The sequence below is a fragment of the Carcharhinus amblyrhynchos genome, chromosome 5 (assembly GCF_965287045.1).
Source record: "Carcharhinus amblyrhynchos chromosome 5, sCarAmb.v2.hapA, whole genome shotgun sequence".
Classification (NCBI taxonomy): domain Eukaryota; kingdom Metazoa; phylum Chordata; class Chondrichthyes; order Carcharhiniformes; family Carcharhinidae; genus Carcharhinus; species Carcharhinus amblyrhynchos.
Window position 1 is genome coordinate 30,393,900 of NC_137328.1, and position 72,089 is coordinate 30,465,988.

At 41.6% G+C, this 72,089-nt stretch overlaps 1 protein-coding gene across 1 annotated transcript; it reads right to left on the bottom strand.

Annotated features, from left to right (window-relative positions):
* Nucleotides 1-9,895: 9,895 nt before the first annotated feature.
* Nucleotides 9,896-59,783, bottom strand: LOC145343369 (low-density lipoprotein receptor-related protein 1B-like). Its single transcript, XM_080189585.1, has 19 exons — nucleotides 59,754-59,783; nucleotides 57,077-57,196; nucleotides 31,886-32,056; nucleotides 28,504-28,764; nucleotides 27,827-27,953; nucleotides 27,554-27,732; nucleotides 26,718-26,904; nucleotides 22,760-22,975; nucleotides 21,183-21,366; nucleotides 18,792-18,993; nucleotides 18,559-18,720; nucleotides 17,718-17,918; nucleotides 16,318-16,855; nucleotides 15,958-16,083; nucleotides 15,780-15,884; nucleotides 14,525-14,758; nucleotides 12,818-13,322; nucleotides 10,486-10,576; nucleotides 9,896-9,916 (listed from the first exon to the last, which is right to left on the bottom strand). Exons 1-19 carry the CDS (start codon nucleotides 59,781-59,783, stop codon nucleotides 9,896-9,898), a joined length of 3,660 nt encoding a protein of 1,219 aa, XP_080045711.1.
* Nucleotides 59,784-72,089: the final 12,306 nt, after the last annotated feature.

Genomic DNA, 72,089 nt, shown 5'->3' on the forward strand with positions numbered 1-72,089 from the left:
GTGCAAGTTCTAAAATAGGGCAAGGTGAATTTTGATGGAATTAGACAGAAGCTTGCAAGGACTGATTGGAGTAGTTTGTTTGAGGGCACAGGGACCTCTGGTATTGGGAGGTCTTTAAAAGTGAAACAGCTAGAGTATATAGGGACTGTATGTTCCTATTAAGGTGAAGGGTAAGGCTGGCAGGAGTTGGGAATCCTGGATGACAAAACATACTGAGGTTTTGGCTAGGAAAAAGAAGGCATGGCTCAGGTACAAGCAGCTGGAACTAAGGAATTCCCTGGAGATATACAGGGGATACAGGACTATACTCAAGAAGGAAATTAGGAGGGCAAAAATGGAGCGTGAGGTAGTTTTGGCTGAGAGGATTAAGGTGAATCCAAAGTTTTTTTTTTAAGTATATTAAAGGAAAAAAAGAACTAGAGAGAGAATAGGACCCCTCAAGGACCAAAGTGGACATTTGTGGAATTGCAGGAGATGTGCAAGGTTCTTAATGAATATTTCTCCTCTGTGTTTGCCATGGAGACTTGGGAACCTGGGAAAGCTAGTGGCATATACTGGGGACAGTTTGCATTACAGTAGAGGGGGTGATAGATGTATTCAAATGTATGAAGGTGGATAAATCTCCTGGCCCTGACCAGGTATATCCAAGAACACCGTGTGTGGCTAGAGAAGAAATTGCTAGAGCAATGGCTGAAATATTTGCATCATTGTTAGTCAGGGTGAAGTACCAGAAGACTGGAGCATAACAAATGTTGCACCCTTATTTAAGGAGGGCCGCAACGAAAAACCTGGAAATTATGAACCACTAAGCCTAACATCTGTGATGATAAGTTATTAGAGAGGATTCTGAGGGATAAGATATACAGACATTTGGAAAGACAGGTTTTGATTAGGAATAGTCAGCATGGCTTTGTGCATGGGATATCATGCCTTACAAATTTATTAGAGTTCTTTGATGAAATGACTAGGAAGATTAAATGAGGGTAGGGTGGTAGACATATCTATATGGACTTCAATAAGGCCTTTGATAACGTTCCACATGGTAGGCTGCTCTGGAAGTTTAGATCACAGAATCGAGAGAGAACTGGCAAATTGGATGTACAATTGGTTTGATAGTAGGAAGCACAGGGTAACGGTGGAAGGATGCTTGTTGGACTGGAGGCCTGTGACTAGTGGTGTGTCTCAGGGGTCAGTACTGGGCCCATTGCTGTTGGTTATCTATATGAATAATTTGGATGAGAATGTACAAGGTATGATCAGTAAGTTTGCAGATGACATTAAAATTCTATGTAGGCAGTGAGAAAGGTTATCAAAAATTGCAGCAGAATCTTGATCAGCTAGGGAAGTGGACCAAGGAATGGCAAATGGAGTTCAATACAGATAAGCGTGAGGTGTCACATTTTGGAAAGTCAAATCAAGGTAGGATTTTCATGGTGAATAGCAGGATCTTGAGGAATATTGTGATATGGAGGGACTTTTGGAGTTCAGGTGCATGGTTCTCTAAAGGTGAAGTCACAGTAGATAGGACAGTGAAGGCGACTTTTGGCATGCTGGCCTTTGTCAGTCAGGGCATTCAGTATAGAAATGGGGAAGTTATGTTACAGTTCTACAGGATGTTGGTGGGCCTGCAGCTAGAGTATTGTGTTCAGTTTTTAGGAAAGGTGTTATTGAACTGGAGAGAGCGCAGAAGAGATTTACAAGGATGTTGCCAGGACACAAGGGACAGGGTTTTAGGGAGAGCTTAGACAGACAAGGACTTTTCTCTTTGGACTGTTGAAGACTGAGGGATGATAAGAACATGAGGCATGGGTAGGGTGAACAGTCTTTTTCCCAGACTTGCAGAAATTGAGAACTAGAGGGTATAGGTTTAAGTTAATTAATGGGAACCCAAAGAGCTGCTTTTTTTAAATGCAGAGGGTGGTACATATGTGGAATGAGCTGCCAGAGGAAATGGTTGAGGTAGGAGCATTGATAACATTTCAAAAGCATTTGGACAGATACATGAATAGGAAAGGTTAGAGGGATATGGACCAAATGCGATTAGTTTAGATGGGCATTTTGGTTGGCATGGACCAGTTTGGACTGAAGCACCTGTCTGTGCTGTAGATTCTATGATCTGTACTTGTACCGGTTTTCTCTGCTGGGATTGAAGGTTATGGAATTGGATTACACTCCCATCAATCGCAGGGTCACTGTTGAGAACACAGATTGGCCCACTAATGTATTTCTTTTACCCAGTATCTTTACAAAATAGCTGGCAGGTTTCAGCCAATATGTTCACTATGTCCTCAACTGTGGTTGAAAACAGAGGCTCCAAGTGAATTAAAGTCACTTAGTAACTTAAATTCTGAAGTGTGAAGGCAAGTAGACAATTTACTTTTAACTGCTCTATAGAACAGACTGCAAATAGAGATGGTATCATCAAAGTGAAAGGGGGAAATTGGGTAAATTTGAGGGAATCGAGAGATATTTAGAATGGCAATGCCTTTCAATGCTGTTGAGAGAGTGTGATGGGTTCATTTTTTTTAATGTTGTACATTTTTCTGCATTTCTATCGTATATTTCATGGAAGAGTGACATTGATGAATAATGATGAGTTCTACCGCACCCTTGCCAGCACCAGGAAGTAGCTAAGTATACAGACAGAATTGGATGTGTACGATAACAATTCCACAGTTGCAACGTATGTTAACCAATGCTATAATGAAATGATATAATCTATTGTTGCAGCTTGTATTTGTATAATTGTCTTAAATAAATTCTATTATTTGTTTTAGAATGACTGATATTTAAACCAAATGACATACAATGGATGTAGAGAAAAGGGATGATAAAAAGATAATGTTGACCCTGTAACACCCCATGCCATTTGAACCATATACAACTTTCGGTTCAAGGGCAATACTGTCTGCTCCTGAAAATGCCTTTTTGAGAAGAGTGGTAAGGAAAGAAGCCCCTCATTGTAAAATTGGAGTTTGATATTCAGCTAAGAAAACCAAAGGCAGTGCACCATCTGATTCAAGTGGAGTATTTAGAGAAACAGATGCCAAATTAATACTGCAATAAAGGTAGAGCGGGATAGAATGGCTTCCTAATTTTGCCAAATTTGAGTTGGAAACAGTAATAGCCAATTTATTCCCAGCTTGACTTCAAATAGAATAAGAACGGAATAACAGACAAAATGGTTACTGTTGCTTACATAAGAAAGCTGAGCAAATGGGTGAGGTTAACAATATAACAACTTCAGCATGGTGGAAAACTAGAATATATGTTTGGGGAAGATAACTTTTCCTTTTTCTGGAATTACTTGTAAAAGTGTACAATTAGGTACAGTACAAAGTTATTAGGTGAATTTTGGTGAGCGCTAGACAACTGTTCGAGCAGCTGTAGAATAACTAAGTTTTTTAAAATCCATGCCTCATACCCAATATCATTTTAAGCAAAGCAATACTTGGACAGTAGGAGGCTCAGATATGTAGCAAAGCAAATAATGGAGGCATTTTGGCTAAAATAAAAATCAATACTCTATTGACCTGACACTACCTGACCACCCTACTAATCACTTGACTACCCTCACACTCACCCACATCCACCCACCCTCCTGCTTGACCTGACAAGCACCCTGCCTGACTACTCATCTCCACCCTACCCATCTACCAACATACCCGGCTGTCACTGCAGTCACCACCTCATACTCACCACCTCATCCACCTGCCACTTCACTCAACTGTCACTGTACCCACTGGAGAGGCAATAGCCTAGTGGTATTGTTGCTAAACTATTAATCCAGAAACTCAACTAATGTTCTGGGGACCCGGCTTCAAATCCTGCCATGGCAGATGGTGGAATTTGAATTCACTAAAAACAATCTGGAATTAAGAATCTACTGATGAGCATGAAGCCATTGTCAATTGTTGTTAAACCAGGTGGGTTTTTCCAGTGTCCTTTAGGGAAAAAAAATGTCTTGACCTGGTCTGGCCTACATGTGACTCCAGAGACATAGCAATGTGATTGACTCAACTGTCCTCCAAGAGCAACTAGCGATGGGCAATAAATGCTGGCCAGCTAGCAACACCCATATCCTATGAATGAATAAAAGAAACCAGCCATGGCAACCTTCATCTGTCAACATACTCATCAACTGCCCTACCCACATATCTCACCCACCTACCCTCCCCTTTCACCCATTCACAACTGACCTCCCACCCTACTCGTCTGCCACCTCACCATCACCCCCCATTCCCACCTATGCTATGGCCAAACCCATGTACTCATTCATCTACTCAATTTACTCACAGCCTTTAACCATACCACGTGGCAGCTAGGGCCATAAACCAAGGGAGTGTCTTGTCTTCCTCCCAGTGCTATGGTGCTGTGATGGAGCTCCGAGAGATGCTACGTTCTGCATTTCTTGAGAAGCTGGGCCTAAAAAGCCTGGCAGCAAGTGTGAAACAGTGTCTAGGGGTGAAAAAAGTTTGAGCAGAGATCCAACGATAATTGTGGCTTTGCAGAAATTCAAGCCAATGTGGAAGTGGCACAAGAAACCAAAGTGCCCAAACCTCCAGCTGGCCTATAAGTGCAGCATGAATCTTCACTTTACCATGCCCCTTCACTTTACAATTAACTGTCACTTTTGATGTTGGTAAAAGTGACAAACTGGCAAGACTGGCTTATGTCTTGTACTGAACACAATCATTCGTGTTTTGTGACCTCATGGAGCAGACCTTTAAGCCTAAACTAGTTTTATTCAGCTGCTCTGCATTTTCCAGCAGCCAGCATGTGGATGTTTTATTCCTGTTGTGGCATCAGTTTTAAAATGACAGAACAAACTAGAAAGACTAGGTTATGTCTTCTAAAATTCTGCATTGTGGAGATAAATAGCAAAACGTTCAAAACCTACATCAAAAGAACAAGGACAAGGACAAATAAATCTCTAGCAGGAGATGGATGAAACTTTTAATGAACATTTCTCCTCTGTTTAAGGAGAAAATACAGTAAAAAGTCTGACAACACCAGGTTTTAGTCCAACCTATTTATTTGATAATATACTATCAAATAAATAGGTTGGACTAAAACCTGGTGTTGTCAGACTTTTTACTGTGTTTACGCCAGTCCAACGCTGGCATACCCACATCATAAGGAGAAAATCACAGGTGCTAAAGAAATAAGGAAAAGTGATGTCGTCTTGGGCCACATGCATATTACTTGGAGGTATTTGCAGTCTTAAAGCACATTAAAATGGATAAATCTTCTGGGTCTGATCAAGTGCATCCTTGGATCTTGTGGGAGACCAGGGAAAAAAAAATTGCAGAGGCCCTTATAGGAATATTTGCTTCATCTCTTTCTGCTGGCGAAGTTCTAGAAGACTCGGGGTGGCTAATATTGTTCTGTTGTTTGAGGATAGCAAAGATAAGCCAGGAAATTACGGGCTGGTGAGCTTGACATCATAGAAACCCTATAAGTACAGGAGGCAGCCATTTGGCCTAATGAGTCTGCACAGACAACAATCCTCATAACCCCACACATTTACCTCAAAGCTGCACATCCCAGGACACTAGGGAGTAATTTAGCACAGCCAATCAACCTAATCTGCACATCTTTGTATTGTAGAGGAAAGCAGAGAGACTTTAGCAAGGCCTTTGACAAGGTGTTGCACAGCAGGCTGGCCTGGAAGGTTACATTCCATGGGATGCAGGGAAAGCTAGGTAATTGGATTCAAAATTGGCTCAATGACAGGAAGTAGAGGGTGATAGAATAAAGTACAGCTCAGGAGCAGGCCCTTTGGCCCTCCAAGCCTGTACTGATCATAGATCAGTTCAGCACAAGCTCTTCAGCCCTTGCTGTTGTGCTGAGCTATGTCTGAACCCAAGATCAAGCTATCCCACTCCCCATCATTGTGGTTTGCTCCATGTGCTTATCCAGTAACCACTTGACTTCACCATCATAGCAGGCAGTGCATTCCACACCCCAACCACTGAGTAAAGAATCTACCTCAGACATCCCCCTATATCTCCCACCATGAATGTTAGTTATGCCCCCTAGTAACAGCTACCTCAACCTGAGAAAATAATCTCTACATGTCCATTCTATATCCCCTTCATCATCTTATAATCTTCTATTTAAGTCACCTCTTATCCTCCTCTGCTCTAAAAGAGAAAGCCTCAGCTCCCTCAATCGTCCCTCATAAGACCTACCCTTCAAACCAGGCAGTATCCTGGTAAATCTCCTCTGCACTCTCCAATGCTTCCACATCTTTCTTATAGTGAGGTGATCAGAACCAGAGAACCATAGAAAATTACAGCTCAGAAACAGGCCTTTTGACCCTTCTGTAATGAACTTTCTGCCTAGTCCCACTGATCTGCACTTGGACCATATCCCTCCACACCCCTCATCCACAAATATTGCAAATATCTGCAGACAATATTCCAAATATGGTCTCACCGAGGTGTGGTAGAGTTGCAGCATAACTCCACGACTCAAACCCCTCGTTAATACATACCAACACTCCTTGGCTCTATCTACTCGAGTAGCAACCTTGAGACCTGTGGATATGAACCCCAAAGATTTCTCTGCTCCTCCACATTCCTGAGAACCCTGCCATTACAGGGTCAAATTTGTCCTACCAAACTGAAATCACCTCACACTTATCAGGGTTAAACTCCATCTGCCACTTTTCTGCCCAGAACTGCATCTTATCAATGTCTCTTTGCAGTCTACAAGAGCCCTCCACCTCATCCACTACTCCAATCTTGGTGTCATCAGCAAATTTACTAACCCACCCTTCAGCCCCCTCTAAGTCATTGATAAAAATCACAAATAGCAGAGGACCCAGCATTGACCCCTGTGGTTCACTGCTGGTAACTAGCCTTCAGTCTGAAAATTCTCCCTCCACCACCCTCTGGTCTATAACAGCCAGTTACTTAACCAGCCAAATTTCCTTCTATCCCACACCTTACTTTCTTCTTCAGCTTACCATGGGAACCTTATCAAGCACCTTACTAAATCCATGTATACATCAACTGCTCTACCTTCATCTACACACTTCCTCAAAAGAATTCAATCAAATTTGAGGCAGAATTTACTCCTCACAAAACTGTGCTGTCTGTCCCGGGTTAACTGCATTTTTCCAAATAGTCATAAATGCTATCTCTCAGGACCCTTTCCATTAACTTACTGACCAAAGACTAACTGGTCTATAATTACCAGGGTCATTCCTATTTCCTTTCTTGGAGAGGAACATTTGCCACTCTAGTCCTCTGGCATAATCCCTGTGATGTGGAGATGCCAGTGTTGGACTGGGGCAAACAGTAAAAAGTCTCAACATCAGGTTAAAAGTCCAACAAGTTTAATTGATAATAAAAACTCACTAGCTTTTGGGGTTTGCCCCTTTGTCAGGTGAGGGGAGAATTCTGGTCACAGAGCATAAAGGCACACAGTTTACAGAATACTGGAGACAATACACATCTCTTTAACCTATGCTTATGCCATCTCCACTCATTTCTGTAAAGGTGCAGACATAACTAGAATGCAAGTCTTTGCAGCTAATCAATTCTTAAACTGTGTGTGCCTTTATATGCTCTATTTGTGAGCAGAACTCTCCACTCACCTGATGAAGGGGCCAACCCCAAAAGCAAGTGAGTTTACTATCAAATAAACTTGAACTTTAACCTGGTGTTGAGACTTTTTACTGTGACAATCCCCATGGACAGTGAGAACCCAAAGATCAAAGCTAAAGGGTCTGCAATCTCATCCCTGTCTCAAAAGTATCCTAGGATGTATTCCATTTGGCCCAGGGGATTTACTGACCCTCAGGTTTTTCCAAAATTGCTAATACATCTTCCTTCAGAACACTTACCTTCTCTGTCCTATCAGCCTGTATCCACACATCCTCAAAAACATGGCCTCTCTCCTTAGTGAGCACTGAGGTATTCATTCAATACCTCACCTTTCTCTGACTCCATGCACAAATTCCACTATCATTGACTGGCCCTAACCCCACCCTGGTCATTCTTTTATTTCAAGAGTAAAAAGCCTTGGGGTTTTCCTTTATCTGACCTGCCAAGGACTTCTCATGTCCCCTCCTAGCTCTAAGCCCTTTAACTCATTCCTAGCTACCTTGTAACCCTCAAGCAACTGAACTGAACCTTGTTTTTTTTCATTCTTACATATGCTTCTTTTCCTCTTGAAAGGGAATTCAACCTCCTTTGTGAACCATGGTTCCCTCACTCAGTCATTTCCTCCCTGCCTGCCAGGGACATACTTAAAGGACATGCAGTATTGTTCCTTGAAAAAGCTCCACTTTGTTCCCATCTTATGCTCCCTAATTGCATCATAATAACTTCTGCCCCAATTATAAACTTTGCCTTGCTGTGTGACCCTATCCCTCTCCATTGCAATAATGATGAAGGACACTATTATGGTCACTATCCCCAAAGTGCTCTGGACGGACAGACGGATACTAAAATGCATCATCTCACATTTATCCAAATTAAACTCCATTTACCATTCATCAGCCCAGTCACCCCTGCTGTCTATAGCGAGGTTTGCAAGACAAGTCTACAAGATGAAGGCATGTCATAAATCAGACTCTAGCTTGGTCTGGTACTGTCTTTTGGCATCTTTGCCAAATATGATCCAAGGAGATCAATCTTTATATAGGTCAGTATTGCCTGACTTGAATGCCTCAGACCTAAACTTCAGCAAGTAATGCACAGCCTTGTTCATCCATGGCTCTTTGGCACACAGTCTTCTGCACACTAATGAAGTCAGTTACTGTAGTGGTGTACTCATTCAGGCTAGTTGCAGAGGTTTTAAATACTGACCAGTCCACTAAGCAGTCCTGTGGGAGATCACCTGATACCTCAAACCAATACTGCACAATTGAGACTGTTTTATTTTATGCTTGTAAACTGGGAGCACTGCTTTATGATCAGATTTGCCAAAATGCAGGTGGGCTACAGAGTAGTAGACATATTTGATGTGTAGCAGTGGTCTAGGATGTTTGGGTCTCTAGTGGCCAGGAGATGGATTGGTGATTTCTAATCAACTGGCCCCAACAGCTGTGGTAGAGACTTCTAGTTTCACAGCTGAGTGAAAAATTTCTTCCTCATTGTCACCACCCTTTCCTAATGAGCATTTTTGAGAAAGATGGTGAGAAAGTACAATTGGTGCTGTTCCACATGCTTTCCAATGAGGAAATGGGAGGAAAGCACAAGTAGAATATCAAACTAGCAGAATGAGGGAGGAAATATACCCAAGTATCAAACTTTCTGCTTCAGATAACTATGTAAAATTGGTGCAGGCATGGTTTTTTGTAAAAATAGCAGCTGAAAATGGGAAGGACAGTATTTTTGAACATGATATCTTTAATCCAGTGTATTGTTAACAATATTTCATGCCAAGATCATGTTTAAGAAATTACATCCCCACACCTGCATAGTGAAATGTACAGCTGCCACTACAGTTGCAAAGGATGCTTGCCATTAGTATGATGCAATACCAAGACCAGAATGTAAAAGATTGGTGCTCTAAAGGAAGCTGTCCTGATTATGGACACAAGTTGCTTGCAAGTATTTCTTCTGCTTGGAGGTTCTGAACTGAACCATCAAGTTTCAGCAGAAAGCTACAAAAAAATTGATGCATCCATTTTTGTTAATTATTTGGTGTTTAGGCTTAGAAATTACATGGCTACATATTGATTTGTATTTCAAGTTAGGAGGTCCATTACACAGAGACCTCCTCCAAGGTGGATTCATGTGAAGCCAACATCTGGGAGGTACATTACTGATCAAGGCAAAAATTTGACAAGAGGGAAACAAGGATGTATTGCAGCAGTTTATTGAACAACTCTAGAAACTATATTGAAAATGTTCAGATAAAAAAGGTTCTGTAAGCTTCAGCTTGATGTTGATGGTTCCTGCAGAAAAGGATAGCAATAAATCAAAAATCTCAATCCAACCCAAAATGACATTGTACAAGCTCCTTGCTTCAATCCTAACTGTGGGCTATTTCTACTATCAAACCAAAAAGATTGATCCACATCCAGAAAGAAAAGTTATTTCCCCATTTGTTTGCAACCATGGAAGCCAAGTTACAAGGTGATGGAAGTCAGTTTTGCCAGAGGTGGCCCCTTGTCAGTGATTGAAGGTACAGCTCCTGAAAGGTTTACAGGCCCACAGCCAGATGGGTGCAGAAGCCACTACTGACCACCTGGTGCTCATCTCCACACTCAACACCAAATCACTTATCAGGTGGCCTGGTTGCTGAAGCCATTGAATACTTTTTGAAATTCCCTTCTTCCATTGTCCACTGCTGATTAGCACACCAGTCAAGAACTTGGCATTGAGTCAATAAATGCTGGCCAGCCAGTGATGCCCATGTCCCAAAAATAGGATAAGTGGATGACTATTAATTGGTCTCTGGTAAAGTTCACATCCACTAAGAACAAAACCCTTAGAATGCTAAATGGTTCTAAGTTCACTTTACCTTTACTGCTGGCACTTCTACAAAAGTATCATTTCTATAGGTCTGACTCCCATGACCTGTTGCAGTCAGTTGCAAGTCGGCTCTGGCTGTCCTGCAGTGGAACGAAAAACAGAGTGCTGTTTCATTTAAAGGCAACAATGGTTTGATACAATTGTTCCCTCCTAGAGAGCAGTTGAGTAGTTAAATTTACTTGAACACTTGTGACCAAGTAGAAGGAAAACAGGCATCTTGTGTTTATTGGTCTTCTATCCTGACATTCTGCACTGGTTAGGAGCAAGTTACCCTTTACCTTGAAGTTAAATAGTCATATGCCTATTACTGTTCATTAGTGTCCCAAAGAACAAGACAGGACATGAACAGGCCCTTTGACCCTCCACACCTGCCTTGATCATGTATTCTAACTAAGCCATCTGTTTGTATCCCTCTATTACCAATCTAGATAACCACGTGAATGGAAGTCTTAGTGATCCTAGCATGTCTGCCTCAACCACCTTAGTGCATTCCAGGGCCTCAGCACCTTGTGTAAAGTGACCCCACACCTGTATTGATCCTTGCCCCCTTGTGTTTGTTATTTCCTGACCTGGAAAAAGCTTCAAGTGTTCACCCTATCTATGCCCTTCATAATTTTATAAACTTCTATTAGGTCATCCCTCAACCTCTGTCTTTCCAAAGAACAACCTAGTTTACTCACTCACCTCAGCTAATACCCTCCATACCAGGCAACATCCCAGTAAACTTTTTCTGCACTCTCTCCAAAGCCTCCACATCCTTCTGGTAGTGTGATGACCAGAACTGGACAGTATTCTAAATGTAGTTAACCAACATTCTATACAACTGCATCATATGCCAACTTTTATACTCTATGCCCTGTCCAATAAAGGCAAGCATGCCTTCATTTTTCCACCTGTGTTGTCACCTTTAAGGATCTGTGGACTTGCACACCCAGAACCCTGTCTATACTCCTGATAGTTCTGCCATTTATTGTATAGCTCCCCCTGCATTGATCTACCAAAATGCATCTCTTTGCATTTATCTGGATTAAATTCCATCTGCCATTTCTCCACCCAATTTTCCTACCTATTTATATCCTGCTTATTCTGAATGTTCATACTATCTGCAACTCCAACAATCTGTTATCCACAAACTTAAATCAGACCAGCTACATCTTCCAAATCATTTATATAATCACAAGCAGAGACCCCAGTACAGAGCCCCAAGGAACACCACTGGTCATAGACCTCCAATCAGAAAAAGACCCCTCCACTGCTACTTTGTCTATGGCCAAGCCAGTTCTGTAGCCATCTAGCTAGTTCACCTTTGATCCTGTGTGATTTAACCTTTTGCACCAGCCTGCCATGTAGAAGCCTTATCAAGTGCTTTACTAAAATCCATGTAGACAACATCCACAGCCCTTCCATCATTTTTGTCACTTCAAAAAAACTCAACCAAATTTGTGAGGCATGACCTCCCCTCATACAAAACCATGAGGTCTATCACCAATGAGACTATTCAGAATCTATACATATTTAGAAGATATTCTCCAACAACTTCCCTACCACAGACATTTAGCTCACTGGCCTATCATCCCTGGGTTATCCTTGCTATCCTTCTTAAATAATGGGTCTACGTTTGCTATCCTCTGGGACCTCACCTGTATCCAAGGAAAGAACAAGATTTTGAGGCCCAGCAATTTCATCCATCTCTAATCTAAGACACAAACACCTGGCCCTGGGGATCTGTCTACCTTAATGCTTCCTAAAACACCCAACACTTCCTCCTTTAATTGCGATTTGTTCTAATGGGTCTACACATCCCTCAGACACTACCAAATTGACTTGTCCCTCCTTTGTGAGTACTGATACAAGTATTTAGGATCTGACCTACTTCCTTGTGTTCTAAGCATAATTCCCCACTTTTGTTCCTGAGAGGTCTGATTCTGACAACCCCCTTACTCCTAATGTACAAAATGCTTTGGGATTCTCTTTAATCCTGTCTGCCAAGGACATTTCATGACCCCTTTTAACTCCATTCGAGTTCTTTTCTATTCTGTATGTCTCCATTGTTGGATCTGTTTTTAAGCTACCTGGACTTTATGTATGCCTCTGGTTAGACCCACAATTTCCTTTCTGAACACAGGAAAATATGTTTGTTCTTGAAAAAGGGCAAACAGTTTAGGAGCTAGGATATTCTGATTCAAACCAAATCCATTTATCCTGTCCAGTTTGTTCTACTGGATTAGGAATTTAGGAACTATTAAGTGAACATTCATCTAGTTTGCTATACAAATGGTTTTTGTCTACTAGGCAGTTTCATTATTTATATCTATACAAACCTTTTTGAAGCCATCTTCTTTCTATAGATGACTGTTACAATAGCAACAAGCAGTACTAAAATAAGTATTCCCACAATGAAGAAAACACTCATTCCTGGCATTGCTTGGTCTTCACAGAATTTTCCAGTGTAGCCCTCTTGGCATTTACACATTACCAAATCATCAACCATGTAGCACCTTCCACGCATATTGCACATCTCAGCTGTACAGGAGCTGGATCTACCTGCACCTTCAGTTGCATGGAAATCACCCACTTGATCTGTTGAGACATTCTCCATTGCAGCAGAAATGTTAACATATTGCAGGGACATGCCATAACTTGTAGTAGTAATAGTATCTATATTACTGGTAGGAGAAGAGTACTGGCTTTCTCTATAGGATGTGGCAGTGGTAGGAAACCATCTCAAAGTAGCCAAATGTTCTCGAGTGGAGGGGGAGACTTTGGGAGCTGCAGTACTAGGAAGTGTATGTGTTGTCAATGCGGATTGCTCCCATGTTCCATAACCTGCAAAGATCAAGTTAAAGAAATTAGAATAATGCACAGAATAAGTTGATTTAGTTCTGCAACTAAATGCTTTGATCAGGAATGACAAAATTAAGAACCTGTCACATTATGGTACAAAGCAGCATGGTAGCACACAGTGATTAGCACTGCTGCTTCACAGCTCCAGGGACCTGGGTTCAATTCCTGGCTCAGGTCACTGTGGAGCTTGCACATCCTCGTCTGCGTGGGTTCTTCTGGGTGCTCTGGTTTCCTCCCACAGTCCAAAGCCATGTGGGCTCAGTTGACTGGCCATGTTAAAATTGTCCTTTAGTGTCCTGGGATGTGCAGGTTAGAGGGATTAGCAGGTAAATGTGTAGGAATATGGGGGAAGGGCCTGGGTGGGATGGTGGTCAGTGCAGACTTGACGGGCCAAAAGTGCCTGTTTCTGCACTAAGGTTCTATGTTTATTATTAGGAGTAAGACTATATTTCAATCCAATACCAAGTAGCCTATATAGTTAAGTGTTCATACTTTAATAGTACACGTGTCCCTGATTGCATACACTCCCAAAATCAACCTCATTTTTGGAGCAGATAGTTTAAAGCAGAATTCTGGCTTGGAAGACAATTCATGCTTAGCATAGATCAAGAGAATCAGAATCAGAAGCAACCCATAAAAAAGGTTTTTTATTCCATGCAGTTTCACACCAAGCTGAAAACCATTGTGTAGTTTACTAGCCTGAACTGCACAAGCATCTAATTTTCTGCCAAATTTACCTGGCTGCTGCCAACCTAAAGAGGAATATTGCTGCTGGTGTGGATTAACATGATGCCATTGCCAAAATATCACAAAAGCAGTCTTTGCCTGTAGTGTAGTGTAGAGACTTTAGAAATTGGTAAGGAATGCAGGAGATTTTACACAAATGCAGTTTATAGCAACTTTTGAAGAGGAATTAGAGTTCAGAAACAGAAAATGCTGGAAAATCTCCAAGTTAGACAGAAAATAGCATTTGTGGGGAGAGAATTAGAACCAGTGGAGTTTAGATGATCCTTCATCAGCTGCGTTTCAAATTCCAGCATCCATAGTATTTTTCCATTTTAAATTAGAGCTCAGTTGCATGGCTCTTTCCGAGAGCAAGCTTGACGCCTCCTGTACCAGTTGAGGATGCCAAAAATGTGAAAAAAGATTTAGATTAGATTTCCAAATTACAAGTGGAGACTTACATTCCATCTCATCTGATCCATCAGCACAATGCTTTTCACCATCACATATTTGCTCATTCAAGACACAGTTCAACCCATCTTTGCACTGCCAAGACTCAGGGAGGCACTGCACAGCTTCACAATTGCTGCCATTGATGAGTTGATATCCTGTGGAACATCTACATGTTCTTCCTCCTGGGTACACTAGACACAAATGGTTGCAGCCACCATTCTTCTCAGAACAGAGATTGTACCCTGTGAATTTAAGAATGCACAATGTTTATAACCAGTGCATAGAGAGTATTTTCCTGATATGGGATCACTGGGTTGCAAAGCAACATACATTGAGTTTGTGCAACAATTTATTTCTAGCACATGGCTATAGAACATAGAACATTACAGCGCAGAACAGGCCCTTCGGCCCACGATGTTGCGCCGACCAGTTACAAAACAATGACCCACTACCTAAACCAATCCCTTTTTGTCCATAAACCTATCCATGGATCTCAAACACCCCCAAACTAGGCACATTTACAACTGCAGCAGGCAGGGCATTCCAATCTCTCACCACCCTCTGGATAAAGAACCCACCCCTGACATCCATCCTATAACTACCCCCCCTTAAATTTAAAGCCATGCCCCCTCATGCTAGATTTCTCCATCAGAGGAAAAAGGCTATCACTATCCACCCTATCTAAACCTCTAAATCATCTTATATGTTTCAATAAGATCCCCTCTTAGCCACCTTCTTTCCAGCGAAAACAACCCCAAATCCCTCAGCCTCTCCTCATAGGACCTCCCTGCCATACCAGGCAACATCCTGGTAAACCTCCTCTGCACCCTCTCCAAAGCCTCCACATCCTTCCTGTAATGTGGGGACCAGAACTGCACACAGTACTCCAAGTGTGGCTATGGTATGCTCATTGCTTTAAATTAGATTTCTAATTTGGAAACCATAAAAAAGGAGGTTCCACTAGTTCATGCTACAAGTGGCAAATTATTAATGTGCAAATTGGTCAGCATGTTCAAGGCAAATTGCCAATTTAACACTTGGACAATGAGTCACTTCTCCCCTAGCTTCCAAGTACATGCTTAAAAGTTTCATCTCAAGTGAATTAATAGCATTTCTTTATTCCAATTCTCATCTTCACCAAGGTACCTGGTCTTGTGTACACAGGAGTTGTAACACAAGTTTTGAACTGAAAGGTGCAGAAAAACCCCAACATGCAAGATGATCCACTTCAGCAAGATTTGTCCTATTGTTACATGAACTGACCTTGTTGCTGATGTTCACTGTACAATTTTAAGCCCACAATGTTCTGCTCAACTTCAAACCACTGTTGCTTCTGTCCCATCATACTGTACCACAGCTTTGTGTAACCTGTCAAATACAGCTTGGAGTTAGGATTGAAGCCACAAGACCAGATTAGAAACTCATGGGATTGTTAGTTTACCATTGTGCACAGTTGTCCAGAAAAGGATGCTCTCGCCATACGTAAACATAGAATGGGCTTCAAGGTCTGCTTGAACTTCTCGGAATTCTGAGCCATCCACAAGGACACTGTCAATGACATTGTGACCTACAAATAGGACAAAGTTTGTCATGTCAAGATAGTAATGTGACAAACCTGACTAGTGTTCAGTGTTGGCCGTTTATAGAGCCCAGAACACTTCAGCCACTGATGTTTGGAAAGTTAAACATTGAGAATAGTAGTATTTCCACCCTATTGCACTTCATTTGTCTAAATAGTAATTTTTTATTGGAAATGCAAATTGGTAGCACGAGCAAAGCAGAACGGTCACTTGACTCTTACCCAAATCGATCCAATAAAGCCGAGTGCCAGATTCTGCAAGGAGTAGACCTGTAGGGAGACGACATTTTTTCCACAGTACTTTTCGCTTTTGTCCATCCATATGGGAACATTCAATCCTTGGGCCACTTCTTTGGTCTTCTGATCCCCAGTCAGAGAAACACATGACACCAGTAGGTGGATGTAATGCAAGGGATGTTGCATGAAAGAGATTCTCTATCAGTACAAGCCTATAAGAGCCATTTGCAGATGCCACTTCAATTACATTAGGTATGCTGGTGATCCAATATAAATTACCACTCAACCAGTCTACTGTTAGAGATATAATGTCATTATTAACCTGGAGAATCATTTGACTAGAGGATACATTTGATCCTAGCATAAATTTTCCAATGACACCTTCATCTGAATCTGCAAAGTAGATTAGCTTCTCTTTCCAGATGTAATCTGCTGAAGACACTTGGTTGTTAATCAGTTGATGCATGTGGTGTTCTGGTAAAGCCTTTAATCCTGTATCTGACTGTAGATGCTTCAGATATACCTGGGGGGGGGGGGGGGGAGAAGGGGTTGTTGGGGTGCAGGGGAGGAAAATAAGAATGGTAGTTGGAACAGGGAAACAACTTCAGCTTAAGCAACTAGAATACAAGAACAAAGTATGAAAAGACAAAATGGGAAGTGCAGAAAAAAAAAGGTTGCATGAACATCAAAACACCACAAGATTGAGTACATAAATATAAATAAACATGAACTGTCTGACTTGAGTTCCAGAATTGAAATGAACATGGAAGTTGAGCTGCTTGTTACTGTCAAGTTTAGGATTTGTGCAATTTATCCTTATTTGAAGGCAATACAGTAGGCTAATCCTTCTCAAAAAGGAATCAAAAGATTATAGGATAAGGCAGAGAGAGGATCACAGGTCTATGATCCTATTGGACCTGCTCTGCCATTCAATAGGCTGAAAATTGCTACTTATGTCTCAAAACAAAATGCTACTAAGGTTGTTCTGTCTGATGACATTTGTCTCTGCCTTTTGGGAAAGCTCAGTTGTTTGTTCAACAAAAAAGCTGCTTTTGGACAGTTGCTTATTTTGTCAGAATCTCAATTCTATAACCCTCCCAAAATTTCTATAGCTCATTTTTCAATTCAGGAAAATCAAAAACAGTTAAATGGCTTTTCAGTGAGCACTACTAATAATAAATTTTAAAAGAGAGGATTAATAAGAATCAGTTAATGTTAAAACCACTGAATTCACAGCAAGATAAAAAGTTTGAGTACTGTGTTTGAGGGACAAGAATTCAAATAAAAATTGTTCTATTGTATTGCAGCCCATTTGAACAGCATTTTCCACAACAGCAAAGCACTTGGTAGTCAAGATGCTATAGGTTTTATCTTTAAGGTTTTACCTGGGTAAGGACAGTAGGAGATATCAAGAGGAGAAAAGGCTCATCAGTTGATTTCACACAGGTCACACCATCATCAGCAAGCAACATGTCCCGTGCACATCGGCAGCTCCCCTTCAATCCAGGGCCTAACAGACAGAAGTGCTTACAACCCATTTCCTCACATGGATTCAAAACCTGTGGTTGCAGAACCTCATGCATTATCTGGAGGTAGAAATAACATTGGCTTACTTTTGTTCAAAGTGTTACCTTCAGATTCAAGTTATTCTGCTTTGTTCACACTAGGAATCCAAAATCCCCTGGATTAGAGCAATAATTTAAATGCGGTTAATACTCAGCTGTTGAAATGCAGACCAATTGTAAAATAACTTCAAACTGATGCCTTCCTCCCTAATATGGTGGTGGGGAAGGAAAGAGCTCTCTATGGAATCCATTTGTTCCTTTCCCTGCTGGGAGGGATTGGCTAACTGGTTAGGCAAATGATAATTGCCTCCTCCAACTTTGCACTAGGTTATGAACATGTGACCTTTGTTCAAATTGAGCCATGTATTCACAGCCAATTAATGTTTCATTCTTCTAGCCCCATGTAACCCAATCTACAAAACTTCAACTTAAACTAGAAATCCTCCTGGAACAAATCTTCAGCCCAATAACTACACACTGGGTGTCTCCAGTCTGCTGCAACAGCTACATTCCATTACAACTTGTAAAGAGAAGCAAAGCAACTTGAATGACTAGGAATCAGATCCAGTATGGCAGATCATGAAGGTTATCCATCTTACCACGTTTGGTAATTTTGGCATTTTTCAAAACTTATTTACTCATTCTGCCACAACTAAATTACCTTTAATCCATACGGTTGAACATTGCGTTTCAAGAGGACAGTCCTGTTCTTTCCTAGTCTGTCAACTTTTTGAACAGTTCTCAATTCCACATCAGACCAGTAGATTTCATCCTCAAACACAGCTACAGCAAATGGTCTGCGAGTGTGCACAAGCTGAAACAGCTGATATAAAACATTGTTATTCAATTTCATGAATTAGTGACATTAGCATTTTAATAATTTAAATTTTGTACCTTCATATCAGTGCCATCCAAATTAGCCACACCAATACAATGCAGCTTGCCATCAGCCCATAGTAACTTCTTGCCAATCAGGTCAAGAGTCAAGCCAGCTGGCCAACCAAGTCCACTTTTAACAAGGAGTTTTCTGTTTGTCCCATCCATGCCTGCTCTCTCAATGTGTGGCTCACTTCCAATTTCAGCCCAGTACATTAACCTGCATGTACAACACAGAACATTAGAACATGACAGCATAGTACAGGCCCTTTGGCCCTCAATGTTGCACCAACCTGCAAAACCCATCTAAAGCCCATTTAACCTACAGTATTCAATATCATCCACATGTTTATCCAATGACTATTTAAATGCCCTTCATGTTGGTGAGTCCAGTACTGTTGCAGGCAGGACATTTCATGCCTTTACTACTCCAAGAACATCTGACATCTGTCCTATATCTATCACCCCTCAAGTTAAAGCTATGTCCCCTCATACTAGCCACCTCCATCTGAGGAAGACTCACTGTCCACCCTATCCAATCTTATGCCTCTATTAAGTCACCACAACCTTCTCTAATGAAAACAGCCTCAAGTCCCTCAGCTTTTCCTCATAAGACCTTCCCACTGTACCAGGCAACATGCTGGCAAATCTCCTCTGCACCCTTTTCAATGCTTCCATATCCTTCCTCCCTATATGGTGGCAACCAGAACTGTACGCAATACTCCAAGTGTGGCTGCACCAGAGTTTTGCACAGCTGCAACATGACCTCATGGCTCTGAAATTCAATCCCTCTACCAATAAAAGCTAACACCGTACAGCTCATCAACCTGGGTGCCAACTTTCAGGGATTATGCACATGGACACAGATCTCTCATCCACACTACCAAGCATCTTACCAGTAGATCTTACTCCTCTATTCCTGTTACTCCTTCCAAAGGTGAATCACCTTGTTTTTCCACATTAAACTCCATTTTCCACCTCAGCAACTTATGTCCTTCTGTAACATCCTTCCACAGTCCTTGTGTCATCTGCAAATTTACTCACCCATCCAGGTCACTTATAAAAATATGACCAACAGCAGTGGCCCCAAAACAGATCCTTGCAGTACACTTAAGTGAACTCCAGGATGAATATTTCCCAATTAACCAGTCTTCTTTCAGCTAGAAAATTTCTGATCCAAAGTGTTAAATCACCCTCTATCCCATGCCTTTGCATCTTCTGTAATAGCTTAGTGAGGAACCTTAAACACTTTACTGAAATCCATACACACCAACTGCTTTATCCTGATCCACCTCTTTGGTCACCTTCTCAAAAGAACTCAGTAAGGTTGAGGCATGACCTGCCCTTCAAAAAAAAACTGTTGACTAGCCCCAAATCAAATTATTCCTTTCTAAAATGATAAATCCTCTTATAATCCTTTCCAAAACTTTGCCGACAGAAGGCAGGCTCACTGGTATATAATTACCAGGGTTGTCTCTACCCCTTCTTGAAGGGGACAACATTTGCTATCCTCCAGTCTTCTAGTACTATTCTTGTAGACAAATGACAATAAAGATCAAAGCCAAAGCTCTGCAATTGCCTCCTTAGCCTCCCAGGAGAACTCTAGGATAAATTCCATCTGACCCAGGAGACTTGTTTTCATACTTCCCATAATTGCTGACACCTCCCTATGAACCTCAATCTCATCTAATCTAATAGCCTGTATCTCAGCATTCTCCTTGACTACATTGACTTTTCCCCATGTGAATATTGATGAAAAATATTCATTTAACACCTCAGACTTCATGTACAACTTCTTACTGTCCTTGAATCACCCCAATCTTAGAGATTCTTTTATTCCTGAAATACCTACAGAAAGCTTTAGTATTTTCCTTGATCCTACCTGCCAAAGACTGCTTGTGTCCCCTCCTAGCTCTCCTTTTGGGTCCTTCCTGGAGAACTCAACTTAAGTGCCCTAACTTGAACCTTCATGTCTCATCTTGATGCAAGTCTCCTTCCTCTTCACAAGGAGATTCAACTTTTAGTAAGCCACAGTTCCCTTGCTCAAACACTTTGTCTGCCAGGTACATACCTAGCAAGGAGACAGTAGCTGTTCCTGGAACAAGCTCCACCTTTCAATTTTGCCCATTCCCTGCAGTTTCCTTCTGTGTCCTGTGCATCCTAAATCTTGCCTAACTGCATGATAATTTCCTTTCCCCCAGCTATAACTCTTGCCCTACAGTATATACCTATTCCTTTCCATCATTAAAAGTAGATGATCAGATTTTTGCCCAGAATCTGTCAAACTATTCCATTGTGAACAGTTACATAAAAGGCAGAGTATAATTTATCTTCCAACTCCAGCTATAAGAGCAAACAATATGCAGGTACACAGACTGCATGTCTAATTTCACAATTTAATAGTCTCACCCATCAAGTGGCTGCAGAACCAACAAATGAGGTTGATCAATAGCTGTGTCAAATACAACTGTAATATCTTGAGGTTTACTCCATGTGCTGTTCAAATTGACTGCCAGAATACTACCAGCAACTCCATCAGTCCAATAAAGGTTGCGGCCCACCCAGTCCACAGCTATACAGTCAGACTGGATTCCTGCAGTATAAAAAAAACTACATTTTAACAGATTGACAGAGATTATAGTCCTGTGTCTTCACTGCTCAAAGGCTTATTTTCTGTTCCCAGAAGGATCTTTTGGATGATCCTCCAGTTTTGCTATCAAAATATTTCCAAAGAACCAGTTAAGATATATAACCAGAATAACATTCACCAGATGTGGCAAAGTTAAATCTGCTCAGGTCTGACTGTGGCATGCTACTCATGCTGTTCTAGGCAGTAATGATTGTAGGATCTCAGTTGACAAGTTTTCCCATGTAATTCATCAATCCACACATCAAATCTGATGTATTTAGAAATCAGGAAAGTTTCTTCATTCATCTACTTTCCCAATCAATTGGAATCTGCTTCTCACCTCTATCACTAAAGATAGACCTTCAATCTTAATCCTTAGGATTTGTTCAAAAATCATTTTCCAAATCTACCACTGAACATTTGCCTCTATTTAGACAAGATCCTTTACTAACCAGCAGTCCTCATTCTTGAACTTTAGTAACACAAGTTGCCAAACCAAGGTTTGCTCCATTTCATTTAGCCACTTATTCCCCAAGGAAAGCATCTTGATGTGGAGCAGGAGAAGATTGTGGCATCAAGTAGAAAATATTGGAGCACTTTTGGTTAGCATCTGTTGAGTTAACCAAGGCGGATAGAAAAGTCATTGGATTAAGTGTTGGCCTAGTTTGATTAAAATGACTTGTTCATCTCTAGCTGCCTGCATCTGGCATTGTGTTGATCTTTGGTACAAATATCAAGTTAAGACATCTCCAGATGTCTAGTGACATTAAATGCTTGACTATTCAATATTGAAGTAACAAGCCAGCCAAGAGAAAATTCATTTCCTAGGGCCAGAAAGGTTGTTCAGTGGTTCATGAACTCATAGTTAACCTTTTCAAATTTTAGTGCAAGTTTGGAGCTCTTGTTTAACGAATTTCTCCATGTAACAAATTTCAGACTCTAGAGTGGCTACCAGATTAGGTCATACAGCACTATTACTGCAAAAACCCCAGCTTTTAATTCTCTCCAGATGCTGACTTTTCTCCTCTAGTATTGTTTACTAGGAAATAAGCCTTTGCATAATGGAATCATGCAGACCAACTAGTAGAGCTATACACTGAAATTCTCTAGCTTGTTACACTAGTGGCACACCCCCTGCTGTGGTGTCCTGGCAGCTTGGGTGACAGGTTTAGGAGCTGCTGCTAGCAAACAGCATACTGTTTCTTGCCAATGAGAAAAACACAAGTTACATCAGTGACATACTTAAAATAACTCTGGATGCTGCCAAATATGGCAATGTTTTTAGAATTGGCATCTTGCTTTTGTCTAATTTGATTGGCTTGATTTGAGTAAGCTAGCTCAAATTTTATAAACTAACCTTTGATCAGTGTACCCTTATCTTGTTGATCTAGCTTCATCCACTTTATACTTTCAGAATTAGTGTCGACCCAAAAAACTACTCTCTCCTTCCAGTCATAGTCCATGGAGAAGATAGCATTTTTTGAAATAGCAGGAAGAACATTCTTTTTAGCACTATGCAATCCATACAGCATGAGATCATGGTGAATGGAGACAAGTAGAACTGGCTCAGCACCTGCATTCAAAATAGAAAAAAAATCAAGACAAAAAAAATTCAGAAAGTTACTGCAAATAATGTTCCAAACCACAAACTTTTCTACTGGAATGATCAGAATGAGGTTCTGCCATCAAATGACAGCATTAAAGTCATAAACTTTGTATAAAGCAGCCAAAGGGTATAGCATGGGAATTAAAAGCATGTGATTCTAACATTTTCCCACAAGTCTGCATAACATTTGGCACAAGTACCTCCAGTAAAATAGCAATGTTAACTTGCCAGCCTGTTCAGTGCATGCAAAATCATGGTTTAACTAGCATAGTTGTCCTGCATTGTTGATTAGAACAGTAGCAAGGTGATCAACTCACTGGCAGGAATATGGCAACCAAATTTCAAAAGACTAAGCAATAGAGTATTAGTTTATTTTCCCCACCTGCACTTAGTGTAACTGATAGCCACGATCTGGCCACATACTTAAAATTTAAAGGCATGGACTGGGATCAGACCCGATGACACTTGCCATTGCAGCCTAAATGTACTTATGAAGTCAACCTGAAATGCATAAAAGTAGTGGGAAAAGCAGTGAATTAATAGCATGGATCTGGTAGACTGGCAAGTAATGGATACTGGACTAAAAGACAACTTGTTTAGAAGTAGAAATGCAGTAGATGGCATCTTGTTTTTAAAGGGGGTGATTTTTAAATACCTTTGGTTTGACCAAAAACTATAGTTGGCTTTTAAATTGGGTTAAAGCCATCTTCAATTTCTGCAGAGTTATCTGCTTCAGGTGTAAACCCAAGGAATTTGTTTGCTGGTCAAGTTTGAGTATGAACACAGGAAACAAACCTACACAAATCCTTTGTTCAAAGGGTCACAAGAGAAAAACAAGTTACATCAGTGATCTCTCTCATCCCCATAACCCTGATCCCCTTATCAAGGGCCTGTCTTACAGACAATGCCTTGGCCTCCACAGCCTTGTGGCAAAAAAGCTCCAGATTCTCTATTCTAGCTGAATAAATTCCTAATCTGTTTTAAAGGATTGTTGTGGAAGCCTGAGGTTGTGTCCTCAAGTTCTAGTTTTTCCTACTAGTTGAAACATCCTCTCCACTCTATCCAGGCCTCAGTATCCTGCATGTTTCAGTAAGAACCCCCCCAAACCCTGCAACTCCTCCTAAACTCAGAGGCCAAGTCTTCAACTGTTCGTACAAGCTCTTAATTCTAGGGATCATTGAGAGCCTCCTCTGGACCCTTTTGAAGGCCAGCACATCCATCCTTTCATTATGGGGCCCCAAAACTGTTCAATACTCCAAATGGGGTCTGACCAGAGCCTTATACAGCCTTGGAATAACATCCCTGCTCTTGTATTCTAGCCCTCAACATGAATGAGAACATTGCATTTGCCTTCCTAACTGCTGACTGAACCTGCACAATCTTAACATCTTGAATGACGACTCCCAGGTTCCTTTGTGTTTGATTTCCTAAGCATCTTCCCCATTTAGAAAATAGTCATGCCTCCTTTTCTCCTTCAAGTGCATAACCTCACTTTTCCACATTTGTATGGTGGAAAGATTTCTGAATACAAAAGTGGTAAAGATTAGTGGGAACCTAGAGGATTGGGAAATCTTTAAATGTCAGCAGAAAGCCACAAAAGAAAGCTATAAAAGAAAAGATGGATTATGTGTAAACTGGCTTAGAATATAACAGTGTCTACAAATATATAAAACAAGAGTGGCTAAAGTAAACTTGGTCCTTCAGAGGGGGAGGAGAAATGTAATAACTGGAAATAAGAAAAAATGGCTGAGGTATTGAACAGGTATTTTGTGTCAATCTTCAGTGGAAGACAAATAACATGCCAAAAATTGATGACAGGAAGGCTATAGCAGGTCAGGACCTAGAAACCATCACCACAATAGGTAGTGTTGGGCAAGTTAATGGGGCTAAAAAAGGTAGACAAGTCTCCTGGTCCTGATGAACTGCATCCTAGGGTACTAAAATGGCAGGAGAAATAGCCAATGCACTAGTGGTAATTTACCAAAATTCACTGGCTCTGGTTCCTACAGATTGGAAAACAGCAAGTGTGACACCACTGTTTAAAAACTTAGAAGGCAGGTAACTATAGGCCTGTTAGCTTAACTCCTGTTGTAGGAAAAATGCTTGAATCCATCAAGGAAGAAAGTGAAATGTGGATCTAAATTGTCCCATTGGTAAGATGCAGCATGGGTTCATGAAGGGAAGGTCATATATAGAATAGAACATAGAACGTTACAGTGCAGAACAGGCCCTTCAGCCCACGATGTTGTGCTGACCAGTTAAAAAACAATGACCCTCTAACCTAAACCAAACCCTTTCCATCCATAAACCACAGATCTCTTAAAACGCCCCCAAACTAGGTGCATCCACAACTGCAGCAGGCAGGGCATTCCAATCCCTCACCACCCTCTGGGTAATTATGTTTGATTAATTTGTTGGAATTTTGAGAACATTAGTTGACAATGGGGGGACCTATGGATGTTGTGTATTTGGATCTCCAGGAGGCATTTGGCAAGGTGCAGCACCAAAGACTGCTACACAAAATAAAAAAGTGCAGTGTTACAGGTGGTGTATTAGCGTGGATAGATATTGGTTAACTAACAGAAAGAATGGGAGTAAATGGATATTTTTCTGGTTGGCGATTAGAGACTAGTGGTGTGCCTCAGGGATCAGTGTTGGGACTGCAATTGTTTGATTTACTAGGACAATGGAGCTGGAGACCAAGCATAGTGTCAAAATTTGCAGATGACACTATGATGGGTGGCAGAGCAAAGTGTGCAGAGGACACAAAGTCTGCAAAGGGATGAGTGGGTGAGGGTCTGGCAGATGGAGTACAATGTTGGTAAATGAGAGATCATTTTGGTAGGAACAACAGCAAAATGGATTTTTAAAAAATGGTTAGCAATTGCAGCATGCTACTGTGCAGAGGGAATCTCAAGGAGTTGGTTTGCAAGTGTAAATAGTAATTGAGGCAGCAAATGGAGTTTTGCCCTTCATTGCTAGGGGGATGGAGTTGGAAAACAGCAAGGGTATGTTGCAGTTGTACAAGATGCTGGTGAGGCCACACCTGGAAGGCCATGTACAGTTTTGGTTTCCTCAAGGATATACTGGCACTGGAGGGGGTGCAGAGGGGATTCACTAGGTTGATTCTGGAGTTGAGCATTAGCTTAAGAGACTGATTAGACTGGGGTTATACTCATTGGAATTAAGAATGAGGGGAGATATTATAGAAACATACAAGATTATGAAGGGAATAGCAGGCAAGTTCTTTCCACTGGCAGGTGAAAGAAGAACTGGGGGCATAACCTCAAAAGGGAGAGCAGATTTAGGACTGAGTTGAGGAGGAACATCTTGACAAAAGGGTTGTGAATCTATGGAATTCCCTGCCCAGTGAAGCAATTGAGACTACCTCATTGAATGTTTAAGGCAGAAGATAGATATGTTTTTGAACAGTAAAAATGAATTAAGAGTTATGATGAGCAGGCAGGTAAGTGGAGCTGAGTCCACAAAAATATTAGGTCATGATCTTATTTAAATGGTGGAACAAATTCAAGGGGCCAGATGGCCCATTCCTGCTCCTAGTTCTTATGTTCTAGGATGCAAAATTGGTTTACTTTGGTCCTACCAGGAGCACATGCTTTAGTATCCATGAGGGGTTCTTGTTACTAGAGAGTCTTTGGTTTTTTGCTTTCTAGCAAAAGCTTTAGATTGAAGTCTAGGCTGTTCCTACCTGTCACTTTACAGCTGTGTCCATCATTGTGAAGCAGAAAACCAGAGTGACAACTGCAGTGGTATGTTCCATTCACATTAAGACAGGTTTGACTGCATGGTCTGGTTGCTAGTTCTTTACATTCATTAATATCAACACACGTTGACAAATCAGTCAAAAGCTTAAAGCCATTCCCACAGCCACATTTCTGCAAAAAAAAGTTCAATCTTATTCTAGTTATAGATCAACAAGATCCATGTAGCATTGTTTCAAGTTGCCCATTGCTTTCCTTGGGAAGTGCTAAACAGCTGCCCAAGTGTCAGAAGAGTTAGACAAAATTTGCTTTAGCATGTCCAGCTGCAAGATACACATCCCCTTCTCCAAAAAGGTATTCTTTGAAGGAAGATGCAGGGAAGTCCAATTTAAAGTTTGAGATAGGGATAATAGATGCAAAGCTTGGTGTTGGGAAATGCTGGGGTTGGCAAACAAAAATGCATCTTATTGCCATTCCACACTATCAACTCATCTCAATCGGTTGACAGAACTGGCAAATGAGCTTGTGGTTTTTGAAATTTAGCAAAATGATATAACTAATAATCAAGCCAAATTCAGGTTGGGCTGACCATTTACCAAAAGGACACTGAAGGAGTGAGAAGCTCTCCCCAGGATCTTTGCAGCACAAAAAAGGAGGGGAATCTTGATCAAGATTCCATTATCTTATCTTATTTGGACACATTGGCTTCAGCAGTCATTAGTTCTCCACAAGGTAGAACACCCAATATTAAAATTCAGGCTATTTTGCATTGCCCTATACACTGAAAAAATTTTTGGATTTTGTTGCTCTTCAAAATACTTACAGGTCCATGTGGTGTCTTGTAACATATGTGGGTACAGTTTTTGCATTCTTGAGCACCACATTTACCACCCTCATCTGAGCCATCTGCACAGTCATTCTCCTCATTACAGACCAAGCTCATGTTGATGCAGTCCAATGTGGCACATTGGAATTCAGAGCTTCTGCATGGTCTTGGTTGACCTGTTAAGGGGCAGGAATTTTTTTTTTTAAAACAAACAATTCCTGTACACTATACAACTGTAAACTATGAGACAGATCTTGATGGGAAACTCACAATTAATCTCATCACTGCCATCTTCACAGTCTCTCTGACCATCACAATGCCAGAAATCTGGAATACATTGAGTGTTGTCTCCACATGGCCACTGAAATTCTCTGCATTTCACTGAAGATTTGCAATTCTGAGGGGGGGGGGGGGGGAAGGAATAGTGAATCAGCCCATAATACAATTCCAAAAAAATGTCAATACTCAAAACAAATTTAAATCCTGCAGTGCAGGAGTCTGCACCAACCAAAATGCAATTCAAATTTCAGTTGGTCATTTGTTGACTTCAGCAGTTGTATGACTTGGAGTGTAGTGTTGCAATTTTTAATTTTAACACAGTGAAGCAAGAATACTATTGGCATTTATGGTTTAGGAATACTGATCAGGCATCTTTCTAGTAAGCTTCTGCAAGAGTTGCTCCTTGGCACCTCCAGGTATCAAATTTGCTGCTGACATGGTGCAGCATGAGCACCAACTCCACAAGCACTTCAGGGCTAGTGGAAATTTCTGCCCCAAGTCAGCTAACATTGCTGAGTTGCACGGCTCAGCTTCACATTAGCTGACTTCAGTTGCTCATCTGTCTGATGAAGGCAAATTCTATTTTGAACACCAACGTGACTCAAAATTAATCACTTACATGGAAAGCAAGTCAAATTATGCACAAGACATCCATGGACTATGTTTACCTGTTCATCCATCCCATCTTCACAGTCCAAATCGTCATCACACCACCACTCCTTTACAATGCACTCCTTAGTAACAGGGCACATCACTTCATCAGGCTTGCATAGAACTTGCTTAGGTTTTGGACAGTTGTGCTCATCGGAGTGATCCCGGCAGTCGTATTTCAAGTCACAGCGGAAAGCTAAGGATATACATTGGCCATCATCACAGCTGAAGTCATCCTTGCCACATCCTACAAAAGGAAGTTTTAAATGAACTAGTTCCTGCAGTAAAGCAGCATGTCAATAGGTGACATTTACTGAACACCAATAATATCAAGTTTGACTGATAATTGATCTAGCAAATAAGTAACCTGTGGTCTATGATTACTGACTAGCTAGCAGTGTACATCCCCCATGATGGAGTTCAGTTGGAGACATCTGGAAAAAAGTTAGCTTGTATCCAAGTCACTATGAAACTATGAGCCCATCCAGGAGAAAGCCTACTATTTGGGCTGTTTTCCCAAGAGACGTCGGCTGAGGGGGGAATCTAATAGAGGTTTATAAGATTATGAAGGGGATAGATAGAGTAAATGGTGGTAAGCTTTTTCCGCTATTAGAAATGGATAGAACGAGGGGTCATGGGCTTAGGGTGAGGGGGGCTAGGTATAAGACAAATATTAGAGGGCAGTTTTTCCACACAAAGGGTAGTGGGGGTGTGGAATGCACTGCCGAGTAAGGTGGTGGAAGCAGGCACGCTAGGGTTGTTTAAGAGTCACTTAGACAGCCACATGAGTGGGCTACATATTAGGGGGATATAGCAGGCCTTACTAAACATTGTAGGCTTGGGATTACGTTTTTGCCTCAGGGATGTTACAGTCTTTGCCTGTTTAATAATGAATTTTTTGTCTCCACAGGCATTTAAGTCCAGCAAGGGGCATGCATGCGGCAGGTTGTAGTGGGCTGCTCTTGGACGTTGCTTCGGGAATTGCCTATTGCTTCATGTCGTTAGTGTGCTTAAACTGGACCATCGAGGGCAACATGACAGCTCAGAGACTCTGTTGCTGTGCGGACACATGGATTTGGGCCTGTGTCTGTGGGAGTTTGCACGTTCTCCCCATGGTTGTGTGGGTTTCCTCCGGGTACTCCGGTTTCCTCCCACATCCCAAAGGTGTGCTTTTAGGCTGATTGATTGGGTAACAAATTGTCCCTATATTGGACCTCCCTGATCCTCGCACATTAGGTGTAGACTAAAATCATGAATAGGTCACTGAGACAGTGGGACAGCGGCGTGGGCTTGTTGGGCCGAAGGGCCTGTTTCCCGTGCTGTGTTGTTCTTTATTTACTGAATTAGCAGATCAACTTCAAGATTAGACAACTATGCTACAACTAGTGAAACACAAGCAATGGGAAACCATGCATGTACATAGTATTTAGGGAAAAAAAGGGTGGGGGAGGGGAAAAAAGAGAAAAGTGGTGTCTGGTAGGCTATGCAGGGAGCTACAGAGTAACCAGCCAAAAAATATTCACTGATTAATGCTTACAGCTTAAACTAATAACTGATCTGCAGATTAAAAGTCACTACAGTCAAAACTGCTTTCTTTACATTTAAGAAATAAAGTGAGAAGGTTCAACTTTCAGTTAAGTTATCATAAATGGGCAAGGTATAAACAGTGTCAGCTATATTTAGTGGTTAACCATTAACCAGGGAGCCAGTGAAAACAGCTTCTCTGCTGCCAGACTTTTGAACAGTCCCATCACCCTATTTGTAACTGCAACACTATGCTCTTTCCCTATGTACTCCATGAATGTGTCTGTACAATGCAAACAAATACTTTTATCCCAATACATAGATTCATTCAATACTTATGGGATCTGTACGAAACAGGGGATTTGTTCATTTCTATGTTAGCAATGTATGCTAAGTTTAGTTTATGATTAACTAATTCCATAGCAGCAGGTATGCCAACATTTTAAACTTTGAGGAAGTGTCTCCTTCTTCCAGTGAAAAGTTCTTTTGTCCAAAGTTAAACAGTTAGAGGTCATAGGTATAGGGTTGGAGGTGTTATATTTAAGCCCGAGATGCAGAGGAACTACTTCTTGCAAAAGGGTGGTGAATTTGTGGAACTTGCTGCCCTGAAGCATGGAGGAATCTGAATAATGGTTTCAATGGGTTAAAAGGGATATGGGGAACAGGGAGAAAAATCAGCCATGATCCGACAGAATGCTCCCTTTTGGAGACATAGGAACAAAGATAAAACCACAACTTCAAAACAGGGTTAATACAAACTAGGCACTGTCAAGAAAAACTAGATTAGGAAAGCTAAAAGCACAACTCCATTACTAATTGAGATATTAAATGCCAAATACAAACATCTTAAGCTAATAGTTGAGACTAGGGACCAACTTCCTAAATTTAAAGAGTGGACAACCACCTTGATCAAATGGAGCCCAAGCCTCATTTGAACCCTAGTTTCCAATTTTCAATCAAAGCAGCAACTGGATTGTAGGGGGAACCCCAATGAAATAGGGCATCCTTGGTGATGCCATGGCCTTGTGCTTGCAAGTAGATTAGGCTATTTTCCCCTCCTTGTAGTTTTGCTTTTCCTGGCATCATGAAACAATATTTGTTGTGGCACAGGATTCAAATATTTGCATAATACATATCCACTATAGTTTAGCAGGAATTATAACTCCTGCCAAAGCTAGGGGAGTCAAATTGGCATGAATATAGGTTCCTTGGCATAGGTCAGAAAAACCACATACTTCCTGCTTTAGTATGAGCAAGAGTTCATGTGCCCTTGAACAAAATCTACATCCAACAGCTACAGATGAAAGCTTGTTGGAATGCATTAACTGCAGTGCTTAACTTTTAAGCTTGAATGAGCCCAATTCAAAAAAAGGATGGCTCCATGTACATGCACTTGAGACAAACTACATTTCTTTATTTGCTTAAATACTTTTAAAACTAGAAAAAAGTACAACTGGCTCATCTTACCACATCCAAATTCATCAGTTTTATCAGTACAATCATCACTGCCATCACATATCCAATCAGAAGGGATACATCTCTGGCGATCATCACACCAGAAACCACAAGCATCTGTCACTTCAATACAGTCCATTTCATCAGATCCATCTGGACAATGCCCAATACCATCACAGCGTAACTCCTTCTGAACACATCTGGTCCCAGTTAAACATTGAAATGCATCTGAAGGAAAAAATGAAAAATTTGATAAATATGGAATAGGGATGATGGATTGGAAAAATGGAATTAGATGCTCAGCTATTGGCAGAACATCTCTTTACCAATACTTTCCAATTGCCCTTCCCTTCAGTATTTTGCAGACAACAGCAAGAAAAACAAACTAGTATTGTAAGGTGCTTTCAAACAATTAGATACCTGGTTCATCACATTCTTCTGAACATCCAATCTCATCAGACCCATCAGGACAGTCTTGGTCACCATCACATTTGTATTCAAGGCTGACACATTCAGTTCCATCTTCACAAAGAAAGGTGGTACGGTCACACTGCAATGTTGAACCAGAGTCCTGCTGAATGTCCTGTGTGTCTACAGAACAAACAACAATGTCATGCTGCACCTCATCATCCAGGCAGTTGCACCTGGGTGTTATTTTTTTTTATATAGAAAAATGCACTAATCTGATGGTTACAGCAAGTTATGCAAAGAGCATAAAGTACTGTCAATATTTCAACCACAAATTGAGGTTAACATGGTGCACCAGCCCTTTGAATGGACAACTAGCATCTAAAGTCCTCAGCTGCTGAATTCAAAACAGGCAAGGGCCCATTAGTCAGAACATCTACAGCAAGGGCTTCATTTCCCCACTCCTATTTAAGGATCTCCATGTTCAGGAGATTCAGAATGTTCCACGTTCAAACAGAATACTCCAACTTTATCTTGCACGAGACATTCCTGGATGATTCATAATTTTCTCCTAGTTAAAAGGAGGAGATAATGAATTGACTACATAGCAGTTCAAATGCTTCAAAAATTTATAGTTTAAAGTTTCAACTTGTCAGATGTGGCATGCAAGTCCGATTTAAGAACAATTGGTACAACTATGTAATTAAGTGCTTTTACCCCTCATTTTAGCACTACATACATTGTCTGTAGGTTATGACTGAAGACCCTGCCTTCAACCTTTTGAAAGAGGTATGGTGACTCAAGTGACATTCACCAGAGAGCAGCCTAAAATCTCAGCAAGTCTGGCAGCATCAGCTCTGATGAAAGGCCATCCAGACTTGAAATGTTGACTCTATTCTTTCCCCACAGATGCTGTGGAGATTTTCTAGAATTTTCTGTATTGTAGGGTGTTTTGTTACAGTTCATAGGTCTGTAGTCAAGTCTTTGCGGTACAAACTGGAAGACAGTTCCATGCTTGGTACACAGCTCTATCCAAAATAGACTTGTTGCAGTTATGTCCTTCTACAAAATCACTGTGGATGGGGGGGGGGGGGGGGGGGGGGGGGTGGTTGTTACTGTAGTAATGGTCTGGCACATGAAACTGGAGGTTCCATCTTCCAGTTGGTGATGTAGAAGATGCCTTTTAAAAAATTATCCTAGCATCCTGGTTGATACTTATCCCTCAAAAATCAATAGTACAAGAATTCTGGTCATTACCACATTGTACTGAGCAAACACCAATGTGGCTGCTGCAACAAATAATGAAGACACAGCACTACATTGACAGTTTACTAGTCTACAGCTCTAATTTAGATGTTAGGTTAACTTGCTACATTCAAAGAGACCTGCAGAACAGTCCTCATCTGCTGGACAAAGACAAAGACAGTAAACCCCATTAGTGTGTTGGGCACAGATGTCTTGTTTTGAACAGCCTCCATTATTGATTGTGCACAGGAGGGTGGTTTCCTAAAAATGAAAGCACCCACACAATCTTTCAGATATTGCTAAAGGTGCAGGAATCAAAGCCTCACTAAAGCGTGAGATTGACTAACTATGGCAGGTCTAAAGATGGAAATCACATTGATATTGACAAGCTGGTTTGGGAGTTGGATTATAAAATCTTAGCTTCAATATCTAAGTGCATCGTATTGTAGAAAAGTGGAAAAAAAGTAGTACAACCCAACAGACAAAAGCAACTGGAATGAAATACATACTGTATATTGGAAGAGATGTGATGCAAAAAGAATCAAGTTCTATGTTGAATAGAAAACAGTCAAGGAGTTGACCTTTGTCCAATGATGCTGATAAGCTTCAAATCTAAACAAGGTCCATGTTTATTCTAAGCATCCAGAGGCAAACAACAGACCCAAGAGGGAAAAGGTGTTTGTTTTTCCTTTAAACAAACTTAAAACCTTCAGATATCTTAAACATGCAACCTTGGAAGTACAAATGCAGGAGGCAGTCAGTGCTTGCATCAGATTTCTACATTTATTGCAGTCAGCAATCCTAAAGCACTGCAAATAATGCAAAGGTGGAAATGTTAGGAGTTGGATTGACCTGCAGATAGCATCCAAATAAGAAACTGGTGCTAGGTTAGTTCTGCCAACATTTTCATTTTAAACCACATTTGGATAAACAATAGCATTAGTTAGTTACTAAGAACTACACTAGCATTTCCATGTTAAAATTAAAATCCTTAAACCAGCACAACATATAACATGGTGACCCTACCTTCACATTTTCCCGACAATAGAAACATTCCTTGTGGACAAGCACACTTGTAGCCTTTAACGTTCACTGGTGAGAGCAAACATATGTGGCTGCATTTTGCTTTTTGACACTGATGACTACCTATATAAAAAATAATAGGTAACATGAGAAGTTGTCTAGTAACCTGGAATGATTACCTAAAGGCTACTTTGCTTCAAGTACAAGCATTGCTACCAGGGACCCAGGTTTGATTCCCTGCTTGGGTCACGAGTTGACACATTCTCCCAGTATCTGCATGGGTTTCCTCCCACAGTCCAAAAAAGGCATGCTGGCTGTACTAAATTCTACCCATGTACCTGAACAGGTGCCAGAGTGTAGGAATTAAGGGATTTTCACAGTAACTTCATTACAGTATTGAGGGCCTACATGTGACAAGTAAAACTTAAACTTGAAGTCAGGTTTTGTAAAAATGGTTTAAATTATTGGGTGGTTCCAAAGGATAGCCAATTAGCATCCAGCTCAATAGAAGGTCCACTGAAATTTCCTCAAATGGAAGACCCTACAATGACTTCTATGGAAGCACATTATAGGTTGGAATCCAAAAGTGATGAGGGAGCCTTGTTCACCCTGACAGGGTCAAAATTACATCCAAAGTGGAACTTTGTGCTCAGATTGGAGATCAAGTTGAGGGTTTAAAAGCTAGAAGACTACCTAGCTCAGGGATCTCCAGGGTAAGTAGCACTGGAAATGTCAGTGGCCTTGCTGGAAAGAGGAGCCACAGACATGGACTGATTTCTGAAGATCAAGTGTCTGCTTAAGGCTGCTCAAAATGTTAAATGGGCTTATTTGGCAAATGTTTTCGGAATGGGGAAGTTTTTCCATGCACATTAGCAACATTTAAGAGACACCTGGATGGGTACATGAATAGGGAGGTCTTTAAATTTGAGGATGAGTAATCAGCTGACAATGCAGAAACTCAATATAAAACATGGCAATGCAGTGATGGCAGCAGGTAGAAATGTTGCCAGAAATCCATTGCAGTTTAGCTCAAGTTGCAAGTGAACAGGACATTACATTAGCAGAAGGCAAACCAGAGAAGTTCCATACCCTTGATTGCACTTGGGCAGATGAGAAGAATGGGCAGAGGCAAGTTAGAGTCAGGTTTACAGCATGGAAATAGGCCCTTTGGCCCAAGTTATCCATGCTGCCTTTTTCCTGACACCCCCAAGTTAATCCAATTGTCTTCATTTGGCCCATATCCCTCTATGCCTATCATACAATTGTCTTTAAAAAGCATTCAGATGATGGGTATCTGCCTATACTAATCTTTGGCAGCTTGTTCCAAACACCTTCAAAAAAAATTGCCCCTCCAGACACTTTTGTATTGCTCCCCTCAGTCTAAACCTATGCCCTCTAGTTTTAGGCTCCCCTATTTTTGGGGAAGGTAGCCAATCTGTGCCCCTCATTATAGACTTCTATAATATCACCCCTCAGCTTCCTATGCTTGAGAAAGTTGTCCTGGTCTATCCAGCCTCTCCTTATAACTCCCTCCATCAAATCCCAGTAGCATCCTAGTAAATCTTTTCTATTTAATATTCTCTGTAATAGGGTGACCAGAATTGCACAGTATTCCAAAGTGTGGCCTTACCAATGTCTTGTGCATCTTCAACAAGACATCCCAACTCCTGTATTCAATGAAACCAAACATGCCAAATGCCTTCTTCACCACTGTCCACTGGTGGCTCCATTTAAAGGAGCTATGAACATGTACCCCCTAGATCTTTGTACTATAATAGACCATTACAGTGCAGTACAAGCCCTTTGGCCCTTGATGTTGCGCTGACCAGTGGAATGAATCTAAATGACCCTCTTCGATAAACTATTCCAATGTTATCCATAAACTCTCCCCAATGTCCTACCATTAACTGACCAAATCCTGCCCTGGTTCAGTCTACCAAAATGCAACACCTTACATTTATCAGAATTAAACTCCAACTGTTATTTGTCAGCCCACTGGGCCAATTGATCATGTTGCAATTGGAGATACTTTACTGTCCACTATGCTAATCTTGCCATTGCAAACTTACTAACCATGCCCCCTACATGCTCATCCAAATTATCCAAGTCATAACTTTGCCTAGCAAAGCACTGGGAGGTATAGGGGAAGATGAGTCATTGTTTGAAGTAGCTGCTTGAAAACACTCATTGTAATAAATATACAACCATCCATGAAAATGAATGCAGGACTTACTTTGGTGATGTTCATATGTTATGGTCAATATAGAAACTTGTGCTGGTTTTAACAAAATCTCCTTTTGATTTTTCAGATGGTAGAATGTACGTAGCACACTATCTACTTCAGACCAACAGAACCAGTCTTCAAATGCAGAAAATCCTTGAGGTTGTTTAATGTTCAAGTCAAATAATGAGAACCTCCTAGTGCCATCTACCTTGACGGTTTCAACAGACTTTAAAAACACAAAAAAAGTTTAGCTAGATAGGATATTGTTCAAGGATTCACATGACTTATTCTAGCATCACAGGATTAAGTTTGCCAAATCACTGCACTAAGAATCAAAATTGTACATTGCTACCTTAACTGGATAGGTCTTTCCTTGCTATACATTAAGTTATGCTTTCTGAACTTTGAAATAGCCTAGTCCTTTGGGAATCATTTACAGAAGTTATGGCCAGGGTTCTGACCTTAGCCATGGCTGGGATTCTATCCTGCTGCTGAGAATGGAGATTTGGCTGAGCACTAATTTCTCCATTTTGTGTCAGGGTGTAATGACAGAATTCTGGCCTTTACATTGACGGCTACATCTGTCTACTAAGTATTTCAATAGTGAAGTGTACTTACTTCTTGATCTTTATTGAACCAGTAAAGTCTCTCTTCTGCATAATTAAGAGTCAGTCCAATTGGTTTCACTGAATCAAGAACCACAACTACTTTTCTTCCAGAGCCATCCATTCCTGCAGCCTCAATGCACACCTTGGAGTATATATTATCTCTCTGGTTTACCCAGAACATGAGACTGAAAAACAAGTTCCACACTTTGATACATTTCACACCTTTAACTGAATTCAAAATTACTCCCATTTCTCTTCCCACCCAACTCCTTATTTGATCAATTCTACAATTGAAGTCACCATGCTTAATGCACTTTCAATTGAAACTTTATCCAATTAATCCTTTGCTTAAGATAGTCACACCCCTTAAAAAAGTTCCTCTAGTGCCATATCTAATGAAAAGCCCATTCCTCAGCATTCCCTTTATTCAAAGTTGATAGTTGCATTTGGTCTGTCAATTGAGTTGAAGTTTATAGCAGCACTGAGACATCTGGCAGTTAACTGATCTGGAAGTTAAAGCTTTGTTGCTCTCTACAAAAATCAGACTTTTCCATCTGTCAGTTGAGGTGCAGTAATAAGAGGTGAATCTTCAGTGCCTGCCAGTTGTCCACACCATCTCCCTCCATTCTTGGACATTAAATCCTCTAGTTAATTTAAAAAGGGAAACATTTGGCCTTCATCCCTCCCCTAAAAAATCCTTGCTGCATCCTTAACCTTCCTTGCTCTACTGGAAGGCCATCTTCCTTATTGCCAGGAAAGGAAATTCTCAATTCTAGGCAAAACAAGATAAAATTAAAATGAGCATGAATCAGAAATTACACAGGAGGTTGTCCAGCTTGAGGTAGCTGCTGCCAGATCTGAGTATTTCCAGCATGCTTAGTCAGAATCCAAAGCTGGCCAGCCTGTTGCTTGCCAAACCTTGTAATTATTCATGACCTCAATTCTCTAAGAAAATTTATTGGAGCAAGTAGAGCTTTGCTGCAGAGAATTACAAGTTGGTGATTTACTCACCCTATCACTCAAACAGACAAAAACAGAACATTACAGCACAGTACAGGCCCTTCAGCCCTCAATGTTGTGCCAAGCTATGTCCAATCCCAAGATCAAACTATCCCCTCCCTATAATTCTGGAGTGCTCCATGTGCCTATCCAATAACCACTTGAAAGTTCTGAAGTGTTAAACTCCATCTGCCACTTTGGCCCAGCTCTGCATCTTAGTGTCTCTTTACAGCCTGCAAGAGCCCTCCACCTCATTCACCACCCCAATCTTAGTGTCATCAGCAAATTTACTAACCCACCCTTCAGCTACTTCTTCCAAGTCATTTGATTAAAAAAAAATCACAAGTAGAGGACCCAGCACTGACCCCTGTGGTACACTGCTGGTAACCAGCCTCATGTGAAAATTTTTCCCTCCTCCACCACCCTCTATGATAGAGACAGTTACTTAGCCAAATTTCCTTCAATCCCACCCCTCATCTTCATGAGCCTACCATGAGGAACTTAAACACCTTACTAAAATCCATGTACACAACATCAACTGCTCTACCTTTATCCACATACTTAGTTACCTCCTCAAAGGATTCAATCAAATTTGAGGCAGGACCTACCCCCATGAAACTGTGCTCACTATCCCTGATTAGCTGAATTTTTCCAAATGGTCATAAATCCCATTTCTCAGGACCCTTTCCGTTAACTTACTGACCAAAGACAGACTAACTGGCCTATTACTACCAGGGTCATTCCTATTTCCTTTCTTGAAATAGGAGTGAATAATGTTGCCACACACGTTGATAATAGAGCCAATATTTTGATCACTGCCAATAGTTCTATGCAGAATACCATACCTTTTTTCCAGAAAAAGAACCAATTGCTCTGGTTTTACATGCTTCTGCAGAATAGTCACAAAACCATTGCCATTTGACATGCCAGCACAAATTTTCTCCTCAAGGTGGTTTGTCCAGAAAATCAGTCCAGTGAACCAGTCAACAGCTATGCTGGTCACTCCTGGGGCATCTGAGAAGGAAAGAATTCAAATGTGGTCAATTAAAGTCCCCATTAATTAGGATTAGGATTGTGCAATAGACTAAGGAAATAATATTGCAGGCAAAAATAAGTATGGAATGAGATTAAGGGATTAATGAGCATTCACTAAAAAGTGAAAAACTAGTGGTCTCACTAACAGATGGTAGCATTCCCCCCCCCCCCCCTCAGGGATTGTGAAGCATAAAAAGGACCAATTAATGGCAAGACATGTAACATTAGCAGCTTTATCAGGAACAGTTTGATCAATACAATTGGTTACAAATTTACAACATACACCAGCATTTTTGATCAACCATCTCCACGCTTTCCTGTTGCTCTGGTCAGGTGTGTGCGATTCCATTTTATTCATTTGCTCTAATACAGCACACCATCTGCAAGGTGTACTGCAGCAGTTCACCAGGGTCCCTTCAACAGCAACTTCCAAGCTCATTACATCTGGAACAAATAGGCATCAGGATGTATGGGTCTGAGTGGCAGGCAATGAAGACTGGGATATTGCAGGGATTAGTGCTTTTCACAAATTATACACCAAGTGTAATATTTCCAAGTTTGCTACTGACAAATTGGTGGCAATAAGACTTCAAGGCCATTTTTTGACAAGTTTAGTGGGGAAACATGGCAGACAAGGCATCATGTGGCTAAACATGTTTCACATGTTTGAGGATGATATATTGGGAAGTGTGATGTACAAAGTGCTCTGGGTGCCCCTACAAACCAACACAGTTGGTGGAGGTAGGTGCAAGCATTTAGAAAGGAAAATGGTATGTTGGCCCTCACTAGAGAGGATTTGAATTCAGAAGCAAGGATGCCTTACCAGTTATACAGCACTTTAGTGAGACCACACCTGGAGTATTGCATACAGTTTTGGTGTCCCTTGGAGGGAATGCAGCAGGGAGTTTCACTAGGCCAATACCAGGGTTGACAGAACTGATCCTGGAAGGGGGATTGGTTTGGCTGGGCTTGTATTTACTAGAATTTAGAAGGACAAAAGATCTGATTAAATGTATTTAATTCAAACAGGACAGTAGATATTTTCCCTGGTTGGGAATCAAGGAATAGTCTTTGGATACAGGGTAGACCTTTTGGACTATGGAATTCAAGGTTGTGGAAGTCAAGTCACGAAGTTAAATGGCATCATTTGGAAAAAAGCAAAAATATAGCTGAGAATCAGCTATGATCATATTGAATCATCAAGTAGGTACAAAGGGCTGAATGACTTTCTTCTGCTCCTAATTTTCTAAAATTAATGATTCGACAAGGTAGTCAAGTACAGCTGGTGTTCCTGTCAAATACTTCTGACATTGTAACAAAAATTAAAATTTATGAGTTCAGTTGTACATTGTTGATTTGGGCATTAAAGGGCAGTTAATTTACAAATATCAGTTCAAAATTTGTATGAGGCAATGGTGTACAAGTTACTCCAGTCAAATAAACCATTTGAAATTGGTGCAATTATTCCACAGGATGGAGACAAAGTCCTATACAGATGTGAGCAATACTCATTCTTGCATGTATTGAAGTTAGAAAAAGTTACCTGTGTAAAGTGGGGAGCTTGAATTTTCTGTTAATGAAAATATGGTCCCTTGCACATCTGCCCAGTAAAAAGCAGACTTTGCCTGGTCATATGCAATAGCCACAACTGTTTTAGCAACTGCAACAGAGACATAACTCCTGCTGTTCAAGTCCAGTATTCCTAGATTGTGAGATCCTGCTGTCAAAATGAAAGTGGCACCTTCTGGAAAAGAGATTTGAATCAGATGCTGATTACTATTTGTTTTCTGCTATGTGGTGGTATATTTCATATACAGTTGAGATACAGGTGCATAATTACCTTCATCTGAAATCAAGAACATTGCAAAAAGAATGTTGGACATGGCTATATTGAGCCTCGTCAATTGCTCCCAATGGAAATTTCTCCACTCCTGCTCATTGCAGACAGTTTGGCACTGGCCTGTTGAAAGGGCCAACATTTGAGATCATGCCAGGTGTCAAGCCTGTTGCAATTCTCCTAGTCTGTCCCAAATCACATTTCCATCATGAATATAGATCAAATTTAAAACCCTTACTGAATCAAGACCAGATTCTCTGGCTTCCTGATATGCTGTCACTCCATCCAATTCCAAACAGTATACTGTGAACCTGGTGCCTTCAACTGGCATGGAGTGGCGGGGGTGGTGGGTGTTCTCCAAGAGGCTTGGAGTGGGGTTGACCTTGACTCTGGGACGGAGTCTTGCAGTTGGACTGCCCCTTCCAGCTATGGGAAAAGTGGAAGATAGTGGCATGCACTGTTGCCTCAGCACCAGGGTCACTAGATTCCATACATTCTTCCCTTGTCTGAGTTTCCCCTGGGTGCTCCAGTTTGCTCCCAGTCCAAAATATATGCTGGTTAGATGCAGTAGCCATGTTAATTTTCCCTCTGTCTAAACAGGTATGGGAGTGTGGCAACTTAGGGGATCATCAATAACTTCATTGCAGTGTTAATGTAAGACTAGTAAAACAAACTTAGAATGGAGACCTTGGGTAATGCAAGAAAAAAATCTTAATTCATTTATGAAGTGGCCTGTTCATTGATTTGCCCTCTGAAAGCCTTTAAGATCACTGCAGCACAAGGGAACCTGGGAGATCACCTTCTACAGAAGAGATGATTTTGCAGATGCAGCCTGGCCATTTCAGAACTGCTTTGATAAACAGCTCCAGGAGCAGATCCAAGTTCTTTGTTGATAATATGTCAATTCACTGCTCATCAGTTCAATTCTTTTCACTGAGTTGGAGCCTTCTTTCCAACCACATAACAAAAAACAGGCTTGTTCTGAAGGACAGGTCCAGGGTATTTCACAGCCAGCAGGAAATTTCAGTGACCCTGGTGCTGAGTTGTGTTATTTTTGATCTGAAGATCTTAGCTGACCCTTTTGCAGGGGAGGTGGTGGGGGCAGGGAAACTAGTACTGCACTGATTGGGGCACCCTTTAAAAATCAGCACCACAGAATCCTACAGTACAGAAAGAGGCTGTTCAACCCATTGTGTTCAGTGCACACTCAATCTCACCCAGGCCCTACATATTTCACCCACTATACTTTAGCAGAACACTAAGGGGCAATTTTTTGCATGGCCAATCAACCTAATCCATACATCTTTGGACTCAAGGAAACCCATGCAGACATAAGAATGTGCAAGCTCCACAGTGACCCAAGCCAGGATTTGAACCCAGGTCCCTGGTGCTGTGAAGCAGCAGTGCTAACCACTGCCACCCTGCTCAGAGAACCTAGGGTTGACTGCCAAGTGTTATATTTACATAAAGGGGCCAAATTCCACCTGATGGGCACTGCCAACACCAGTGGTAAAGTCTTCCTGCCAGTGGCAGTACCCTGGGGAGAATTAGGGCCAAAAGTTCAAATGCCCAATGAGTGGTCTACATTGAAAAATCCAATGACCATTTGGAATCTTAAGTAAAATGATTTTTAAAACAGTTTGCTGTTAGAATTCCAGTTGATGCCACAAAGAGGGAACTCTTAAGTAATGCACAAGCAATTTATACTTCAGGTCAGGCTTTATGCCATGTCAGTGCAGCCAAAGTAGCATTGTGCAAGCATCATGGGAAGAGATAACTTGGGAGCCTCATTTCAACATGTACAGCTGGAGATCACAACTGTCAGGCTGTGCTTAAAGCAAGCAGTATTATGGAAAATCATTGCAGTCCAGGCATACAAATACATTTCTTGACAGGCAGCATCTGCTTAACATTAGAATAGTGTACACTAGCAGATATTGGCAATTAATTCAATCCACAAGTAGACCATTAACCCCCACTGGGGAGATGCTTAATGTACCAGTCAGATCATTCAAACTCTGGAGATCTGTTCTGACAAATGCAGCGTTGAAAAAAATGTGATGCAGAACTTGAACAGTAGCATACTGGCAAAACTATATGCATGGAGGTAAGTGAAGTTGAGCAAAATGTAGGTAGTGCAAGAGAAAACATGTGCCAGTTGCTAATGTGGGGGTCACATTAGGCAAGATGAGACAAAATGGTGTCTACCCAATATCTCATCTTAGATAACCAGCTTAAATGCACAAGATCTCAGGCCATAAGGTATAGCAGAGTTCAGCCCATTGAGGTTGCTCCACCATTAAAATCAGTCAAGTTTACAGCACTGAAACAGGCCCTTCAGCTCAACCTGTCTATGCTGCCTAGTTTTTAAGCCATTAAGCTAGTCCCAATTACCCACATTTGTCTATACCCATCTTATCTGTAACTGTCTAAAATGCTTTTAAAAGACAATTGTACTTGCCTCCCACTACTGCTTGACAGCTTGTTCCAGATACTCACTGCCCAGTGAAAAAAATTGCCCTTGTAGACACTTGCATCTCTCCCCTTAAATCCATGTCCTCTGGTTTTAGACTCCTCTATCTTTGGGAAAAGATATTGACTATCTAGCTGATCTATACCTCATTTTATAGGGCTCCAAGATCACTCCCAAGCCTTTTGAGGTTAAAAAGGCTAGTGTATCCAGCCTCTTATCTCAAACTATTAAGTCCTGCTAGCATCCTAGTAAGTCTCTTCTGCACTCTTCCTAGTTTAATAATATCCTTTCTATAATATGGTGACTAGAATTGCACACAGTATTCCAAGTGTGGCCTTACCAATGTCTTGTACAATTTCAACAAGACATCCCAACTCCTGTATTCAGTGTTCTGACCAATGAAACCAAACATGCTTAATGCCTTCACCCTGTCCACCTGTGACTCCACTTAGTGCTATGAACTTGTACCCTAGATTTCTCTTCTGTAACTCCCAATGCCTTATCAATGCAGCAGGTCCTGTCCTGATTTGATCCATCACCTCACATTTATCAAAATTAAATGCCATCTGCCATTCATCTCTCCACTGGCCCAAGTGATCAAGATCCTGTTGCAATCCAAGATAACCTTCTTCACTGTCCATTATGTCAATCTTGGTATCATCTGCTTACTAACTATGCCTCCTAAATTCTCATCCAAATTATTAATGCAAACAGTGGACCCAGCACCAAACCTCAAGGTACACCATTGACACAGGCCTCCAGTTTGAAAAACAACTCTACATTCATCCTGCTTTCAAGCCAATTGGCTACCTCACCCTAGATTCTGAGAGATTTAACTTTATGCAACAACCTACCATGCAGTACCTTGTCAAAGGCCTTGCTAAAGTCCACGTAAGGAATTTCTACACTACCCTCATCTACTTTCTTGGTTACCCTTCAAAAAAAAACTAACATCTTGTTTACATTTACAGGAGGTGCTGGAAGTCTTAAAGTGCATCAGGATGGACAAATCCCTGGGACTGATGGAATGTATCCCAGGGCTTTGTGGGAGGCTAGGAGGAAATTGCAGGTCCCATAGCAGATATGAATCAACAGCCACAGGCTAGGTGGCTGAAGATTGGAGGCTTGTAAATGTTGCGCCCTTTTTTTAAAGGCTGCAGGGAAAAGCCTGAACTACAGATTGATGAACCCAACATCTATAGTGGCTCAGCTGTTGGAAGGTATACAGAAAGACAGGATCTACAGGCATTTAGAGGCAAGGACTGATTGGGACAGTCAGCATGGCTTTGAGTGGAAAAAACATTTTGTTATATGTATACTCCTCAAAATGATACTATTTATTCCCAAGCTCCCCAACATCCATGCCTTCCTTACATTAAGCACTGAACTATTAGCAAAAGAGCAAAGAACAAAACAGCCCAGGAAACAGGCTCTTTGGCCCAACGAGCACATGCTGCCATTTTAACATTGAGTCCCCCTCCACCCATGACCCTCATCTGTGCTTGTGGCATTCCACATTGAGGGAAAACTAATTTAGGAACAATTTATTACACCAATCAGCCTAATAGCACATCTTTGGGATGTGGGAGGAAACTGGAGCACCCAGAGAAAACCCATGCAAGCACAGGGAGATCTTACCTATCTCTTAAGGATTAGCAATGTTATTTATGTGTGGATCAACAAGAGGCCCTACTCTCTCATTACTCATTTCTCTTTGCTTTGACAGATCAGGAGAATCCAAAGTCTTTTCTTTTGCCTTCCTCAACTCTACTTCAACCTCATCCTCTAAGGGATACACTTGATCCCAGCTGCCTCTGTATATCATATACCTCCTTTCTTACCAAGTAAGAATATCCTGATCTGTCCAGGGTTTCCTAGTTCTACCAGACTGGACCTTGTTTCCCCTGAACCCTGGTTAACACTTGAAAGCCTCCCACTTACCAGATGTCCTTGGACACAAAGAATCATAGCTGATAGAACAAGAGGAGGAATTCTAAAGGGTTATCCCTTATTCCAAGGTTGTGCCCTCAGATCCTAGTCTCTCCTGATGGAAAGATCTTCCTTGTTTCCACTCTATCCACACCTTTTAGTTTCAGTGAGAACCCTCCTCATTCTTCATTGAGTAGACTCAGTCTGAAACATCCATGTCAAACTTTTCATTCTTGTGAGCCTCCCCTGGATAATCAAGGCCAGCACATCCTTCCATAGGAAAAGGCCCAAAATTCCAAGTATGATCTGATCAGAGTCAGGGGGCAGAGGTAAATGCAATGGCCATCACTAAGGAAAAGGTGCTAGGTAAGCTGGAAGGTCTGAAGGTGGATAAATCACCTGGACCAGATGGGTTCTGAAGGAGATAGCTGAGACATTGGTGGTGATATTTCAGAAATTACTGGAGTCAGGGAAGGTCCCTGATATCTAGAAAAGGGCTAATGCAATACATCTGTTTAAGGGAGGCAGAAGATGGGAAATTATAGGGTGGCATGGTAGCAGTGGTTAGCACTGCTGCTTCACAGCTCCAGGGTCCTGGGTTTGATTCCTGGCTCAGGTCACTGTGTGGGTTTCCTCTGGGTGCTCCAGTTTCCTCCCACTGTCCAAAGATATTAGGTTGATTGGCCATGCTAAGAAACTGCCCCTTAGTGTCCAGGGATGCATTGGTTAGAGGGATTAGTGGGTATAATATGCAAGGATATGGGGGTAGGGCCTGGGTGGGATTGTGACTGGTGCAGACTCAATGGGCCGAAGGGTCTCTGCACTGAAGGGTTCTATGACTTATAGGCCAGTAAGCCTGACCTGTCATGAGTAAGATCCTGGAGTCCATTATTAATGATGAAAATGCAGAGTACTTGGAAATGCATGGTAAAATCAGAAATGTATGGTCAGCATGGCTTCAAGAGGTTTGACAATCTGTTAGAATTCTTTGAGGTGGTAACAAAGAAATTAGACAAAGGAGAGCCAGTGGACACAATTTGCATTTCCAGAAAGCCTTCACAAGATGCCTCACAGAAGGCAGTTAAATAAGCTAAGCCAATGGTGTCAGAGGCAAGGTGCTGACAAGGATAGAAGATTGGCTGACAGAACATAGAACATTACAGCGCAGAACAGGTCCTTCGGCCCACGATGTTGCGCCGACCAGTTTTTAAAAAAAACACTGACCCACTAATCTAAACCAATCCCTTTTCGTCCATAAACCTATCCACAGATCTCTTAAACGCCCCCAAACTAGGCACATTTACAACCACAGCAGGCAGGGCATTCCAATCCCTCACCACCCTCTGGGTAAAGAACCTACCCCTGACATCTGTCCTATAACTACCCCCCCCCTTAATTTAAAGCCATGCCCCCTCGTGCTAGCTTTCTCCATCCGAGGAAAAAGGCTATCACTATCCACCCTATCTAAACCTCTAATCATCTTATATGTTTCAATAAGATCCCCTCTTAGCCGCCTTCTTTCCAGCGAAAAGAACCCCAAATCCCTCAGTCTCTCCTCATAGGACCTCCCCTCCATACCAGGCAACATCCTGGTAAACCTCCTCTGCACCCTCTCCAAAGCAGAAGGCAGAGAGTGGGGAATAAGGGGTCCTTTTCAGGATGGCAACAGGTGACTAGGTGTTCCACAGGGTCAGCATTAGGACCATAACTTTTCATAATGATCTGGAAGATGGAACTGAGGGCATGGTTACTAAATTTGTGGCTGATGCAAAGCTATGCAAGGGACAAATATGGGGAGGCTGAAGGACTTGGATAGGTTAAGGGAATGGGCAAACAAGTGGCAGATGGAATATAACATGGGAAAGTGAGATGATGCACTTTGGTAGAAGTGTAAATTATTTTCTAAATGGGGAAGGCTTTGGAAATCTGAAGCACAAAGGGACTTGGGTTCTGGTTCAGGATGCCATAAGGTTAATATGTCAGTTCAGTTGGCAGTTAGCAAGGCAAATTCAATGCTGGCATTCATTTCTAGAGGACTAGTTATATAATGAGGCTGAAAAAGTTCTGATCAGACCTTGTTTGGAATATTTGAGCAATTTTGCACCTCATACCAAAGAATATGTTGGCCTTGGAGGGGGTCCAGAATAGGTTCACAAGAATGCTCCCAGGAATAAAAGGTTTGTTCTTTGAGGAGTCTGGGTGAGATTAGAAGGATAAGGGGGATCTAATTGAAACTTACAATACAGAGGCCCAAGTATGTTTCCACTAGTGGAGAGACAAGAACTTGAGCACAATTTCAGAATGAAGAGATGCTCCTCATCTCTAGCTGGAGGAATTCCTCCTTTAAAAGCTGAGGGTGGTGAATCTGTAGAACTCAGCCAACCATATGCAATGTATGGAACCAAGAAAATGGAAAAATTAAAGTAGGTTTTTTGCACCCATATTTACTGATGAAACTGGCATAGAATCTATGGAAATAAGGCAAACAAGGAGGGAGGTCATGGAACCTATACAGGTTAAAGGGGAGGAAGTGCTTGCTGTCTTGAGGCAAAAAAAAAAAAATCAGTAGCTAAATCCCCAGGACTGGACAGGGTACTCCTTCAAACCTCAAGGAGACCAGTGTCGAAATTGCAGGGGCTGTGGCAGATAGATTTAAAATGTTGGTATCCATGGGTGAGGTGCCAGATGATTGGAGGGTAGCTGATATTGTTCCATTATTTAAAGAAGGCTCAAAAAAGTAATCCAGGAAATTATAGGCCAGTAAGTTTGATGTCAGTAGTAGGTAAATTATTGGAAGGAGTACTAAGAGATAGTATCTACAAATATTTGGAAAGACAGGGATTTGTTAGGGAGAGTCAACATGGCATGTCATGTTTAACCAATCTATTGGAGCTTTGAGGAGGTTACCAGGAAAGTGGATAAAGGGAAGGCAGTGGATGTTGTCTACATGGACTTCAAGAAGGCCTTTGATAATGTCCTGCATGGGAGGTTAGTTAGGAAGGTTCAGTTGCTAGGTATATATGGAGGTAGTAAATTGGATTAGACATTGACTCAATGGAAGAAGCCAGAGGGTGGTAGTGGAGGATTGCTTCTGAGTGGGGACCTGTGACTAGTGGTGTGCCACAGGGATCAATGCTAGGTCCATTGTTGTTTGTCATCCAATGATCTGGATGATAATGTGGTAAATTGGATCAGAGAATTTGCTGATGATAAAATTGGAGATGTAGTGGACAGTGAGGAAGATTTTCAAAGCTTGGAGGGATTTGGACCAACTAGAAAAATGGCAGATGAAGTTTAATGCAGAGATGTGAGGTATTGCACTTTGGAAGAACCAACCAAGATTGAATATACAAGGTAAATGGTAGGACTCTGAAGAATACAGTAGAAGAGGGATCTGGGAATACAGATACATAATTCACAGATAGATAGGGTCATAGAGTGCTTTTGGTACCTTGGCCTTTTTAAATCAGCGTATTGAGTATAAAAGTTGGTGTTATGGTAAGGTTATATCAGGCATTGGTGGGGCCAAATTTAGAGTATTGTGTACAGTTTGTCACCTAGTTACAGGAAGGATGTGAATAAGGTTGAAAGAGTGCAGAGAAGGTTCACAAGGATGTTGCTGGGACTTGAAGCTGAGTTACAGAGAGATTGAATAGGTTAGGATTTTATTCCCTGCAGTGTAGAAGAATAAGGGGAAATTTGATAGAGGTGTACAAGATATTGATGGGTATAGATAGAGTGAATGCAAGCAGGCTTTTTCCACTGAGGCTAGAGGAGAAAAAAACCAGAGGGCATGGCTTAAGGATGAAAGGAGAAAAGTTAAGGGAATATTAGGGGTGGCTTTTTCATGCAGGGAGTGGTGGGAGTGTGGAATGAGCTGCTGGATAAAGTGGTAAATGCAGGGTCACTTAACATTTAAATCCGTGAACCCATTCCAAGTTTGAGAGGGGTGTGGAGGGATATGGACCAAATGCACCAAGTGGGATGAGGCAATATGGGATATGGACCAAATGGAATGAGGCAAAAAAAGTTTGTCACAGACAAGTGCCAAAAGGCCTGTTTGAGCTGTAATTTTCTATTGTTCTAATGCAGAAGGGGTCCTTCACCTGGAGCCTGCACTGACTGACAAGGAACCTGAAATCCATCTAATCTCATTTACCAGCATTTAGCCCTCAGCCTCAAGTGTTGTGCCAAGTGCTTATCCAGGTACTTTATGTAGGCAACTCACTTCTACCACCCTCCCAGGCAGCACATTCCAGACCATCATCATCTTCTAGGTTTAAAGGTTTTTCTTGATTGCCAACCCCTCCTCACACCCTCTAGTTCTGCTTGTCCACACACCTCAATTAGGCCATCTTAAGTTCTCCACTCCAAAAACATCTAAGCCTACCCAAGCTCTCTTCATAAAATGTTCCATCTGAGACACATCATGGCGAATCTCCTCTTCCAGTGCAATCACATCCTGTGAACGTGGTGACCAAAACTGCACAGTGCTCTAGTTGCGGCCTCAAACCCCAATATGACCCCACTTCCTAACATTTGTCATGCATGACTGCCTCTTGGCAAAAACCATGATGTTACCCTATTTTACCATGCACTTCAGTGCATTGAGATCTCTAAATGAATTCTAAAATCTTAACTACTGAGGTCAGGCAAACTGGCTTCAATTTTCCAACTTGTAACCCTCTCTTCTTTAAACAGGGTGTTACATTAGCAATGTTCCACTCCTCTTAGAGCCTCCCTGGCTCTAGGGATTCCTGAAAGATCACCTCCCTCCACTATCTTTTCAGCCATCTCCTTCAGAAGATGTACTGTCCATCTGGTTCAAACAATTTATCCACCTTCAGATCTTTCAGCTTCTCTAGCACCTTCTCCTTAGTAATGGCCACCACTCAGACACCAGTAACATACCAAAAACTTTCACTGTTATAAACTCAGTTCCTCCACCTTTGTTCCCCATTGAACTACTGGAAAATGAAGTAGTAATGTCCTTATTCTTTAGAGGAAAGATCTTGCAATCTTCTACATTGAAGGTAAGCTAGCCAGCAATCTTCTTCTGGAAGAATGTGAGGTAATGCATTTTGGAAGGTCTAATAGAGATAGGAAATATACCATAAATGGCAGCACCCTTAAGAGTATTGATAGGCAAAGGGATCTGGGTGTACAGGTACCCAGGCCACTGAAAGTGGCAATGCAGGTGGAGAAGGTAGTCAAGAAGGCTGAAGGCATGCTTGCCTCATCAACCAGGGCATGACTTTAAAAATTGGCAAGTCATGTTGATGCCTTATAAAAGCATAGTGAGGCCACACTTGGAATATAGTGTTCAATTCTGGTCACCACACTACCAGAAGTATGGAGGCTTTAGAGAGGGTACAAAAAGATTTACCAGGATGTTGCCTGGTATGGAGGGCATTAGCTATGAGAGATTGGAGAAACTTGGGTTGTTCTCACTGGGCATCTGTTTCATCATGACTTGTTCTCACTGGAGCAGAGGTTGAGGGGAGACCTGATAGAAGTCTAAGATTATGAGGGGCATGGACAGAATGGATACTCAGTAGCTTTTTCCTCAATTACTCAGGGGGCATAGGTTTAAGGTGCAAGGTTTAAGAGGTGTATGAGGCAGATTTTTCTGCTTCAGTGGTGGTGCCTGGAACTCATTGCCAGGGGATGTAGTGGAAGCAGATATGGTAGTGATTTTTAAGGGGCATCTTGACAAGTACATGAATGGGATGGGAATGAGGGATTACAGTCCCCACAAGCACAGGGGGTTTAAGTCAGGAAGCATGATCAGTGCAGACTTGGAGGGCTGAAGGGTCTGTTCCTGTGCTGCAATTCTTTGTTTTTTCTCCATTCCACCCCCCTCCCCCTGTTGTCCTCCCTTGGTATCAAGGGATCCCACTAATCCAACGTCCCTTGTCAGCCATGGTTGTATTGTCCTCCCCTTAGGAATGAAATTCTGTTGCATCTCTCAAGTTACCTCCAGAAAACATCCACCACCTTTCCTGCTAGGCACCTCTTCCAATCAACTCTAGTTCACTCCTTCATGCTTTAGTTACATTTATTCAAGGTCCCCAGTGGTTATGCCTTTATTCAAGGTTCTTGGCAGTTGCATCTGATTCCAGTTTCTCCCCCTCAAACTGAGAATGCTCTCATTATGGTCACTGTTTCTCAAGGATTCAGTTACCTCAAACTCCCTGATAAAGTCTGCCTCATTACATAATCACCAATCCAGAATTCCCTGGGCTCTATCCCAAGCTGCTCAAAACCATCCTGTAGGCATTTCACAAACTCCTTTCCTTGGGGATCCACTACCAACCTGATTTTCCTAGATCATTGCATATTGAATCCTCCCATGATCACTAACCCTGCCTTTAGCTCCTGGTGTATTTTGTGTCCATATCTTAACTACTGCTCAGAGGCATAAACCTAACTTTCATTATGGTCTTTTTACCATTGCTGTTCCTCAACTCTACCCCCAGATTCTACATCTGCTGACCTGTTTTTTTAACTGGTCGGCACAACATCATGGGCCGAAGGGCCTGTTCTGCGCTGTAATGTTCTATGTTCTATCACCACTTCTTGCTAATATTGTTTCTTACTAAGGTGGTGATTACCCCTCCCCCACACTCTGATAAAGGTATATCCTTGGATATTTAGTTCCCAGCCACATCTGTACCATACCTGTCACTTTCAATCTGCACTCCCAAGCTCATTCTGCATATTCAACTTCAACACCCTCAAACCTGCGTCCACACCCCTTGTCTGCTGTACCTGAAGTTATAACTTCAAGCTCTCCTTCCCTTCAGCTTTTATCATAAGTTTTCCATGCAATTGAACCCACTCCCCCTTACTTATTTAGTAGAGCTCAATTGTGATTCACCAGGACTCTGATCCCAGCATGATTCAGATTGAGCCCATCTCAGAACAGCCCCCCCCCCCCCCCCCCCCCCAGTACTGGAGCCAATGTCCCATGAATTTGAACCCACTTCTCCCAATCTTTGGCCCAATGTGTTTACCTCTATCTTGTGCCAGTTTGTGGCTCAGTATTAATCCAGAGATTACCTTTTTGATGCTCATGTTCCCTCATCAGAACCTCTTATCTACCTGCTCTTAAGGGCACTAGTTTAGTACCTGCAAGGGTTTCCTCAGTCTAAAAAGCTGCTGGTTAGGTGGATTAGCCATGCTAAATTCACCCTCAGTGTACCCTAACAGGCACTGGAGGGTGGCAAATAGGGGATTTTCACAGTAACTTCACTGCAGTGTTAATACAAGCCAACTTGTGACTAATAAACTAACTTAGCTGCTCATTCCCTTAACAGAGCCTCTTCTTTATCCACATCATTGGTACCCATATGGATCACACCAATGAATCATCCCCTCCACACCAGATTCCTCCACAGCCTAGAGATGTGCTGAACCCACGCAGGCTAGAAAGCCTTCTGGACTCTTGATCATAGCTAGAGAAGCGTCTAATCCCCTGACTATACCATCCCCAGTCACAACTACATTTCTCTTTTCTCCCTTTCTTGAATGCCTGCCTGAACTAATGTTATGATTAGTCTGCTCATTCTCCTTACAGCTCCTGCTCATCAACATGGAAGAATCAAAAACCTGCTAGGTAAACTCAGGGCTGAGGCTCCTTTAACATTATCTGCTGTGCTTGCAGCCACACCCTCCTGTCTGAGGCAATGTGATGTAAATGCAGTTAATCCAAGGGGGTGTGACTGCCTCCTGAAACAGTCCAGGTACCTCCCCCTGTCTGAGAGGTTGGTGTTTTGAGTTCAGATCCCAGCTCAACCTGAGCCACAGTTCAAACATTACTGATGCCACAACAGGCTCTACCTGGCCCTGTACCTCTTTAAAACCTTTGATTTCAGCACAGTAGAACTTTATCATATAGACATGTTCACACCTGCAACTGATTTGTACACAAATAAGACAACACTTCTTCCCTCAGCTCCTACACAAAATGACTAACAATTTAGTCTTTGCATCCAATTTAAAAAGTCTAAACTGGTTTAATAACTGCTCCAAAATAATCCTCTGGCTAGTCCATTAAGGGATCTGGTCTTTCCTTCTATATCCAAAAAAATTCTCAAATTTCTCCAGCAGTTTGGAAACCAGGCGATGAAAATTCAAGGCCAATTCTTTTTAAATTCTACCAACCTCTGACATTTAACTCAAAGACACAAGTTGGCATTTTTACATAGTCCCTGCCTTCCCTGTTTAAAAGAACTCCCATTTTTTCCTTCTATTGGAAGGTTCTTCACATTTTCCCAGCAGGTTGTAAACCAGGCAATTCATGTTGGCTTTAAATTTTCTTTAATTGAAAACCAATTCTCTTTAGATTCCACTAATCTCTCAAACACTCAATGTACACTGCAGGCAAAAACAATTGGCCTCCATTTAAGTTGTTTGCCCTGAGAAGTTCCACTCAGTAGCTGGGAACAATGTATCAATATATTAAGTGATTAAAAAAGGTGTTTTACATTCCAGGCATGTTTTTAAAAATGAAAGTCTAAATCCTACACAGATCATGAAATTGGTCTATCTGGTTGTCCTGCCTTTCAGTTGTAAAGACAAGTTAGTGATAAGCAATAAATGCTCACTCATCTTGCTAGTGACATGCACAGGGTACATGGGCAATGGCCACTTCATGAAAGCAGATTGACTCAAACACCAGTGTCACACTTTGAATTAGCAAGAGGAAAGATACATCCCAACCTGAGGTGCTTAGTAAATGCAGCCTCCAGTGAGTATCTGTACACCAATAAAATTGTGTATACTACCAGATGCTCTAGGCTGTGCATCTTCCCACCCCCAATTATGTCTCTGCATTAAGTTGATAAATTCTCACTCTACCTGTTTTCACTCCTTGCTTTGAGGAATTGGAAGTTTGTCAGCTACAGGTGTAGAATTCAGGTTCCTCTTACTTTTATATATTATTTGTGCCATTTAATTAATGGTTTGTTTTCTGCAGACTGGGAAGTAGACACTTAGAATAGAATTGCTTTCAAGGAAAAAGCCATACAATATATGACAGCCTTCAAACAGGAGGAGAGAAGCCAGCTTAATAGTTTCATTATGTTACTTACCAGAGCAGTTTTTACCATCAGGCTGTAAAATCATGCCAGCTGGGCAAGCACAATGTGCACCCCAAATAGTTTCTTCACACAAGATGCTGCAGCCCCCATTATTGTCCCAACATTTCTTACCTAAAAAGATAGGATATCAAGTCAGACAATTTTGCACAACTATAAATTCAGACATCTGTGATCAGCTATTTGAGTGTTGCAATTCTGAGATGCACACAAGTTTAGTTGACATTAACCAAGATCAGTTAATGGAGCAAACAGTGGAACAGATCTATAGAACTGAACCACCCCTTTCAATGAATTTAAAATACAGATGGAGCACAAGAAGGTAAAATCCAATACCAGTGTCGTGCTTAAATAAAGCATGTCTACAATAGGAGGAGTTGGCCAAGGTAGACTGGTTCTATTGAGGAACAGTGGAGGACTTTGATTTTTCAGTGCTCAGCAAGTGTATCAAAGTACATACTGTAGAAAAATATCAGCCATGGATAAAGGAGGACATTAAATTGAAAGAAAAGGCAAAGTGGCAAAGATTAGTGGGAAACTGGAGGATTGGGAAATCTTTAAAGATCAAAAAGCTACAGAAAAAAGCTTTAAGTAAGATGGTTGACAGGAGTAAACTAGCCCAGAATGTAGAAACATAGCAAAGTTTACAAATAAAATGAAAAAAATAAACATTGATCCTTCACAGGATGAGAAGGGACATGTAATACCTGGAAGGGAAAATGGCTGAGGTGTTGAATAGGTATTTTGTGTCAGTCTTCAGTGGAAGAAACAAATAACATGCTGAAAATTGACAAGTACCTAGAAACTTACTACAAAAGGGTAAGTTAATGGGGCTAATGATAGACAAGTCTCCTGGCCCTGATGGAATGCATCCCAGGGCACTAAAAATTGACAGTGAAATAGCAAATGCACTCATGGTAATTCACTGGAGTCTGGCATGGTTCCTGCTGATTGCAAAACAGCAACTGTGACACCACTGTTTAAAAGATAGATAGACAAAAGGCAGGTAACTATAGGCCAGTTAGCTTAACTTAGCAAGACATCTATTGTCCCATTGGCAAGGCAATAGCATGGATTCTTGAAGGGCAGGTCATGTTTGACTAATTCAGTGGAATTCTTTGAGAACATTACATGCACAGTGGGCAATGGGGATTCTGTGGATGGATATCTGGATTTCCAGAAGGCATTTGACATGCTGCTGCATGGTGTTACAGGTAATTGACATGGATAGAGGATTTATTAACTAATAGAAAGCAAAGAGTGGGGGTAAATGGGCATTTTTCTGGTTAGTGATCAGTGATTAACGTGCCTCTGGGATCAGCGTTGGGACTGGAACTGTTTACAATTTACATAGATGATTTGGAGTTGGGGACCAAGTGTAGTGTGTCAAAATTCACAGATGACTCTAAGATGAGTGGCAGAGCAAAGTGTGCTGAGGATACCAAAAGTCTGCAAAGGGATATAGATAGTCTGAGTGGGTGAGGATCTGGCAGTTGGAGTACAATGTTGTAAATGTCAGGTTGTCCATTTTGGTAGGAACAAACAGCAAAATGGACTATTTTTTAAAATGGTAAAAAATTGCAGCATGCTGCTGTGCAGACAGACTTTATTGAGCTTGTGCAAGAATCACAAGGAGTTACTGTGCAGGTAATTAAGGTGGCAAATGGAGTTTTGCCCTTCATTGCTAGAGGAATGGAGTTTAAAAATAAGGAGTTATGTTGCAATTGTACAAAACACTGGCGAGGCAGCAAGGCCATATCTAGAGTGTAGAGTTTTGGTCTCCTTGAGAAAGGGCATACTGGCACTGGAGGGGGTAGAGGAGATTCACTGGGTTGATTCTGGATTGAGAGGGTTGGCTGAAAAGTGTGAGTAGACTGGGGCTATTCTCATTGGAATTCAGAAGAATGAGGGGAGATCTTAAAGATTATGAAGGGAATAGATAGAAGCAGGGAAGTTGTTTCTACTGGCAGGTGAAACCAGAACTAAGGAGTGCAGATTCAAAATAAAGGCCACAAGATTTTGGACCGAGTTGAAGAGGAATTTCTTCACCCAAAGGGTTATGAATCTGTAGAATTCCCTGCCCAGTGAACAGTTGAGGCTACCTCAGAATATTTAAGGCAAAAGTAGATAATTCCTTAACTTAATTTTTTTCTGAATAGTAAAGTGGAGCTGAGTCCACAAAGATCAGCCAAGATCTTATTGAATGGCAGATCAGGCTTGAGGGGCCAGATGGCCTACTCCTAGGTCTTAAGTATGCCATACTGAAAATCTGAACACAGCAAACAGATACAACTCTAACACTCCACGTGGAGTTGTAAAAGGCATCATGAGGAGACGAAGGACAGTATGCAATCCATTATGGAGAAGGCACAAAATTCAGGAAATTGAGGAGGCCCAGATCAAAAAAACCAACATTGGCAGCACTGCTGCCTCAGCACCAGGGACCCATGTTCAATTTCAGTCTGGGGCTGTGTGGAGTTTGCATGGGTTTCCTCCCACAGTCCAAAGGTATGCAAGTTATGTTGACTGGCAAATTGACCCTAATCTCAAGGGCAGGGGGGGGGGGTGGTTAGCTGGGTAACTGTGTTGAGTTATGGGAATGGGGCCTGGGTGGCATTGTGGTTAGTGCAGACTCAATGGCCTCCTTCTGCACTGTACAGATTCCATGATTCAGATTTAGCTTCCAGAAAAATATTAACCAAAAATAAAAAAAAGTGTTAAATCTTTACCACAAGATGCAGGTTCATCTGTCCCATCAATACAATCTGGTATCCCATCACATATTTCATGCTCAGATAGGCATTTGTTGCTGCACTTATATTCTGCACACGCTCCTTTATGTGCAACTTCTGCAATCAAGGAGATTAGAACTTTAGTTCACTTATATAAATTTGGGCTGTATAGTCTAACCATCAGCAAAACATCATTTGATGTGTACAGGTTAGGACCACTATCTCCAATAAATAGTTTAAATATTTATTGACAGGATTTTAAAAATCAAGGTTTGAATTTGGGATTTTGAGCAATGACTAACAAGACAGCAATTTGAGATATTGCAAATGGCCCTCTATTGTGATCATAAAAAAAACTTAGATTGCTCATTCAATTGCCAATTCTTGGCCAGGACTGAATGTTGAATCAGGCCCAAGATGGGGTGCAGTGCCTTGTCAGCATCTCTGTGGGGACCATGAATTGGATTTGAGCAGGTAAAGAGTGGATTTTTTTTATTTGCCTGATCCACTGGGGGTGGGGGGGGGGGGGTGCAAAATGCTACAACTGCTGGACCCAGTGAGGAAAGCTGGCCAAATACAAGTCTTTTTCTCCTCCCAATGTTCAGGGGAAGTAAAAAAGGACTAGATACCAGAATGTGGTTGCTATGACACCACCTCAGGTCAGGCATAAGACAGGAAATTCTTGAACAGATTAAAACTAAGCACTTGGAGAAATGGTCAGTTAAGTTCATCTGGAAATTTGAAAATAAATTCCATTTATAATCTCATTTCAATAAGGTGAATGCATTGAAAAACCTCTAATGATCACCCCATGATCTAGACAAGTCACTTGCTTTGGTGGTGGGGAAGAAATCCTTCTACATCCTGAAGGTATTAAATACCTACTGTACTCAGGTCTTCAAAGACCTGCAGGAAGTATGGCTGCCATTTACCACACCCTCACCCCAATCAAATTCTGGATCATAATGGCCAAAAAGTGTACTACAGAGATCTGGCACAATAACATTAATGTAAGACTGAGTACAGTACTGCTGAGAGAGCACAACCTGTACCAAGTCTGTTGGTCAATCCTGTGCAGACTCCAAGTATAGCTCCTTGTTTATACCATTAGCTCTAAAGACTATAAAAACAATGCTCTGCTCTTGTTCACTGATCTTAGAAGCCAAAGCAGAGCAAACTTCAAAAATCCTCCACCACGACAGGCAAGTCCACTCATTCAAATGGTTTACAAAATTCCATTTATTCAAGTTTACAGCTTTAAGTTGTGGGTGGGGGAAGAACCATCTGGTAACAGATCCCCAAAATACAATTTTGTTGTTAGACAGTTTGACCAATGGGACTCCACAGTTGAACAGGATTCATTCAGCGCATTTCAGTGAGCAATCACAGCATTTGAGAGCCAGATTGCCAGTTGACTTCATATCCCCTAAACTTGAAGGCTCGATAATACTGCCATAAACCAGCAATGCCCCATCCTGACTTGAAATTACCATCCCTTCACTGATGGGTCCAAATCCTGGAATTCCTTCCTATCACTGTGGGCATTCCTACATCAACACAACCTTCTCAATAACAGCTGGGGATGGACATTAAATGCTGGCATTGCCAGTGATGTCCACATCCCATAAATGAATTTTAAAAAGTAACCAGTGTAAAATTAAGTATGTTCCAATTAATTTATTGGCATTAAAATAAGCTACTTGACCACTTCTACTGACTAATGTAGTAACAACTGGGACTGAAAGACTAATTCAATTTAACCAGATCTCCAAGGACTAGTTTTAATGCCAACATTTTAAGTCACATGGAAACAATTTTCTCCAATGCACTGAGCATGCTTCAACACCATCTTCAAACCTCCAGGTAGGTACTAGGGTCATGATATTTATTTCCAATATTGAGTTCACAATTCCTGGTCAGAGTTGTCACAACATTCAATGCCATTACACTTAGTATCTTCAAAGAGGCATCTTTGGTTCCTGCTTTGCATTCCAAAGCAGGTCTTTAGACAGTTAATTTCATCTGAATCATCATCATTGCAGTCCACCCCTCCATCACAAATTCCATTCATCAATGCAGTAAGTGTCAGAGCACTGGAGTTTTCCTTCACCACATGAATACTCTAGGCTAGATGAAGTCCTAGAAAGTTAAATCTCACCATTTCAGAAGGAAGCAAGTTTGATAGCATATTCATCTATTCAAACCTTTTGGTTTAAATGTATGAATTTTCCACTGGACTGGTTGTGCTGTAACAATTTTTCACCCATACATAGTCAATGTAGCTGTCAGAGACAGACTGGTCAATGCATGAAACAATTTAAATCAAATGTGCTATCATAAACACAGCAACAAAAGCCATTCACCTCAAAGTTCATCCAGTAAACCCAATATAGCACTTGGTCACTTTAGAATGAACAAAGAACAGAACAATACAGCACACGAACAGGCCCTTTGGCCCTCCAAGTCTGCACTGATCATGTGTTCCTAACTAGGATATCCATTTTTATCCTTCTATTCCCAGTCTGTTCATGTGGCAATCTACAGAAGTCTTAAATGATCCTAGTGTGTTTGCCTCAACCACCTTGCTTGGTAGTGCATTCCGGGCCCCCACCACCCTGTGTAAATTATGTCCCTGCATATCTATATTGAACCTTGCCTCCCCCCTCCCACTTACCTTGAAGGTGTGATCTCTTGTATCTGTCATTTCCAACCTGGGAAAGGCTTCCAACTGTTCACCCTATCTATGCCCTTCATAGTTTTATGAACTTCTATTAGGTTGCAGGGTGACCTGTCTTTCCAGGGAGAACAACCCCAGTTTATTCGATCTTACATCATAGCTAATACCCTCCATACCAGGCAACATCCTGGTAAACCTTTCCTGCACTCTCCAAAGCCTCCACATCCTTCTGGAGCGTGGTGACCAGAACTGATGCCGTATTCTAAATGTGGCCTAACCAATGTTCTACATAACTGCAACATATGCCAACTTTTATACTCTATGCCCTGTCCGATAAAGGCAACCATGCCTTAGGTCTTCTTCATCTTTTCCACCTGTATTGCCACCTTTAAGGATCTGTGGACTTGCACACCCAGAACCCTGTCTATTCACCTGATGGTTCTGCCATTTATTGAGTAGCTCCCCCACCTTAGATCTACCAAAATGCATCACTTTGTATTTATCTGGATTAAATTCCATCTGCCATTCCTCTGCCCAATTTTCCAGCCTACCTATATCCTGTCTGACAATGTTCATCACTATCCACAACTCCATCAATCTTTGTGTCATTCACAAATTTACTAATCAGACCAGCTACATACATATAGGTCCCAAGTACAGAACCCTGTGGAATACCACTAGTCACAGACCTCCAATCAAAAAACCTCTTCACTGCTACTCTGTCTATGGCCAAACCAGTTCTGAATCCATCTAGCTAGTTACCCTTGATCCTGTGTGACTTAACTTTTGCACAGCCTGCCATGAGGGACCTTGTCAAATGCTTTACTAAAATTCATGTAGATGGCATCCACAGCCCTTCACTCATTTTTGACACCTCCTCCAAATTTGTGAGGCATGACCTCCCTTGTACAAAACCATGTTGTCAACCAGTAATGAGACTTCTGTTCTAAATGCATATAGATCCTAAGGATCTTCAACTATTTCTCTACCACAGATGTAGAGTTCACTGGCCTATAATTACATATAGAAACAGAAAAACTATAGCACAATACAGGCCCTTCAGCCCACAAAGTTGTGCCAAACATGTCCCTACCTTAGAGGGCTTATAGGTAAGCCTAGTAACACTTATCTTATCAAATCCCATGTGCTTATTAAAAAAGTCTCTTAAGACCCTATCGAATTAGCCTCCACCACTGTTGCTGGCAGCCCATTCCATGCACCCACCACTGAATGAAAAAACCGTACCCCTGACATCTCCTCTGTAACCACTCCCCAGCTCCTTTAGCTGGTGTCCTCTTGTGGTAACCATTTCAGCCCTGGGAAAAAGCCTCTGACTGTCCACTCAATCAATACCTCATCTTATACATATCAGGTCACCCATCATCCTTTGTCTCAAGGAGAAGAGGCCAAGTTCCCTCAACCTATCCTCAAGGCATGCTCCCCAATCCAGGCAACATACTTGTAAATCTCCTCTGTACCCTTTCAATGGCTTCCACATCCTTCCTGTAATGAGGCAACCAGAACTGAGCACAGTATTCCAAGTGGGGTCTGACCAGGGTCTTATACAGCTGCCTTACCTCAACTCAAACTCAATTCCTCGATTGATGAAGGCTAGTACACCATATGCCTTCTTAACCACAGCTTCAACCTGTGCAGCTGCTTTGAAAGTCCTAGGAACTCAGACCCCAAGATCCTTCTGATCTTCCACACTACCATTACTATATTCTGGCATCCTATTTGACCTGCCAAAATGAGCCACTTCACATTTATCTGTGTTGCACTCCATCTCCACCCAGTCTTGCATCCTATCAATGTCTCATTGCAACTTCTAACATCCCTCCAAACTATCCACAACACCTCCAACCTTTGTCATCAGCAAACTTACCAACCCATCCTGCCACTTCCTCATCCAGGTCATTTATAAAAATGTCACAAAGAGTAAGGGTCCAGAACAGATCTATGGGGCACTCCACTGGTGACCAACTCCATGCAGAATATGACCCATCTACAACCACTCTGCCTTCTCTGGGCAAGCCAGTTCTGGATCCACAAAGCAATGTCCTCTTGGATCCCATGCCCCCTCACTTTCTCAATAAGCCTTACATGGGGCACCTTATCAAATGCCTTGCTGAAGTCCATATATATGGCTCTTCCTTCATCAAGTGTGAAGAATCACATCTTCAGGCTTGTAAGGCATGATCTGCCTTTGAAAGACCATACTGACTATTCTTAATCATATTATACTTCTCCAAATGTTCATAAATCCTGCCTCAGGATCTTCTCCATCAACTTACCAACCACTGAGGTTAGACCCAGTGGTCTATAATTTCCAGGGCTATCTCTACTCCCATTCTTGAAAGGAGGAACAACATCCACAATCCTCCAATTCACTACAACCTCATCTCTTACTCTCAAGAATCTAGGGCAGATGCCATCTGGCCCTGGGGTTTTCTCTACCTTAATGCTTCCTAAAGCACCTAACACTTCTTCCCTTGCACTTGCATTTGTTCTAATGGGTCTACACATCCCTTAGACACTACCAATCAACATATCCCTCTCCTTTGTGAATACTGATGCAAAGGATCTCACCTACTTCCTCAGGTTCTAAGCACAATTCTCCTCTTGTTCCAGAGAGGTCCAACTCTTTGACAACCCTCTTGTTCCCAACATATGTATAAAATGCCTGGGGATTCTCCTTAATTATGGATATCAAAGATATTTTGTAACCCTTTTTGCCCTTCTAACTCCCTGTTTGAGTTCTTTTCTATTGTATTCCTCCAGTGTTTCCTGTTTAGATGCCTGGACCTTATGTATGCCTCTTTTCTTTGATTAGACCTACAATTTCTCTGGTTATCTATGGTTCTCAAATCCTACCTTTCCTGTCATTTTTATTAAAAAGGCATAGGCATGCAGGACAGGCATATCAACTGCTCCTTAGGCTCCCACGTGCCAAATGCAGATTTACTCTTAAACAGCCTCTCCCAATCAACAGCCAAATCCTGCCTAATCTGGCTGTAGTTAGCCTTCACCAATTCAGCATTTTATCCATAGGACAGCACTCATCCTTTTCCATGAGGATCCAAGAGTTTCCAGAATTGAATCACTGTTCACCACACGATCCCCAATAAACTTTGACCTGACCCGGCTCATTTCCCAGTACTAGGTCCAGGATAGCTCCCTCTCTAGTTGCACTAACATTGTTCTGAGGAACCTTCCTGACATTTTACAAATTCCTCCCCATCCAGACCCCCAGCCCCAAGGGATTTCCAGTCTACATGAGGGAAATTAAAGTCTCTCCCACTACAACAACCTTATTTTTTCTACACCTGTCCAGAATCTCTCTACATATCTGTTCATCAACTTCCTGTGGGCTGTTGGGAGGCCTGTCATATACCCCCAGTATATGGACTGCACCCTTCCTGTTTGAGCTCTACCCAATGTCTCATTACACGATCCTCCCAAATTGTCCATCCTCTACCACCACAATATGTTCCCTAACCAGTACTGCTACTCCCCCACCTCTTCTAGCCCCTCCTGTCTTGCCTAGAACACTTATACCACCAGAATATTCAGCTGCCAATTCTGTCCTTTTAAAGGATGTCTCTGCAACCACATCCAAGTTCCATGCATAAGGCTCCAAGTTCATCTGTCTTGCACTTAGATGCACCCCAGACAGTTCATCCTCAGATTGCTCTTCCTCTTTATTGTCTTGGCCCCATGTTTGTCCCCAGTCTCTACGTTTGCTGACCTGTTCTGATTCTTACCCCCAGGCCACATTAAACCCACCCGAACCAAACCTCAGCCAGGATATTGGTGCCCCTCCAGTTCAGGTATAACCCGTCCTTGTACAGGTCCCATCCTCTCTGGAAGGCTTTTCAGTTATCCACAAATCCAAAACCCTCCCTCCTGCACTAGTTCTTTAGCCATATGTTCAACCACACTATGTCCTTGTTCCTAGTCTTACTAGCATGTGGCATGGGGAACAATCCAGAGATTGCTACTCGGAGGTCCTTTTACCCAACTCCCCAAATTGTTCTTGCTCAACATCTACCACAAAATTTCACTACTCCCTGGGAAACCTTTACTGAACTAACATGTCTGTTATCTTCATTTTTCTTCATGAACATTCCTATAGCCTATCAATTTCTTGTGATGGTTACAGAAGCTGAAATAAGCCAAGGACCAAATGATGATATAAAGTCACTTTTGCTCCCATCTACAGTTAATATCTCACTGTAAAAAAAGTCATGAATCCTATATACACAGCATCAGATTTGACCAGAGTCAACTAATTCAGTGCAGACCACAAAATATAAAATTCAACTTGCTTGAACCCAAACACGTTAGCTTGATTCACAGTATACAAGGGGACCAAATGTAAAATCTCCAAACAAAACTGGATGGAAGGGTGAGTAGGAATGCTTCAATGTGATTTGGAGAAGATGTGGGCAATGCAGTATGTAGATATACATTTGGTATCCAAACAAGATGGAGTAGCTATAAATTGAGGAGAACATGCAATGAGACCTATGTTCTTGTACACCAGTCACTGAAGACATGCATGCAGCTGCAGCAGGCAATAAGGTAAATGATATGTTGACCTTCATAGTGAAAGGATGAGTGTTCAGGAGCAGGGATCCCTTGCTGCATTTATATAGGACCCCTTGATGGGGGTCACACTTAAAATTTGCATGCCAGAATATTGGGCAAGTTTGACCTTATTTGAAGAATGATGTTCCTGTTCAAGGAGAAGTGCAGCAAGTGATATTCTTGCTCTAGAGGGATGCAGCAAAGGCTCACCAGACTGATGCCTAGAATGTTAGGATCATATTTGCTGGAGTTAAGAATGAGGATGATCTCCAAAACCTACAAAATTCTAACCACATTAGGCAGGGTAGTTGCAAGTGGATGCTCCCAATGGCATAGGTGCTCAATACAAAACAAGCCATTTAGGAGTGAAAGGAGCAGAATTTCCTCACCCAGAGTGGTGGGCCTGTGGAATTCACTACCACAAATCAATGAAGCCAAGACATTGTACATTTGAGAATGAGAGAAATGAGTTAGATACAATTCTTGGTGCAGAGGGGGTCAAAGGAGAAAAAGAACAAATCAGGCTAGAGTTGGATAATCAGCTATGATCATAACAAATAGTGCAGCAGGAGCACCACTGCTCCTTTTATAGAGCCTACCATACCCACAACCTCCATGCAGAAAGATAAGGGCAACAGATAAGATTAACCCTGATAAGTTAAAGGTGATTCATTTTGGTAGGACACATTTGAATGCAGATTATAGGGTCAATACAGGGTTCTGAGGAACAGCAAGATCTTGGGATTCATATCTATAGATCTCTGAAGGTTGCCACTCAAGTGGCTAGAGCAGTGAAGAAGGCTTAGCGTGTTAGTGTTTATTAACAGGGGGTTTGAGTTTAAGAGCCGTGGGGTTATGCTGCAACTATATCAGACATTGGTGAGACCATTTTTGGAATATTATGTTCAGTTCTGGTCATCTCTAAGCAGAATGTAGAAGCATTGGAGAGAGAGTGCAGAGAACTTTTACCAGGATGCTGCCTTGTTTTGAAGGGTAGGTCTTATGACAAAAGGTTAGGGAGCTGGGGCTTTTCTCTTTACAGCAGAGGATGAGGAGACACTACTTAGAGGTTTAAAAGATGATGAGGGGGATAGATAGAGTAGACATGCAGAGACTATTTCCTTGGGTGAATACAGCTGTTACTAGGGGGCATAACTAAGGCTCATAGTAGGACACATAGGAGTGATGTCCAAAGTAGATTCTTCACCCAGAGAGTGGGTGGGGGGTGTGGAATAGACAGCCTGCTGTGATAGTGGAGTGGGATACTTTAGGAACTTAAGCAGTTATTGGATAGGCACATGGAGCACACCAGAACGATAGGAAGTGAGACAGCTTGAACTTTGGTTTGGACATAGCTCAGCACAACATTGAGGGCCAGAGGGCCTGTACTGTGCAGTACTGTTCTGTATGCAAATTCCTTCCAAGCCACACATCATCCTTTACCAAAAAGGTAGGAAAAATCCTGGAACGCCCTTAGCAGGCATGTACCTACACCAAGGCACACAGGCAATAAATGCTGAGCTAGCCAGAGGCAGTCACGTTCCGTCAAGTAATAAAAACAAGCTTAGTTAGGCCGGTCTAACGGCGGAAGAAGGGTTGGAAAAAACATTTAGATTCTACAAATGAATTCATTCCCTCTACATTGTGCTTACTAAGATTGTGTCTTAATTTGCTCTAGAAATCTCTAGACCATTCAAATCATCCTTCATTAAAGTGATTTCAAATAGCATTTTTCGTCCCAGCAACCTGTCTCACCTTGTCAGCCCTCATTACGCTGCAATAGTTTGAGCTACCATAGCACACGTTCCCTGACTCCCATGTCAGCTAATTAATCCACATTGGGACATCATCGCTGTCCCGCATTTTCTCTGTTTTGCACTTCTCCAAGCTTAAGCACAGTAAGGTCATCGTTAAAGTTTCATATTCAACTCACTGCATCGTTCGTTAACACTACCAGGGCAACCTTCATCCCCCTCGCAGAGCCAAGAAAGCGAGACACAGCTATTTCCACAGGAAGTCTGGTGGAATAATCGACATCTATCTACATCTACCAGAAGAAGAAGTAGAGATTCAGTGAAAGAGGTAAATAATCAGAAGCTATCTGCCAAAACACTTTTTGAAAAGTTGACTTATGGCGTGTCTCACTGATATGAGCAAGAAACAGGAACTATTAGATCAAATCAAAACTCAACCAAAGTTTCCACCAACTTTTCCCAAATTAATCTATCTGGAATATCAGAGATAGGTCACTCAGTTTGCGTCTCCTTGTTTTTTTTGTGTCAATATCGTAATTACTTACCCGCGGTATTAACATTCATTTCAGAAAGAATCAAACAGTTTGTAACTATCCCCAGGCATAACCACCTTACAATAAGCCAGCCCATTTTTTTGCCTTCTCTCCTGAGCTGACTTAAGCCAGCACCCAATTTGTTGAAAAAAACTACAGAAGGAAAGCCTTCATATAGCGGGTCACTCATTAGCTCCAATTTCAACAGAAACCTGCTATTCGCCACACTTGTAGAGCGCCCTATTAACGCCAATTAGTTTACTTTAGTCTTTGTGGGCTGGAGAATCACCAGCACTTGGGAACCAGTTTATTTCACTGGTCTTCCGATAAAAATATGTTAATATTATTCTGCCGCTTAAAATTTAATTAGTTCAGAAGGATATTTATCATTGGTTTAAAGAGAAATAAATTGTTAATTGATGTTGCGAGCATTATAGTTGCACAACGGCCGCGTAATTCCATCACAAGAATCAAAACTGAATTATACCATATAATCATTGCCCCTTTTGATTTGTCCCTCAGTTAATTTGAGTTTGTTTACTTGTTTGGCATGCAAAAGAGCACACCATAGATTCATTAATTGAATATCAATCACTGAGACCAATGAGCAGTCACAGTACAGCCATATATAATTACACTCTATTACACTTTGTGTGATTAGACCATATCCCATATAAATACATCATATATGTAAAATTACTTGTATGATAATATCAGAGCTATGAGTGATTGCATCACAATTCTGTTCATTTACAATGACATATTTGGGGCTTTTTGATTTTTTTTAATGGTAGATTTTTCCAGTTATATCTTAGATCACTCTCACAGGATGAAATATAACTGCTTAGGCCTTTTGAGAATCTCCGCTAGCCTCACTTCTTCAGTTCTCTGCCCAAAGGCAGGTCTGACCCACAGCATCACAACAATCACCACAGGTAAGGCAAGGGATCAGATCCCAAATCCATCACAAGCAGAACAGGGATTGAACTCAGTGCTGCTGGCACCCATTTGATCCACACTGCCCATGCAGCCAGCTACAATCCAACCAAGAATAGACTTTTACATGCATGTTGCCACCTGACTATCCATAATGGAGGTGGAGGCTCCAATTTATTTCCTTCATTGGCACTGTACGCACCACCTTAAACGTTCACAGCCTTCACCATTTTTACTCTGTGGCAGCAATGTATATATCTACAAGGTGCATTGCAGCAACTCACCAACACTCCTTCCAAGTGCCTTCCAAACATACAATCTCTATCACCTCAAATAATAAGGGTAGTAGATGCATGGGAATACTGTTAACTGCAACTTCCCCTCCAAGCCGTATCTCCAACATGATCTGAAACTATATCACTGGATCGTTCCACTGGCATGAGGTCAAAGCCAGCAGTGGGAGAAGAGGCTTTAACACATGCTGCCAGTTAGGACTCAGAAAAGCCCTCAGAGCCATTCAGTGCAGCTATGGGTTGCAATTTTGATGTTGTGTGGTTTACGGCCCATAAAGAAGCCCTGGGAGCTGTTTGGTACAGTTGGAGCTCTGAAGAAATCCTGGGGAGCTGAGAAGGTGGTGGAAGATTGTTGGTTCCATGCTGGAGACATTTAGTATTCAGAGAAAACCTGGAGCTATTGATAGTTCTGTGCAGTCAGGGGACAGGAGTTTGGAAAAATCCAAACTAGTGCCAACTTAATGAAGTTAGTGGTCTGCAAAAGAATTGCAAGTGCTTTGGTAATTAGAAGCAGGATTATAACTTTAATCCGGTGGGATGCAGTCTCAGAGAGAGATTAAACTGTTGGAAGGTGAACAGTCGTTGAGGCAGCTTTTGAAGGTTTTCAAAGGCTTGATCTTCAAAAGTGAAATGTTGGAATCCCTGATGAGGGAGAGAGTTTTAATAAGATTTTGTGACTCACAATTGTCACTGACAGCTGGGGCATTTGCTGACACATGTGGGATTTGCCTTAATCACATCAGCCATTTAATGTGCGGTGTGCTGCGTTTTGTCACAGGCTGCCTGTTAATTCATATTTAACCCTTGTTATTTCTAAATGTTGGAAAATAAGCTAGATACTGACCCGAATTCTTCAACCTTGTCTGTAGTTGGGATTCTCCAGTCCAATTGCAGTGAATGGAATTTTGTCAGAATGCCAAATACTTCCTTCTCCCTGGCAGTGATGGTGGAGTGAATGAGGTAGAAGAATTCTGGCCATTGCAATTGTTTCACTTTTCTGATGTTGTGGAGTAAAGTTTATTTTGTTTGCTTAAAATCGTGAAATCTTGTGACTTCGTTCTCCTGGTGGCTAACTGGAATTTCAAACTTTGTCCCCTTTAAACAATAAGGCACTGGTTCCTTAATGGTTTGTAACGTAAATTGGGGACTTGTCTGAAATGTCAAATCTGCTGACAAATCTGGGCACACTTCCTAACCACCAGTTTTTCTGTGATCCAATTTTATATAATGATACAGTAAGAAGTCTCACAACACCAGGTTAAAGTCCAACAGGTTTATTTGGAATCACAAGCTTGCAGAGCACTGCTCCTCCATCAGGTGAGTGGAAGGGTAGGCTTCACAAATATGGCATATATAAACAAAGACACAATTGCAAGTTAATGGTTGGAATACGAGTCTTTTCAAGTAATCAAGTCTTTACAGGTACAGACTGTGCGAGTGGAGAGAGGGATAATCACAGGTTAAAGACACCTCTTTCAGAGCAGCACTTTTGGTTTCAACTGAATTTATTTCAATGCATAAGGCTTAACAGATAAGGCAGACAAGCTCAGGGCATGGATTGGCTCTGGGGACTGGGATGTTGTCACCATACAGAAACATGGCTGAGAGAAGGGCAGCTCAATGTTCCAGGATACAGATGCTACAAGCATGACAGAGGTATGTGAGGAGCGGAGAGTCGTGTTTCTGATGAGGGAGGGCATAACAATGGTCCTTAGAGAGGATATTCTTGGGGGCTCATCAGATCCGGCCATATGGATAGAACTTAGAAATGAGAAAGGGATGATCTTTCTGATGTGACTGTATTATCGACTCCCCAGTAGCCAGCAGATGTATAGTGAAATTGCAGATAGTTGTAAGAATAATAGGGTTGTATTAGTGGAGGATCTAAATTTACCCAGTATTGACTGGATCATCCAGAGTGCAAATAATCTGGATGGGGTGGAATTTGTTAAATGTATCCAAGCAAGTTTCCTGAATCAAAACATAGAGGGTGCACACGAGACCTCCTCTTAGGAAACAAGGGCAAGTGACTGAAGTGTTAGTCGGGGAGTACTTTGAGTCCAGTGACCGTGACACTGTTAGTTTTAAAAGGAGAGCTGGACCAATTTTGGGGGCATTAGGCAGGATCTAGCCGAGGTTGATTGGGTGAGTTTGCTTGAAGGGAAAGGAATGACTGGAAATTGGAAAGATTTTAAAAGTGTGATAGCAAGAGTCCAGGGCAGTATGTTCCTATTAGGGTGAAGGAAAAGACTAGCAAGTTCAGGGATCCCTGGCTGACGAGGGACATTGAGGCTCTGAACAGGAAAAAGGAGGAAGCGTATATTGAGCTTAGGCAACCAGAGACAGGTAAATCCCTCGCTGACAAGATTACACTTAACAGGGAAATAAGGGAGGTAAAAAGAGGATGTAAGATGGGTCTGGCAGGTGAGGTTAAAGAAGTTCCCATGAGATTCTATAGCTCTATTAAGAGTAAAAGGGGGGCTGAGGACAGAATAGATCTCCTTAAAGATCAGCGTGGCTGTCTGTGTGGACATAGCAAGAAGTGTCACAACAAGAGGTTAAAGTCCAACAGGTTTATTTGGTAGCACAAGCCATTAGCTTTTGGAGTGCTGCCCCTTCATCAGGTAGGGCATATAAAGACACAAACTCAATTGATAAAACAATGGTTGGAATGTGAGATAGTTGAGGGAATACTACAATTTCTGAAATTTGATCAGAAGTCTGACACAGGTGTAATACAGATTGAGTTAGCTAGATGAAACAGCTTGATATAGAAAAAGAAATGAAGTAAGTTGAGACAGAAAGATGTAGAGAAAAGCTAAAACCTGAACTTGAACTCCAGAGAGAAAAGGATAGAGAACTTCAGTGAGAGAGAAGCCAGACAACATGCACTAGTTGAAGAAATGCTTAGGTTGTGTGTTGTGAAAGTCTAATATTTCAAATGATGAGTAGGGTTCCACTCAAGCTTTGAAATGATAAGAAATATTTCCTAGTGTGTAAATTCACTGTGGATGGAGTTGAGAGATATTTGATCTCATTTGAAAAGACCAAGGTGGAACTTTGCAGAGCTAAAGTAGACAAAGGGCACATGAACTCTCATTCTGCAAAATGTTTTGATTGGGAAAACTATGGGTGTGTATTCGAGCCGATCAGAAGAATAACCCCCAGGTTATGAGGTCTTTAAAACTGTGCTACTTCATGCTTGTCATCAAAATATATCAGTTGAAATTTTGGACTTTATAGAAAAGACTGAATGAAATGTTTATAGAATTTGCTCAGGAGAAAGGAATGTTGTGTGACTGGTGGTTTTGAGCACCAATGGAACCCAAAGCAAGACCTTGCTTCCAAATGATCTGGTTGGCTGCAATGTTTCCCCAATGTTTTGAGGATGATCTGAACCATCAATCCTTAAAGATATTATCGTTACTGGCAGTTTCAATGTCACAGTTGGATATGCAGGCATTCTCTGTCAACGTAAAATTGGAAAAAAAAAATCAAACGGAATTCTTTGTTTTTTGTCACATGCCAAGCATGACTGTTCTATAGTCCATACCATGCTCCATCTGAAAGGAAGATAAAAGACAACCTGGCAATATCCACAGTCTAACCACTGACATCTCTTTGACTAGCTCTGTCAAACAAGATTATGCCAACTGAGTATAAAGATCTCAACAAAACATCGTAAATCAACTTGCTAGGTATGAACAAAGTTACATGACAAACTCAAGAGCCACCTCCCTTGAAGAGAAAAGGAAAGAGAGCTTCAATGAGAGAGAAACCAGACAGCATGATCATCCTCAAATCTTTCCTTTTCATCATCACTGTTGGTCAAGGTGGGGGCATTTGCTCTCATGAGTGTTACATGTTTCCCACGTTGTTGCAGGGGGGAGGTATAGAGTCATCAAGTGATTCATTCATGCTTTTGTGAAGTTTTTCAAAGGTTTTGCAGATCCAGGGTGGTTAGCATTGCTTCCTCACAGCTCCAGCCTTGGCTCACGGACTGTGTGGAGTTTGCACATTCTCCTTGTGTCTGCATGGGTTTCCTCTGGGTGCTCCAGTTTCTTCCCACAGTACAAAGATGTGTGGGTTAGGTCAACTGGCCATGGTAAATTGGCCCTTAGTGTCAGGGGATTGGCAAGGTAAATATGTGGAGTTATGGGAATAGGGCCTGGGTGGGATTGTGGTCAGTGCAGACCTGAGGGCCGAATGGCCTCCTTGTGCACTGTA

Bases quoted from the DNA above. Each gene is read 5' to 3' on its own strand.
- LOC145343369 (XM_080189585.1), bottom strand. From the start codon at position 59,783: ATGACAGATACAAGAGATCACACCTTCAAG. The intron at 27,954-28,503 runs GTAAACATAGTC...CCCCCCCCTCAG, and splicing joins AAGATGGGATGGATGAACAG to AATTGCAAATCTTCAGTGAA. The intron at 22,976-26,717 runs GTAGGAACAGCC...TTTTGAATGCAG, and splicing joins ACACAGCTGTAAAGTGACAG to GTGCTGAGCCAGTTCTACTT.